General features: G+C 38.2%; 1 protein-coding gene across 1 annotated transcript; it reads left to right on the top strand.

Annotated features, from left to right (window-relative positions):
• Positions 1 to 14,620: 14,620 nt before the first annotated feature.
• LMNTD1 (lamin tail domain containing 1) lies at positions 14,621 to 60,407 on the top strand (the record flags this gene model as incomplete). The annotated part of the gene is made up of 9 exons (XM_081309372.1): positions 14,621 to 14,709; positions 17,329 to 17,561; positions 20,476 to 20,686; positions 36,071 to 36,257; positions 36,983 to 37,102; positions 42,997 to 43,217; positions 43,768 to 43,940; positions 55,244 to 55,306; positions 60,303 to 60,407. The coding sequence occupies 8 exons, from the start codon at positions 14,621 to 14,623 to the stop codon at positions 55,282 to 55,284; spliced, it is 1,275 nt and encodes a 424-aa protein (XP_081165498.1). The 3' UTR covers positions 55,285 to 55,306; positions 60,303 to 60,407.
• Between the last annotated feature and the right edge of the window lie 11,682 nt (positions 60,408 to 72,089).

The following is a 72,089-nucleotide window of genomic DNA, read 5'->3' as shown; positions in this document are numbered from 1 at the left end:
CATATAGTAACTATTTAGATAAAAGTAATGCTGTCATTGAAACAATTACTGAAAAGACCAATTGTCTACATTTTGTTCATTTCAACAAACATATAAAGAATACACCTATAGGCAGACATTATGCTGGTCCCTAGAGACATAAAAATGAATCAGACTCACAGCTCTTGTCCTTGACTTCACAGTGTCATGGTGAAAATAGATCTGAAATAATACCTATAATCAGAAGTGCTACACGAAATGTGTAATAACTATATTGAACAAGCACCAATCAATCAAAACAGACAGTAGATAGGTACAGCTGGTAGGCTGAAGATCAAGCTGATTGTATATCAGCTTTGCCTTTCACAACAGAATCAATATTGAAATAGAAATATATGGGAACACAGAGAAGAGGAGGTGGAAGTCACCATGAAAGACTATAACGTAGTGATAACATGTAATTGAAAACTTGAAGGATGAGTAATAGTTTTCCATTGAACAAAAGAAGATACAGAGTTTGGGGTAACTAAATAACTAAATTAAATTAAATATAGGCTTAGTGGCATTGGGAGATATCTAGGGGTCTGCTGTGGTTGGCTTATAGGGTTCATTAAGAATAGAGGCTAGAAATAATGATAAAAGTCATCTTTGGCTATATCATCAATGACCAAAGCCAAGACAAGGAGTGTTTGCTTGCTTCTTTGAGCATCAGAAATTACAATTATATCTATGCCTGAGATAATTTTCACGGCACTGTACTGTAGAGAATGCACGGGGGAGGGGAACACATTTTAGAGGCTCTTTTGATACATCAAGGGAGCCCTATGGAGAGCCTGTATTGATATGATTGCAAAAAGAAGGTAGACGTAGAAACACATTGGCTTGAGCAATGTCTAGTTGGTTTTTACTAAGAATGCAAGCAGATGGAAATAACATCTACAGTACATTTGGAAAGTGAGTACAATAATGAGCTTTGTTTGGGGTATAATGTGTCATGCAGAATACCCAGGTGGAGAAATCAAACAGCAATTGGAAACTTTATAGATGACTGGCAGTACCTGATGTTTAATTAAATAATTGCCCTCTCTCTCACACACTTCCCAGACACACACACACACACACACACACACACACACACACACACACACTTGCTTGAACAGACAACTCACAGTCTGAGGGGAAAAAATGAAAGTAGAATGTGTAATTATTCCTCCCTTAGGAGAAGTTAGATTGGCAATAACATTTTTTAGGTTAGTATTTTGTGTGAGCTTGATACTATCTATTGTCATCATGTTTCATTTGACCAAATAATAGAATAGGGATGCCAAACATATCTTCCTGAATTATATCAATTTGATTAAGTTTTATGGTTTTAATCAATTTATAGATCACATATCATATTTTATAAGTAAAAAAACGTACTCAAAACCAAAATTGTGTCATCTGGGTTACATTGTGCTGATAACACTTAGGTTAGATCTTGATGACTCTGTAGGTGAGAGATTTGCTAGTATCTCTAAGACAGCTCTTTGAAGAGTATTTGCATTATTTTGCTATAGGGAATTCCGAGATTACATGCTTCTTATACAATAAAAGGCAGCACATAAAACTCTAGTGCTGACTTGGCAGATGACAACTGGAGAAATTGCTGAATGTTGGTTCCTAGTCTGAATCTGCATTAGTCTACACTCAGGGTAGTGATCCTTACATCACTGAGCAGTACAGTATTAAACAACTCCCTCATCTCCACAGCTTTGCTTGAAACTTACTCACATATGCAATATATTGTGTGATCAGTATCTCAAGTCACACTGAAAGCAGATTCTATTTTTATGTTAGCCTTCCCCCACGAGGATCCTCCGGGGGCAAAAAAACCCTACAAAATTGATTAATTCATTTTTGGCACATCCTCATCTGCTGGTGCCACTGTTTTCCATCCTGCAGGCCATCACACTCTCTGCTCACCCCAAGACCACCACTGCATTATTTCATTGACATCTGCCCTCCACATATAGCAAATTGCCCTTGCTATTCCCTTTCGGTGTCACTCTCTCACTTAGGGTAATACCACACTTATGTTTATTTGCAGTAGTATAGAAATGATTGACCAATCTTCCCAAGTTGTGTTCATGTGCGCAAAGACATATGTGCATGCCCCCAAATTTAGAATGTCTACTGGCAAGAATGAGCCATGTCCTGCAATACTCAGTGAGATAGGGGGAAAGATGACAACTAGGGACACAGATAACTAGGCAGGTGAATGAAGTAAGCAGCCTTTCTGAGAAATGAAGCCAAGGCACTCATGGGTACAACTTTCGGTCCCCTGGGATTAGGGAAATTGATTCCCACCACCACTTCCCAACCCCACATACTCTCCCACCATGGGCTTGATAGGACAGGATAATGGGACCAGCACTGAAGCTAAAATGTCCCATGCACTCACAATTTATTTTCTAAACTTGGGAGTTACTTCCTAAGTGTTCTCTGGAAGACAGGCAATCAGCCCCAGTCAAAACATCAAAGAATGGGAGGTTTAGCTTCACTATATTATCTTTCCCTTTGAGGTATTTGCAGACCTTCTCTGTCCTTAATGGGAACAACATGTTGCATTAATTCTAAGATGACATTTTTTTCACAATTTAACACCTCTGAAAATGGGGTGCATTGTGCAATCAATGACATGGCATTGCTATGGATGTGGATTGAATTTCTTACAAAAGATGCATTTCCAAGTTACTTAAGGCCATTAATAGTAAAATGAGACTGCTTTGTATTAAATTTCCTCACACTGGTGGTGTGCATTCAGAATTGTACTGATGTAAATGATGCTTGAGTTTCAGAATCTCAGGCGAGATTTTCCTTTACTCTCTCCTCTTAAAACTAAGGTTGAGAAATGCAAGTTATCCCTTGGGGGTTCCAGCTTTATGCCAAAGTTCCCTATTAAGATCCCCATTCGGGACCCAGTTGATAAAATAACAGTGCCTCACATAGCCAAAAGAATGGAAGAAGTTCTGTCTTAGAATTAAAAACCTCACCAGGGACAAAATTTCTTTTACTTTCTTACTTCTGAGCAACAGCACTGCCTTCTTCATGTCTTTGCCTTTTAGAGCCTGCCAGCACCTCTCAAAAAGAGCCAGGTAGTCACCCTCCAGATGAATGACTCACTCTGTAATTTCTAGGTGTAGTGGGATTTGTTAATTTGTAATTTCATCAGGATGCAATTTGTGAGTAAAGATGATAGAAAAGCTGTAATTACCACTGTGGTGATTTTGTTCCTTTGAAATACTTAGAAGGTGTCTATTCTGGGCACAGGAAAAGGAATAAAGATGTTCCCAAACTGGTCCCCGACCTCAGAGAGCTTTGGATCTATTATGATCAGGTAAGGCATGATCAAAACAAGTTATAATGTAATATAAGAAGTTATGATGGCAGAGGAAGGAATAGAAAAGTGCTTCATGGATATTCAGAAGATACAGGAATTATTTCTAGTTTTAGGAGAGTCAGAAAACACTTTATGGAAGAGATGGGTGATAATGACATTAATATTAATAAAATAATAACTACCATTTAAAGTGCATTATTCACATTGTTTTATTTAATCGTCTATGAAATAGGCATTCATTCCATTTTAGAAATGAGAAAACTGGCTTGGAAAAATGAGTCTGTTTTTAGAGGTGGCAGCAGTGTAGCAAAGGATGTTGCTTATCAGTGGGAAGTTAGACAAAAGCATGAATGTAAGAAAGCAAGGACACACACACAGATGCTGCACAGGTTAATCTGGCTAAAGCATTGGATTAGTTAAGGCACATCACAAGAGAGATAAAACTGAGTAGTTGAACTAGGAGATGGAGGAAGAGATGGGAGTTACCACGGAGACAAAACAAAATAAAGCAACAAATGTTTTGTTTAGGGTTAACAAAGGAGATAGACTTGTCAAGATGAGAAAGTGATTTGCGGATTGGGTATCTCGTAGAAAGGAATATGAAGAAAAGAAATTTGTTGAACATAGGGAATTTAGGACAATAAATTCTATCCTAAACAGCTTCATTCCAAATGCCCTAACACTGGCTGTGCTAGTGGAGGGAGAAAGTCAAGCAAAATCTGAGGTATAATCAATGGTCATAGATCATATAAAAGTTCTGAACATCAAGTTCAGATAGAGAGTTCCTGGCAAGTATAGTCTTAGACTTCGTCTCGACCAGGATAAGGCAAACTCAAATCCTGCTCAGGTAGGTATCCTGATGTACCAAAGGTAATCCCCACAGCAATTTGTGTGATGGAGTGACGACCAACTGTCATTAGGGAAGAGCTTTCAGAGCCCCATTGGAGAAGTTAAAAGCAAAATTGAGCCACAAGGAAAAGAATGGATTAGGCCAAGAAGCCAATTCTTCCCCATTGCTAATTGCCAATTTCTTAGGAAACAGGATTGAGCTCTGACAAGGATCCTCCCCATCCCACACCTAGTGAACCAACAGAAAAATGTGGCATCACAGATCTAGGCAGAAGGCCCAGCTAAACATCCTAGGGGTGAGGCTCTGTGGCCTTTTCAGTTTTTCAGAGAAATGCTATCTTATCAGCCAACTCAGGGCTCTGCTCATTTCAAAAGACTCAGACCTCAAGCATGGAAAGTGAAAGGAGTACAGACGTTGTTTCTGGACTCTGTTCATAGGAAAGATGGTTGATACCCTTTGTTAGCCTAAATTCTCATTAATTCTAGAACTAGGATGGACTCTGTTTCCTTCAAGGAAGTCCCTAATCAGTAGAGATAGCAGAGTTGGAAAAATATGGCATTTGCCGTAGGCAATTAGAATTGCTGGACTAGATAGAGTTCAGTAGAAAGTGTAGGCGGCAGAGTTAGTGTCACAAAGATGTGTGGTTTGCCAATATGAAGAAAAGAGTAATATTACTGAAAAAATAGGAAAACAGAGGACAGGATAGGACTGACATTGACACAGAGAAGCCTCTGAACTTGGAGAATAAGAGGAAGAAGGGGAGTTAAATAAGGGTTTGGAAAGGAAAGACAAGAGAGTGATGTGACACAGGATCAGAGGGGGGAACAGTGCAAATAGAGCAGCAGCCAGTCATGTCAGTGTGCCGGGAAGGAGACTGAAGATGAAAGTCAGCAGACAGGGCTGCTAGGAGACCATCGTGACCCCTGAGGCCAGGCATGGTTCAACACGAGGGAAGAAAGCATGTCACAGTGGTAGAATGAGCAGTGAGAAGGTGACTGTAGTATAGCCCTATTTCTGCAAGGACAGCAGGTGGAAGGAGGGAGGGAAAGAAGGAAAGAGAGAGGGAGAAAGCCAGAAGGAAGTGTGCTAGCACAGTGAATGTTTTCTTTTTTTGATTTTCAAATCTTTATTATAAGTCTGCAACCTCTAATTTTCCATTGTCTCACTGCTTCTATTTCTTGCCACATGGTATTTTTGTTAGTTCTTCCAACTCCCTCTCTTTCATTGCTTCACTTTCTCACTGTAACCCTGTAGGATTCTAAGCTGCAAGTTTGGAGCACTTGCTGATTGGGAACACTTAAGTGTGCATTTCACAAAACTAATGATGGTATGAAAATGATGGATTTTTGTACACATATAAATCATCGAAAAGGATTTATATTGGAAAGAATTTTTAAAAAATCTTATACATGTACTTTGGATAATTATGTCCATCACATTCCACCATCATTGCTAACCCCTTGCCCCCTCCCTTCCCCTCCCACCCTTCTGCCCTATCTAGAGTTTGTCTATTCCTCCCATGCTTCCCCTCCCTATTCCACTATGAGTCAGTCACCTTATATCAGAGAAAACATTTGGAATTTGTTTTTTGGGGATTGGCTAACTTCATTTAGCATTATCTTCTCCAACTCCATCCATTTACCTACAAATGACATGATTTTATTCTCTTTTAATGATGACTTATATTCCATTGTGTGTGTATATATATATAATATATATTTTATATATATATATATATATATATATATATATATATATATATATATATTTTTAATCCATTCATTTATTGAAGGGCATCTAGGTTGATTCTACAGTTTAGTTATTGTGAATTGTGCTGCAGTAAACATTGATGTGGCTGTGTCCCTGTAGTATGCTTTTTTTAAGTCCTTTGGAGGGGTATAGCTGGGTCACATGATGGTTCCATTCCCAGTTTTCCAAGGAATCTCCATACTGCTTTCCATATTGGCTGCACCAATTTGCGGTCCCACCAGCAGTGTATGAGTGTACCTTTTCCCCCACATCCTCGCCAACACTTATTGTTATTTGTATTCTTAATAGCTGCCATTCTGATAGGAGTGAGATGAAATCTTAGAGTAGTTTTGATTTCTCTAATTGCTAACGATGATGATCATTTTTTCCATATATTTGTTGAATGATTGTATATCCTTTTCTGAGAAGTGTCTGTACAGTTCCTTGGCCCATTTATCGATTGGGGTTTTTTTGTTTTTGTTTTTCTTGGTGTTTAGCTTTTGAGTTCTTTATATACCCTAGAGATTAGTGCTATATCTGATGATGTGTGAGGGGTAAAAATTTTCTCCTAGGATGTGGGCTCTCTATTCACCTCACAGATTGTTTCTTTTGCCGAGAAGAAGCTTTTTAATTTGAATCCATCTCATTTATTGATTCTTATTTTTAATTCTTGTGCTTTAGGAGTCTTATTTAGGAAGTTGGGGCCTAATATGACATGATAAAGATTAGGGCCTACTTTTTCTTCTATTAGACACAGAGTCTCTGGTTTAATTCCTAGGTCTTTGATCCCCTTTGAATTGAGTTTTGTGAGTGGTGAGAGATAGGGGTTTAATTTCATTTTGTTGCATATGGATTTCCAGTTTTCCCAGCACTATTTGTTGAAGAGGCTATCTTTTCTTGAATTGGTGTGAACATTATACACAACCAAAGATATGAAAAATTGTGGTCTATATGTATAATAAAAATTTAATGCATTCCACTGTCATTTATTTTTAAAAAATCAATTTAAAAAAGAGAGACTGGAGAAGTAGAGGAAGGAGAAAACTGGGGAGAGATGCATTAATAGATTCTGAGTTATATAGGACTAAGAAATTCAGGTGTGCTATTGCATGGTAGAGTGGCTATACATAATTATAATATACTACATGTTTCAAAAAGCTAGGAGAAAGGACTTTGAGAAATCATGAAGACTTAATTTTGAAGATTTAAGGGAACAGATATGTCTCATCTGACTTCAACAACATAAAATGTACATATGTCAAAATACCACATGGTACCCCACAAATGTGAATAATTTTTATATTTTTGTGGTACTCAAAAAATAAATTTAAATAAAAGATTTTTTAAATACTTTTTAAAAATAAAAACACTTTTTAAAAAGAAAAAAGAAGTTTTTATAATACCTTTATTCTATTTATTTTATTTTAATTTTATGTGGCGCTGAGGATCAAACCCAGGGACTCACATGTGCTAGGCAAGTATTCACCACTGAGCTACAGCCCCAGCCCAGAAAGAATATTTAAAAATATTCTTCATATACCATGTCATTTAAGGAGTCTCATAAATAGATGCTACTTTGCCATTTGCATTAACTGAATTTAAGTCACAGCACTCTCAAAATGTAATATAAAAGGAAATTTCTTTTAACATTAAGGTCAATGAAATGGATGTTATGAATAATAAATGTAGGTTTTGAAGTTCCTAGTTATATAGTTTATATAATATTCTTGTAACAGAATCCTTTGTATTTCCATTTCAAAGAAAAGCAAATTGAGGCCTGGGGAAGTTACTTTGTCTAAGTTCTCAGAACAAATCCTAGGAACACTCCTGATTTACCTTCAAAAGGGTCTAGTTCCAAAACCTAAGAGACCCTGGTCCCCATCCAGGCCTCCATGACATTTCCAATTTTGTGGAAATCGGTGCCTTTGATGACACAAACTAAAAATTTTTCACATAAATGTGAGATCACAAATATTTTGAAACTTTGTTTTTAGAAGTATCATTACCCTAGTTTCTTAAATAACTAAATTTATTTTTTCAATTTCTATCTACTGCAATAATTAATTTCTTATCCTAAAGGGCCAGTTTTAAAATTGGCCTTCTCAGAATGAGTTACATAATTTATGGATTTTCTTATTTTAAAAAAATATTTAAAATTTTAAGTTAACAAAAGCAGAGCATTAAACCAAGCATGAGTCTGTGTATGATTGTGCAGGTCATAGGCCCATAAAGGTGGCCTATGGCTTCAATTTTGCTCAGCATGTAATTCATACTGTCTGTACCTAATATGATAGCAGGATAAATTTAACTCCAACTGTACTAATATGGAGTGCTTTCTTCATAATGAGCAAATTATTATGCTTGTAATACAGATGCAGCTTTTAAAGAGATTGCCTCTAGAGCCACCAAGAGGAGAATGGACAAGGGTAGCAAACATTTCTTTAGTATCCTGCAATTCATTTAATTATTGATCCATTAGGAACAAATAATTGTTACACAGGGCATACTGGGAATGCATCAATGCTTGATGCTCAATTTCCCCTCCTCGCCCCCCGCCCCAGCATGGCCTGTCTCTCTGGATCTACTTTTCAGGGCCATTTCATTCCCTTAGCCAGTTAGATTGCCTGTGCCATTCCTGCTTATGCTTTCTCCCTCTGCATTTTGATGCATGTTCCAGAAGTATGTACAATACTTCTAACCACCACAGACACTTAATGGTTGTTGAGTGCATGCATGCATGGAGGAATAAGTTAACAAATGCTTCCTGTCTGTTCTCTGCCTTTGCAATCCTATCTATTCTTTGGTATCCACTCATATCTCACCTCCTGTGTGAAGTCTTTCCTAGCCACGCCAGGAGAAGGAAATGTTTCTCTAAGTTCTTTGAGCTCTTGACATAATTGCTCCTTTGATTCTTATCACATCCTTTTATGCATTACATTTATTTATTATTTATGTTGACACATACTGATACTTCACTAAAGAATAAATTCCAGAAGAGCATGGAACATGTCTGATACATGTTTATGTCTTATAGAGTAGCTATCCAATTATCCTATATTTGTGTGGTGTTCAATATTTTTCTAGCAACAGATGTAATGTAATGGCTCAGAAAATAGTCTCTTAAGTCCGAGAGAACTGAACCCTCTTCCAGTGCTACTACTTCATAGCTGTGTGACTCTGAGAAATGACCCAACTGCTGCAGGCATCAATTTCCTCATTTGTCAAGGGAAGATATATTATATCACTATAAGGGTGAAATGAGATAATATATGTAGAATTCTTAACATAAGTTAGAAACATGACAAATGATAGCTTATAGTGGCTATAGTAATAGTATGTATCCACTATTGGATACAGCTGACTCTGAATCATGAAGATATTTTCTCAGAAAACTAAAGGGGGAATAAAAACAGAACAACAAGAACAAAGCTAAGAGTAATAGAACTGCTAAAGAAAATTTTAAGCAAATAAAAATATCTAACTTGCCATTCTTCCACTGCAAACTAATCTATATCAGGCTAAAGGTCTTCTGCAGAGTTCTGTTTCCTAATAGTGCCTGAAATTTATTCCATCTCAGACATTTTTTTTGCCTCTTTTCACACACGTGGACTCAAACAAGCGACACAGACACTCTATTAATTTCAGACACTATGCTAGTTACTCTTGTGTTCTCTCTTTAATTCTGGGTGAAGTTTAGAAAGGTAACATTGCCTTGCAAAAAACAAGGGTCCTTAATATCCTTAGGATCCTCCCAGTTTCTTCTATTCTCTCATTTGCACATGAGGGGAAAAACTATTTACCAACTTAAATTCGTTTATGCTTCAAATAATTGAAAGCAGCTTCATTTGGTAGACAATATTATGGGGTTTCTGAAGAATAACTAATATCCTTTGGTAAACTGTACCCTCATTGTCACCTGTTGCTATCATCATAGTAGACAATGTTGATAGTAGCTCCACTGATCAGATTTGTGAAGTGTGTGGTAACCAGGGAAGAAGAGAATTCAGGGTTGAGGCTATTCCCTGAGTAGGTGTGTTTCTATTGGGCTTGCTTGAGCTCTTTGGGCAGTCTTATATTTGTGCCTGAAGCCACTGGTAAGACTCATATTCATGTTTCTAATAATTCATTCTTACTCCACTAATACAGTTTTTCTCACATGGGTGAAATTTTTTTATATATATTTCACCTACTGTTTCTATGGAGCACTGGTGTCTCATGCTGACAGAGTCAGCACTCAGCTATAATATTGTATAATGACAACCTTTGTCTTTATTGCAAACAGAAAAAAAATGTTTAATGGATAGAATTTCCTCAATTCAAATTTTCTTCCAATAACTTGTTACGAGTCTTTGGCTTTAGATACAACTTTTCTGCTAGAGGTTGCCAACAGATGACAGAAGAAAATGAAATTGTAAGTTCATATCAGTGGAAAAACTCAAAACCAACCATTTGGTCGTGGTTCAACAGTTTGTTGGGTGTTTTATTTTGCTTTAAAGTTGTAGATTGGTAGTTATGAGTTAATATGGTATACAAGTAATGTAAGGTTGATTTCTTTTTGCTAGTAAAAGCATATAAAAATACTGTATAGGCAAAATTAAAAAGATACTGATTTGTATTTTTAAAATATCCCACAAAGAACACAGTGTTCTGCAAATAAGATCAGTAAGATCAAGTATTCTAGATCTCTGTCTCCTGAACAAGTCTTAGTTTCCCCGTCTTAGAAAAATAAGGATCATATTCCTCTAAAGAGCATGAATAGAAGAGATTTATGAATAAAGGATAATATTAAGATACATTAACCTGTGTCCAGTAACTATGAAGTTATAAACATTGCTGAAATTGATATGAATGTCTGAGGATTCAAACCATGTTTCATTCTTAGGATCACAAATGCAGATCTAAGGTCTTACTGTTATTTTGCAATAGAACTTTGTTATTGGGAAGGCCCATGATGATTATTTAAACAAACTATTTGAAACTTGAATCTCCCTACAAATGGTCCTTTAGCTTCTCTTTGAACACCTCCAGTCAGCCCTTAATTTGACCCTGCCTTCAAGGCAAAATAATAGCATCTATGTTTGAGACTGAAATATTTACATGTGGATCTGTATGAAAGAAGTTAATTTACCCAGCACATTTTTAGATTAACAAGATGCTTTATAATAGGGATTTATACTATCTTTTTGTAGGTGCAAATATGAAATTGAATTTCTACAATTGTATTCCAAATTCTGAATCTTAGATAAAGAACATGTTATATTTTTTACTGTAATCCTCGACTGTATGTTACTTAACTGCATATTACCCATGGCCAGGGAATAAAGGAAAATACTCTTTCTGAATACAGCCTTCATTCATTTAAGACGTTTTATTTATATTCCCAATTTAATAAAAAAAAACCCTGCTGTGCAAATGTTCTCCATATGTGGAGAAAGAAGACTAAAATGTATAAAGCCTGCTTTTTGTGTTCTTCAACTCTTTCAAAATTGGGTATATGCAATATTTTGACTTTTATTTAAATTGCAGAATACGAAAATTTTCCACTTTTAATTTTTGCTTAATCAAGTAAAAAGTTCATGATAAGAAACTCAGCTTTCATCTTCCTATTTTAACCTGTATATATATGTATATTCTTAAAGGGCTTCTGTTCCCCAAGAAAAATTCTGGTATCTTCCCAAGAGGGAGTATGGCCAAAGAGAATTGACATGAGGCTAGAAAGACAGAGGAGGGAGTGCTCTGAGATCAGTGACGAAAGCAAGAACAGTATAAAGTTGGCCAGCAATGGGCGAGTGTTTAGGCAATGACCATGAAACACTTTACGAAGAAAAGTGTTTGGGAACTAAACCAAAAGCAGCCAGTGTAGTAAAGGTGTCTTTATTCACAAAGGAGTGACACTAAATCCTGCTCTGATACTTACTGGCCAGATACCCTTGGGAAAGGCATTTCCTCTCTCTCAACGTCCATTTTCTCCTTCAGAAAGTGGAAAAATACCCACCTTCTAGAACTGTGTAACGACTATCACACTGCATAAGCAGCAGGTCTGCTCTTTGGTCTCCTGCTTGGCCCTGTCCTTCCTGAGCTAGAGACAGCCACAACAATGAGGCTTTTGGTGTTTGAACCCTATGCCTCCCAACTGATCTTTCCATTTTTAGCCTTTTCATCTAGAAACTCTCAAACATTTACAGCAAAGAAGATGCATGTATACATATATTCATATTTATGTGTTTGTGTATATATATGTATATATAGTCATTATACATAATACAACTCCGTGTAACTCTTACCAGATTCAACAATTACAAGTCGTGGTGCATCTTTTTTGTCTATATCCTCATTTGCTCTCTATTTCCTGCATTAATATGAAGCAAATCCAGACATCATATCATTTTTCCTATAATGTTTTAGTATCTCTAAAAAATAAGAACTTTAAAAAATACAACCATAATATCACATCTAAATTACTTAACAGTTATTCCTTGACGTCCATTAAGTACCTAGTGTGCTTAAATTTCCACTGTCATACATTTTTTGTAGTTTGCTTGAATTAGCATGTAAGTTTTACTCACAAATTACAAAAATTGTCTGAAATCTCTTGATCTCTTAGCTAACATGCTCTCCTGTCCTCTATTATATGCAAGTTAGAGGATTCATCAGACTCAGGTTGATTTTGTTGCTGTTATTACCTGTGTCAGGCAAGTTATATCAGCCTGCTATCACACGGTATTGCCATTGATGATGTAATTTCCCCAAACCGATAGCAACTATTGGGAAAGGACTGAGTCAATCAGTATGTAACCTTCCCTCCATGTAAATAATAAATAGTTATTTCCTGGAAACTAGTATATATTAGAATTGTGCAAAATGTTTTATGTTGATATGCAATGTGGCACTAGACCTATATAATTAATAGTCTATTTTCCACCTGTGTAAATATCTAGCAAGTCAAGAGGTATGTGGGAAATTCTTTGCCAAGTAGGATTATCGGCCAAATTGCAGAAAGTCTAGTATTTCTGGCTCCGGTCCTCTAAATGCCACTAGCATCCCGCCCAGATCGTTAGGACTGCTATCAGTGTCCTCCATATTTACAAAATGCTCCCTGTGGTTCACTTTGCCCCTGTTGAAAACCACTAGATTAGTTTCAGCAGCAGTAAAAAAGGAAATTGGTTCTTGTTGCACATATGCAGTAATTTGAGGAGAGGAAATAAGGAAAATATACTGTATGGGTATGCAGAATGAATATTCAAACATTCACGAATTTAAAGTTTTTGAAGGTTTTTCTCAGTTGGCAGAATTTTTTTTCTCCAAATTTTGTTGAAAAATATGAATAGTTTCCTCTGAGAAAACAAATGAAGTCATAATGACTTCATCCATACTGGTAAATAGGAAAACTAGGCAAGAAATTATAAATCCATTTTTAATTTTTTCTAAGCATAATTGTAATTTACAAATCTCCCAATTATTTTTTGCATAATTGACCCACAATCCTGATTAGTACTTGCTTTATTTCTAAGATAGAAAAAATATAGTTAAATGTTTGTTCTCCTCTTTTTTGTCTTATTAGCTAATATTCATTTTGTTTTTTGATCTCAACTTATTAAAGCAGTTACTTTACTCATTGTCCTTTGTATTTAAATATTGTTCATCATTTCAAGATAGAAGTCATTTTCAAATCTGGGTTAGAAGATATATTTTCATTATTCCCTAAATCAAAAATTATTAATAGTACTCAACCAGTTTCTGATTCCTGATACATAGTTAATGATCATTAAATATTTGTTGAGTGAATTCTCTCATCCAGTAATCATCATCATTAATATATCTTGCTTCTGTGTAGAATCATGTACTTTCATATGTTAATCTTTTTCTCACAACAACCTCATTATCATGAAACATTAAGTGTGGGTCTTTTACATAGTAGAAACTGAATTACTGATTTCTTCTAAATCATTCTGGTATTACTAGAATAATTTAGGTTTTCTGGCTTTGGTTTTACTATTTCAATCAAATAGGTTTCTTTTTGACTTAAAATGATGTTTTCTGTTCCTGCTGCCTATTTCTCTATCCTCAAAGTATTTGTCAAAGAAAGAAAGGAAGGGAGGAATTATAATAAATCCCCTCAATATTTATATACTGGCCTTGACCCTCAAAAATCCAAAATAGGATATTAAACATTTCAGTGTCAAAGTCTGTCTGGTGGGAGAAGTGATTCTCCCAAAAGCAAGTTACATTATTTAATGTCTGAAACTGCAAAGCAGGTGCAGCACCAACACAGTAATTGTTCAAAGGCTGAAACTTTGTAACTATGGAGACATTACCTCATAGTGTTCTAAGAGGCAGTGTTGGCCAGATGTGAAAGTGGTTGTCATAAAGGTCTCTTTGCAGGGCTAAGCTTCCAGTGATTGCTACATACCTTCACTGGGGGTTTGTCCTGTATCCTTGACTAGTTAAAGTATTGGCTATGTCAGTACTTACACATTCACATGAAAATTCAGTTTTTGGCACCAGTGTGGTAAACAAATCATTAAATCTAGTAAATTGAAGATAGTTGGATTAATAGGTGGGTCACTTTCAAGAAATTCTTCCCTAAAGTTTAGCTATATTCATTGCTAATTCCCACCATCTATTTTTTTTCTAGGAAAGAAAAGTGAACTCTTTCCAAGATGAAAGACCCACAAAGCATTCAGGAAGCTTCAGAGGCCCTGAATAGAGAAGTTCAAAGGCAGGAAGATAAAATCGAGAAAGAAGAGAAGTAAGAATGGCATAAATGGGGGCAGGGAATGAGTTTTAGAAAGATATGGATCGACTATTTGAATTTTGTTGTTTAAAAACATGAAGTTAGAACAAGAATAGATCCCACAAATTTTCTAAAAATAATAAACTACAGTATACAATTCTTTCCCCAGCCACTGTTTTATAATATCTCAGTCCTTGTTTAGTGTAAAAATTCACACATTTCTACTTGATTGAGGTCCGAAGTTTCCAATGTGTGTTAAAGCCATGGACACAATTTCTTTAGAACTAGTTGACTAACCTAGAGACAAAAACATTAGAATTTTGGTTTTAGATATGTCCGTGAGGATGTTATATAAAATTATACAATTATGAGGATGTTACATAAAAATTATTGTTTTTACTGCTGATATGTCATTTTACCAAAAAAAGCATTAGTGTTGGTTTTCTAAAAACTAAATTTGGCTGTTGGAGTATGCACAATTTAAACTTTTTGTTATTTGGACCTAGATGTCCTGTGTTGACTCTTCAGTCCAAGTGTGTTTTTTATTTGTTTTTAGAGGCAAGAAACCATTGTCACCAGTGTTACCAAAGTAGCATCTCCCAAAGTAACATTGAACTGCTGGAATTGATATGTAATTGCCCCTAGTTTAGTGCCTTTCAACTACAGAGAGAGCAAAACACCAAGAAGGGGCTTGGAAAGTTCCTTACGTTAAAGGGAAAGCTAACTGAGCGCTAAGAAAAATCTCTGGTCTTCCAAAGAGACTGTATTAGGTAGGTGAGTAGGTGGTTCTGACATGAGCTGTGTCATATGAATCAGTTCTTGAAGTATTCAAGCTCTTTCTAAGATGTGTGCAGTTGTCAGACATTTCTTATTCAACTACAAAAATAACAACTGGTGTCCCTGAGCCAGATTTCTCTGATTGCAACATTTGCAAAGACTTATTGGGAATATTTTGTGGAATTAAATTTATTTGGAAATGCTATTGTTTTACTTAAGGAAAAAAAAATGGGAGCTTGAAAAATGAGCATGCTGAAAAGATGTAGCCAGTATATAATGAAACCCAGATGTAAGGAATGTTGAAAGAGAAAAACACTTTCCCTGTATATTCCAGACAGTGTGAGGGAGAAATCATGTCGCATGATCCTCTCTCAGGCTGGACACAGATGAAATATTTGTGATTTGACAGTGTACCTCTGTTGTCTCCTCTCCACAAGCTTCAGAGTCATACTGCAGTCAGGGGTCAGAGCTTTTCTGACAAATGTGAATGCCTGAGGTGTCTCCTGCATGGCAAGTACTTAAGCTCACTGAGCAAGGAACTAGTAACACTGCAATTTTTAAAGCCAATGACCCTTAACTTTTTACAAAATTTGCCTGAGATGGCCTTGCCTTCTAAGAGAGATATGTTTAGGACAGTCTAGTTGTGAATGTAAAGCTCTCTGGATATACTATTTCTGATGAGGGAACTTCAGAATGGAAGAACAAGATGATTGTGTTTGCCTCTTGGTAAACACCAAGAGGACATCAGCAAGTGGCAGCAACAGAAGCTCCAGGCACTCATCCCTTGGAGAACCATTGTAAAGAAACCAACCAGCCAGAGACTGGCTATGATAACTGTGCAAGTACTCTGGAAGACAGATTAAACAGAGACAATCCACAAAGCAAAATACTTAACTCCTGACTTATAGTGGATAGATGTGCAGCTGCTGAAAGGAAGATGGCTGAACAGGCCATTTTTCCAAGACTTCAGAACTTGGAAGGGTTTTGGACCTTAAGACCTTTGTTCTCAATATATGCATTAAGTACAATTGTGCACACACCCATGAATTGCTTTGAAGCCACTGGGAAGAGCATCCATGTGACCCATCAAATGGAGTCATTGTAAGCCTTTTCATGAGCCACATCATGATAGTATTGCTTAACTTGTAAGATAATAGTATTTTAGGACCGCATTCAAATGATTGTGAGAGTTAACAAATGGTTTTATATTCATGAAAAAGAAAGGGAAAAAATTCTTGTTTACAGTAAAACTCACTTATTATAATAGTACCTGAAAAGTGTCATTCTTTTCCCTCTTTTCTGCCATTCTGTCCAAGGCGTGCACACACACACACACACACACACACACACACACACACACACACAGTTTATTTGAATGCAGATCTTAAAGGTAAAGTCTATGTTAATATAGGAAAACTAGTTAGGCAACAACAGGAATTAAAGGGGAAAGTTATAATAAGCAATCACAGAAATTATGATATTTTTAACGTTACTGAAAAGAGAAAACATGATAAATTAATCCATAGAAGTTGTTTATACCCATATAAGTGGTTTATACAGTTTTAATTTTGAGTAAAATGTGTATTACAAAGCCTGGAAGGAAATGATGAAGTCTCTGGTTACTGGCATTGTAGTGATTATTATTTTCCTCTTCTTGTTTTACACATTTTCAAAACCATCTACAATAGGAATTAATTGATTTTTAAATAGAAAAAAGTAATAAATATAAGATGTATTGTGCATTTAGGTGATAATACCTTTGAAAAGCAGAGCTTTCAATCAAAATGACAGCCCATGTATCTTGAATTCATGGACATTTTGAGTTTCTTACCTTTTTATTATAATTTTTGTACACAGAAAAGAAGACAAACTTAAAACTACTCTAATAAAACAGCATTCTTCAATACAGTTTTTATCAAATACCACAGATTCAGATACTACAACACTGCTATTGTCACAGTCATTATCCCATGAAATTCCTCGCAGTTACTATGTGTCTAGTTCTCAGATTAGTGGAGTAAACACATCCATGATGGGACCAATGGCTTCTAAATCTACTGTAATCAGCTTTTCCCAAGAAGACAACATGGGTAAGTAAAAAATATACTATTTTTAAAGTATGTATTTCATTAGATTCATTAGGTGCCTCCCATCCAGAATGGTGTTTTATTATTTGTCCCCAATAATGATAATTTCCCCTGTCATATGCAGAGTAACTTGACTACGGTCATCATTGACTTAGAACTGCAGTTTTAAATTCAGGCCACATAAATGCATATCCCCAAATACATCCTCCCGTGATTAAGATATCAGGAGTAACCATGAGGTTTGTGGGTTGTCTGGGTTGAATTGCTAGTGAATTAAACATTGCAATGTAAAGTGTTAATGGTTCTTCCCCTGAATGCTGCCAGAAAGATTAAGCAACATCTTGAGTAGTCTGTGCCTTTAGGAGACTTATGGCTCAAATAAGGAATAAATAAATAAGAAAAGGAAGAAATAAAAAGCAAATAATAACATGGCAAAGAGCAAAGCGGGGGAAGCAATAGAGAATCTGAAGAAGAAGATGTAGCTAATATTGTGATAGTCAGAGGTGGTTTTGACAGTTGTCCACAAGATGCTCAGCAGTACTCATACTCCAGGGGTATTGCTCCTCACCAGGTTGAGGAATCTTCCATGGTTTACAGAAAGCATCCTATCTCTGGAAACACAGGACCAACTCTTTTCCTACCCTCAACAATGTAAAGCATAGCAACTCTGGGTTTTATTTTCCATAACTAGAATAGGGATTACAGTATAAACATCACAGGATTAGTGTAAGGATTAGGAGGAATACATATAAAAATCACCTAATGCATAATCTAGCACATAGTAAGTACTCAATAAAACTTATATGTGAATTTTAATATACCTGTAACACCTTATTTTAGAATGTTGTTTATTGGGTTCTGTGTTTATGTTTTTTTAAATTTTTTCCTATGTTTTATTTATTTATTTATTTATTTATTATTAGTTGTTCAAAACATTACAAAGCTCTTGACATATCATATTTCACACATTTGATTCAAGTGGGTTATAAACTCCCATTTTACCACGTGTACAGATTGCGGAATCACATCGGTTACACATCCACGTTTATACATACTGCCTTACTAGTGTCTGTTGTATTTTTCTGCCTTTCCTATCCTCTACTATCCCCCCTCCCCTCCCCTCCCCTCCCATCTTCTCTCCCTACCCCATCTACTGTAATTCATTTCTCTCTCTTGTTTTTTTTCCCTTTCCCCTCACTTCCTCTTCTATGTAATTTTGTATGACAATGAGGGTCTCCTTCCATTTCCATGCAATTTCCCTTCTCTCTCCCTTTCCCTCCCACTGCTCATCCCTGTTTAATACTAATCTTCTTCATTAGCAATCCACAACAAGTTTCAAAACTGGTAGCACAAACCCTCCCAAGGGTATATCTGATGCCTCCATTTCCTCTCCCATTTTGTGAACATTTCCAGTCTGGCAGCATCTCATCTATATTTAATTTTGCTTCTGGTATTTTCCTAAACCTTTGACACAGTTTTATGCAGGTTTTTTTTCCTACTGCCATTATAGTCATCTTCCCCATGTTTCCTTGTTTGTATAACTAAGATAAACTTTCCAAAGAAGCCTCTTAACTTTACACAGAACATCAGTGTAATAACCAATACCTATAGGCTTAAAATGCAAATACAAATTTTAGATCTAGGAAGGGAAGATTCTCTATCCCTTGGCATGATATATTATTTCATGGAAGATGCTCTATATTTGGGTTCAACTGTAAATGCTTTTCACAGTGGGTGGAGTGTGACAAAAGTTTGTGGCTTCCCTTTGCAAGGCGAGAGATGAATTGGGATGTGGTCGGGTCCACTGGAACTTGTTGCAATGTCACCTGTGGTTCTAGATGAAATAGCAACTGGGAGCAAAATTGAGGTTTTCTTCCTTTGGGAGTTCATCGACCAGGATGAGCTGTTAAGAAGAATGCCATATATTATCCTTTCCCAGTGGAATTTAGTGATTAAATATTTGCTTGACTGAAAATGAACTCTTTTCAACAAAATACTTTGAAGTATCCTTTTTAGTAATTATGGGCAAGAGGTGTGGCTCAGTGATAGAGCATGTGCTTAGCATGTTTAAGAACCTGGATTCAATTCCCAGCATAGCACCAAAACAAATAAATACAACCTATGATTTTATTCCTTTATGTCTTTTACCTTGCTTTATTCTTGTTAAGGACATATGAATCCAAAACAAAACCTAAATTATTTTAATCTTTTGAGGATTCTGGACCCAGGCCACACTAACCATAATCCTTTACTGAATAACAGCAATCATTTTTCAAGTACCTGCTAAATCCTAAACACTGTGCCAGACACTTACCTGCTTTATCTCCAGTCCTCACTTCTCCTTTTTTATGTTCAAGAAAACTGAAACTTGGAAAGTCCAAACCCATTGACCTGATAAGTGACATGGCTGGGACATAATTGTAGAGAATTTCTGTCAGCGATTCTCTGCAGAAAATTTCAAAAAAGAAAACATCTCAAAGATCCTAGAACCTGATTAAACATTATTTTTCTAATAAAATACATATTTTAGTTGATGGACAAAGTTTAAGTTTTTATCTGGGAAAAGGACTAAGCATTGGCAGAAAAGGACTCATTTGAGGCTTTAATTTATGGGTAATAATTTGTGTAGCATAGAAAACACAAAATAGAATATGACTATAATGTACATAACATATCCAAATTTTACAGACTCAAATGCTTTACCTACCAAAAACTGATGATGTTTCTAACAACCTAATCAGGTAAATAGTTTATGATCGCTGAAAATGACCATTCAAAAGCTGATAATTATTCTGAGTTTAACGGTGACGGTAAAATATAGAAAAAAATATAGTTTTGTAGAAGTAAGGAGTAAAGACAATGCCTCAGGGTTCTTTGAATATTCACTTATTGACTTCTCTCTCATTTACTTCTCTAGATTCTTTGAAAGAAATCAACTCCTTCCTATTTCCCAAGAAAAGGGGGCTGTCAAACTTTGAATCCCAATCATCTGTGATTGGTGAAGGAGAGGATTACTTCCTTTCTTTGTTTCGTGATTCCAATAAATTTCTTGACAATTCACACCACACCAGAGATATTTTCAAACGCTTTTCTATGATTCTTGAAGAAGTTGGGACCTCTATGTGCAGGTACAGACTCTATTTGAATTGCTTGATATTCTCTTCGAAGGGAGGACTGATCAGTAGAAAAAAGAGTTCTGATCTATTGTTAGTTCTGATCTATGACTTCTTCTAAAACTCCAAGTCATTGAAATATAATTAAAAGCAATTGATGTTAACATTCTAGAGAAGTAAAAGTGCCAGAAAAGTGGCTCAGGAGGCTGAGTCAGGAGGATCATGAGTTCAAAGCCAGCCTCAACAATGGCAAGGCCCTTAGCAATTCAGTGAGACTCTGTCTCTAAATAAATTACAAAATAGGGATGGGGATGTGGCTCAGTAGAGGAGTGCTCCCGAATTCAATCCCTGGTACAAAGAAAACAAAAAGCCAGAGAATATAGCACTATATAATCCCTACAAAGTCCATACCCCATTATTCAATGATTTTTTTTTTCATTGTTGGTGAATCATTCAAATGGTTTTAATGTTTTTTTTTCCCTAGTAGACTCTTGAATTCAAGACAGGAGAGAGATTAATTTTTACCTCCTTGATCCATCATTACAGTGTCAGTATCTATAGCAAAAAGAATTTATCAGGAAGAAAGTTGATATTAGGACTAAAAGAAGGAGTTACTCATCTACTTATTTACCTAACTCTTCCTTCCTTACTTACATAAACACCAGACTGAACTATGAAATGTTAGTAGTGGACTCATGTTGGCATAGGGTGTTCAAGAGCTAAAAGAAATTGGGAGGCAGAGTTGAGTGTCAGTTATGAAGGAATTTTTTTTCTTCTTACCCCTTGTTTCCTAAAAATCACAAGCATTCTAATGCCAACTGGGATTGGAAAAGAACCAATGAGTTTCCTCAACTGTCTAAAAACACTTCATCAGATCACTCACTCAATACCAACCATGTTAAAAATAATGAACTATTTGGGGCCAAAACATTTGTCAAAGACTTGTGAATATGATTTCAAGGAGTCTGGGAAGACCTGCAAATGAGGATAAGAGAGGCAAGTAAGATACCCAGGCATTTAAAAGAGAGCTTGCTTGCAGGGCAGGATGATCTGGGAAGATGGTGTGAAGGAGCTATAATTTAGACTACACTTTGAAAGACAGGCTAGTCATTAGAGTAGTGAAAGGGGATCGAGGTGGAGGGAAAGAGAAGGAACTGCAAAATGAAATAGACCAAATGATGCTAAATCCGTGAAAGAATATATTACATCGAATCCTACTTTCATGTGTAATGCACCAATTAAGAATAAACAAAAGAAAGATCAGCGGAAGGAAGGAGGAAAGGTAAAGGGATGGTACTAGACATTGAACTGCTGGAGCCAATTATGCTATGTGCGGATACGCATGTCACAACGAACACCACTATTATGTGTAATTATAATGCACTAATTTAAAAGAAAGATAGGTCAGTTTGGGATATACAAATTTGGAGTATGTGAGAACATTCTGTACTATTGGTTTTCAATACTCAGTATGGTCACCTGGGATGCTTTTCTTGTCCTGACCCCAACTCCAGACTATTTGAGCCAACATCTCTTGGGGTAGAATTGGGCAACTGTTATGTGTTTTAACGCCATGGTGATTCTAATGCACAGTCAGGATTGAGAACCACAAGCCTAGAGCAAAGGAGAAGCAGAAAGCTAAAGAGGCAGAAAGGTTAGGATCAGGTACAAAGAATTGTACAGTGTGGTCACATCAGTCAGTGCATAAAGAAGTATGATAGAAAGGTTCTAGTGTTGAAAGCAGGATTTTTGTCCCTGTGCCTGGTAGGAGAGATCTGCATAAGCAGCAGGTCTCCACAGCCAAAAAAAAAAAAAAAAACATGTTGCAGCTCTTAATAGAGAACATGGTCACAACAGCTCACTGCCGAGTTCTTTCCAAGTTCTTGTCTCCTAAATTTCAGGGACAACTGAAAGCAAAAGTGAAAGGAGTAGGATTTATTCAAGAATAGAAAGTGAATTCTCACAGTAAAAGAGGGGAACTGATAGCAGGTTGCCACTGGAGCATGCTAGTCTAGAGGTTTATATGGCAGTTGGGTTAATGCTATTGGTCCAAATACATGCAAATCAGGGTTTTAAAAAATATTAATGCTATTGGTCCAAAATTATGCTAATCAAGATTTGGAAAAGTACCAACAACCCTTGAGTCTGAACTTCCATTCAGGTCTGCCCCACTTCTGTTTTCTTGAGGCTCTTCTGCAATCCCAGCTTCCCAGGAGTTTGAGATCAGTGGATCCTGGATGCTAGGAATTATAGGCCATGCCACTGTGTGGTATGGGAGTAGGGCATCCACAGGGGCCTAAGCCCTGGCTCACTCTGCCTCACGCTGGTGCATGCACGGCAGGCTTTGCATGACTATGGCCCATGTGGATGCATGGCACCTGGTATACCTGCTCACATTAGTTAGGGGCAGCAGCAGGTAGTGATCAATGATGCTGGGTTCCTGTGCATGCCAGCCCATCTGGACATGCTTCACTGCTACTGCTCCTGGGACAAGAGCTTGATTCAGCGTGAAAGAGATTATAGTGTATCTTGAATTCCTGATTTAAGAATTTGGATTTCACGATGGGAAATCTGGAAAGTTTTTTTTTTCCTCCATTATTATTATTTGGGGGATGGGTGTTACCAGGGATCGAACTCCTTAGGGGCACCCAACCACTGAGCAACAGCAACATCCCCAGTCCTATTTTGTATTTTATTTAGAGGCAGGGTTTCACTGAGTTGCTTAGAGCCTCGCTTTTTGCTGAGGCTGGCTTTGAACTTATGATCCTCCTGTCTGTCTCTCAAACCACTAGGATTATAGGCGTGCCACAGCGTGCAGCTTTTTTCAATTATTTTTACTGGTGCATTACGGGTATACAAAATGGTGTGATTTGTCACTACATTTTGTACATGCACACATTATAGCAATATAATTTGGCCAATATCATTCCCTAGTATCTCCCCTTTCTCTCCCACCTCCTTCCCCCTGTCCCTTTCCTCTAAGGCACTGATCTCCCTTTGAATTTTGTGAAATGTCCCCCACCCCTGGGAAAGTTTTGATCATGGAGTGACAGAATTGTTATCCAGGACATATAATCTGTGATGATGAATATTAAACCTAGATGTTGGGTATTGTCAATAGTTTTTATGCATCTATTTAGATTATAATCTTTTTTTAAATCTTAAAGCAGCTTTGTACTCTTAGAATAACCCCTATTTGGTCGTAATATTTATCCCTTTAATATATTGTTGAATTCATACTGCTAAAATTTCATTTCAAGTTTTTGTGTCTACATTTGTAAAGAGTATTGGTCTATAGTCTTCTTTTCTTATAATTTTGTTTTTTACTTTGGTATGAGGGTAATGCTTATCTCATAAAATATATTTTATTTTATTTTCTAGAAGAATTTGCATAGAAGTAATATTACTTTTCCTTAAATGTTTTATAAAGTTGACCACTGAGGTTATCTGAGCCAGGAGTTTCTTTGTGGGTAATCTTAAAAAATTTTTTTCTTTGTTTTAATTGGTTATACATGATAGCAGAATATACTCAATAGAGTATATTACTCAGCTTTAAAGTAGAGTGAGATTATGGCATTTTCCAGGATATGGTTGGAGTTGGAGAATATCATGCTAAGTGAAATAAGCCAATCCCACAAAACTAAAGGCTGAATGTTTTCTCTAATTTGCGGATGATAATTCACAATAAGGTGGAGTGGGGGGCACTAGGGAAGAGTAACATTACCTTAGATTAGATAGAGGAAAGTGATGGGAGGGGAAAGATAGTAGAATGAAACAGACATTATTACTCTATGTATATATGTGACCACATGATCAATATGATTCTGCAATATGTACACTCAGAAAAATGAGAAATTATATCTCATCTATGTATGATAATAGGAAATATTTAAACTACAAACTCTTTTTAAATAGATATCAGACTATTCTGTTTATTTCTTCTGAGTACACTTGAGTAGTTTGTGTCTTCCAAGGAATCTGCCCATTTTGTCTAAGTTATCAGATTATTGACACAAAGTTGTGTATAAAATTCTCTTAATATCCTTTTGTTCACTGTAGACTCTCTACTGTCACCTTTTCTTGTTCACGGTATGATCCTTTGTGTGTTCTCTTTTTCCTGCTTGCTTTTGTTATAGATTTAGCAGTTTTATTGAGTTTTGCCAAGAACTAGTGTTTGCCTTCATTGATTTTATCTATTTTTTGTTTGCTTTCTATTTCATTGATTCCCATTCCGATCTATACCTACCCCTGTTTGTTTCAGGGATATTGCTTTTCTTTCTTTTTAAAATTTTTAAGTTGGAAGTTGAGAACATTGATTTGATAACTTTTTCTCTTTTGACATAGATATTTTACTGGGGCGGGGGGTACCAGGGATTGAACTCAGGGGCACTCAACCACTGAGCAACATCCCCAGCCCTATTTTGAATTCTATTTAGAGACAGGGCCTCATTGAGTTGTTTAACACCTCGATTTTGCTGAGGCTGGCTTTAAACTCATGATCCTCCTGACACAACCTCCTGAGCTGCTGGGATTATAGGGGAGTGCCACTGTGCCCAGCTGACATAGATATTTAATATTAAAATTTTCCCTCTAAGTACTACCTAGTTGCATCTCACACATTTTGAAATGTATGTTCATTTTCATTCTATTCAAAATATTTCCTCTTTGTTTCTTGGGTAATTTGGAAGCATTATTAAGTTCCCAAATATTTCATAAATTTTTCCAGTTTCATGATTTTGCAAATATCTTCTTGTTATTGATTTCTAGTTAGATTCCATATAGTCAAAAATATGCTTTTTATGGCTTGAAACATTTAATATTTATTGAGACTTGTTTAATATTCAGGATATTGAGTATATTGGTAAAAGTTTAAGTACACTTGAAATGAATGTGTATTTTAATGTTGAGTGAAGTGTTTCATAAACATGTTGGTTGATAGTGTTAAGTATACTGTCTTTTGCTTATTTTCTGTCTACTTGTTCTATCAGTTATTGAGAGAGAGAGGTATTAAAATCTGCTATAATCTGGATTTGTTGATTTCTCCCTTGCAGTTCAGTTTTATTGTTTTTAATGTATTTTGAATCTTTGTTATTATATGCAGAAGCAATTAGGAGTGTTATATCCTCCCAATTCATTGATCCTTATATCATTGTGAAATAACTTCCTTTATCCTTGGCAATATTCTTTGCTTGGAAAGCTATTTGACCTAATATTAATATACCACTGAAGGTTTCTTTTGCTAATATTAGCATGCTGTAACTTTTTCTGTTCTTTTACTTTTAAACTATGTGCTTATATTTGGAGTGCCTGTTTTGTTGATGGCATGTAGTTGGGATGTGCTCTTTTAGCCAATCTGACAAATCCATGTCCTTTAAACCACTTACATTTAAAGTGATTATTAATATGATAAGGGTTAAGCCTACTGTTTCATTGTTTGTTTTCTATTTTTCTCAATTGTCTGTGTTCCATTTTTTCTTGTTTTTTTTAATCTTCCTTTGAATGGAGTATTATTAAAAAATCCACTTTACCTCCTTTGTTGGTTAATTAACTGTCATTCTTATTTTGGCAGTTGCTTTCAAGCTTATATGATACATCTTGAGCCAATAACAGACTACTTGCAAGTGGCCTTATACTACTTCACATGTGGTCTAAGAACCTTACCATAATATACTTTCATTGCTCCCCTCCTGGTCTTTGTCACACATTTTCTTTTTTATATGATATAAACTCCATACTATATTGTACTCGTTTAGCCAATTAAACAATAAATTTAAATAATAAGAAAAATATCATATATACTATATTTACCCTGATATGTTTTGAGTACTCTTCATTGGGGGTGTGTGTGATGGGGGGGTCTGTAGATCATGTTTCCAGACAGTATCATTATCCTACCATCTGAAAAGTTTCTCCTTTAATATTTTCTGCAGTGTAAAACTGCTTGTAGTAAATTCTTCCCTTAGTTTTGGCATACCAGAAGAATTCTTGATTTTGTCTATTTTAAAAAGATATTTTCTATGGATATAGAATTATATGTGGACAGTTTTTTCTTCAGTACTTTAAAGATGTTGCTTCTTCTTGTCCACATTGTTTCTAATAAACATGGTATAATCATTATATATTTGATCCTCTACTTAAACATGTTCTCTTTTTTCCCTTTCATGGTGCTTCAAAGATGTTCATTGGTTTTCAGAGACTTGATTTTGATGTGTCTTGGTATAACTTTATTCAGATTCCCTATGCTTGGAGTTGTTGCATTTCTTTGATTTACAGATATGTAGAATTTAAATTGGAAAAATTTTGGCTATTGTGTCTTCAAATATTGATCCCCTCTTTTTCAAAGGACTTCAATTACCCATCTATTGGACCACTTGGAGCTGTACCACAGTTCTCTAATACTGTTATTCTCTTTCTTTTTTAAAAACAGTTTTTCTGTGTTTCTTTTTGGATAACCGTCCATTACTATATCTTCAGATTCACTAATATTTTCATCTACCACTAATCTGTTAATCCCATCTTGTATATTTTTCATCTCAGCCATATCTCTACATATTCTGTTTAATCTTCTTGTAGCATTTTGAACAAAGAAAGCTGTTGTTTCTCACATACCGTCACCAACCACCTCTGGGGATCCGTTGAAAATCTGCCAGCAGAAGGATAAAAGCAGTACTTGTAGGCAAGCATGAAATGGAGGAGACATTTTACTAGAATTTTTCACTAGTTTTGCATCAGTACCCTTCCTAAATATAAGACCTTTCCTTGGCTTCATGTTTAGTTCCTAATCCCCTGTATATAATGACAGTATATTAAAAAGGCTACCTTCCCATCTATACTCCATCTCTGCTCCCCAGCAGTTCTACAGTCTACAACTTTAGAGGAAGAATGTTAGTAAACTCTGGAGGAAATGGGCCTCAAAAAGACAATGATAACCATAGGAATACCTCTTGTCCAAAACAAACAATGAGTTTGCAGATATGCCCATATTCCCAAAGCATTCTAAGCCCATTTATTCTTCCTTTGGGTGATTTAGAGCCTGGTAGTAGAAAATATATAAATTTATCTCTTCATTACATTAAAGATTTGTCACTAAGACTTTCATGTCTAAGAGTTCTTCTCTTATATTACCAGTGAATTGATTCAAGTTCCCTTATTTTTTCTAGATTTTGTCCTTGAAAAACTTAAGGAGCCTTTTCCAGCCAACACTACCCACCCAATGACAAGTGCAGGTGCCAACATAAAGAGAATTTTAGATAGAGGGTGTTGGGAAAACATAAAGGCAGCAGCAGCCCAGAGAAAAACCCCAGCATGGGGTCTAACGACCCTCTTTCTCCTCTTTGTTTCTTTCACTGGCGGAAACGTGCCAATGTTCAAACCCTGCTGGTGGGAAGCCTTAGGCCAAATAAGAATTAACTTCTTGGGCTCCGGAACTGACATATGGAAGAGCTAGCCAATAAACGGGCGACCTGTTATCTACCTCAGCCCTGCGACCTCTCCTGAGACCTATATAAACACACAGCCTTTTGTAATAAAGTGGAAACCTCTTTGGTGATCTGTGCCGTGTGGTGCAGTCTTACAGAGGGTGGAATAATTGAAACTCTAAAGATAATTTCAGCAAATTGCTCAGTAACAGAAGCTTGAAAGCAGATAAATAGCATGGAGCTATCAAGAAGAACCCAAAGACCAGATAAATCAGTGCTTAAATAATGGAAAGTGAGTCTTCAGGGGGAAAAAAAAAAAAGTGACATGGACTTGGGTCTTTTCAATCTTTACAAATTGGGTATGTACAAAAGCTACTGACAGGATGATTGGAACATCTCTCTCCACTCTCAGCCAATCACAAATTATGAGCAGAGGTCTCAAGTCACTTTCCCGCTAAAAAATAAACAGAAAGGATGGCAGAGAAGAGAAGAAGATTACTTGTAAAGCAAGTGTGACAGCATATTGACAGTTTGCCTCTATGAATTTCCATGTATTACATAAAGTGTTTTCCTGTAACTTTAGGACTTAAATCAAAAAGAAGGCAAATACATGCCTTGATATGAACAATGTTTTGTTTTCTTTCAGACAAGAAACTTATTTTATATATATATATATATATATATATATATATATAAAATAAAGTTTAATGAACAATCAGTTTACTTGACTAAGGAAAGATTTTTTAAAAATTGTTTTTAGTTGTAGATGAAACAATATCTTTTTATTTATTTATTTTTATGTGGCGCTGAGGCTCCAACTCAGTACCCGGCACATGCAAGGCAAGCACTCTGCTGCTGAGCTATAGCCCCAGCCCTTAATGAAAGATTTTTGAAGAGCAACTATAAATATTCAACAAAATAGGGTAGCTGAGCTATTCCAAGGTCTTTTGTTTAAAATAAAAGTAAAATAGTGATCATTTCCATGGGCAGAAGACATGAGTCTGTAAAACAAAAAAAATAAAAACATCACACAAAGAATTGAATAAGAGTAAGATGAGAATGAGTTAGAAGGAATCCCAGGGACGTTACGTTCAAAATTAAATAATGAAAACACACACAAAGAAAAGACATGGTCCTATAAATTGCTCAAAATGAACCTCTATGAAAGAGGCATCTTCTCAGTGCAGGGGTGTAGGAAGTGAGGCCACTGTTTTGAATGGAATTTCATCACTATGCCGAGAGAGAGTCCATAGGTGTGTACACCCTTTATTATCACAGTTCTTCTTCTTGGAGAGGAAATACAGAGCAAAATCCTTATATTTGGAGCCACTTTTCTCCTCAAAATACTTTGAAAGCAGCAGCAGAGAGGCTCAGAAGTTCATCAAAGATTTTGGCAGGATCACAGGACTGGGTGAATGAGAATTGGCATTTGGGAACTGTCAAGAATGAGAGTCATCCCTCAAACACCCCCAGTTTTCAGTTAGAACTCAGAAGGGTACACCCAATAGTAAAGCTATAATCAAAATAAAGCAAAATAAGTCTTGTGTCAAATCATTTCACACCCTGATTCAATTAAAGTGATTTTTTTCTACTTAGATGCCTGCCAAAAGCAAAAATAAATCCTATCTAGAGTGAGAAAACATACAGAGCCTTAAATTATCTCTGCAGGTTTTTTTTAAATCTATGATACTAGATTTGTTTCAGTAAGCTGTGTCATTACTGTGACCAAAAAGACCTAACAAGAAGAATTAGAGGGGATAAATGTTTATTTGGGGGCTTGTGGTTTCAGAAGTCTTAGTGAATAGATGGCTGACTCTATTATTCTGGGCCTGAGGGTTAAGCAGAACATCATGGAGGAAGGGCATGAAGGAGGAACACAGCTGAAGATGTGGTAATAAGGAAGCAGAGATAGATTAAGCTCAGCTCACCAGGGACAAAATATATACCCTCAAGGCATGCTCCTAGTGACCTACCTCACTAGCCACAACCTTCCTGCCTACAGTTATCACCCAGTTAACCCATTCAAGTGGATTAATGCATTGATTAGGTTAAGACCCTCATAACGCAGTTATTTCACCTCTAAATTTTCTTTTATTGTCTCTCACATGAGCTTTTAAGGGACACATTTTATCTAAACCATAACAGAGCTATATTAAAAATAACAATGTGTACAAAAGATAAAAGTTAACCAAAACCCAAAACCAAATATGTACAAAGAAACAGGTGGAAAGAGTTGAAGATGTTATAGGACAAGAACCTCAAAGAAACAATGACTAAACTATACAAGGAATTAAATGACAAGATAAAAATTTTGGCCTTAACTTGTAGATTAAAAACAAAAGAATAAAAACCCTTTTAGTACATGGGTTTATCAGCATTTGATATAGCAGAAGAGAGAATTATTGTAGTACATAATATTTTCCTTTCATGTCAGAGCCAGAAAATATCCATACTGATTCATAGAAAGCAAAGAGGTTAGAAACAAGCACACAACAGACAAATAGGGTGATATACATATATGTGTGTGTGTACATATATATGTGTATATATGCTGCATACATTTATATTTATATATTTATGATTGTAATTAGTAAATTAGGGAAAAGATTGACATAGAACATATTGATGGAATTTTCACCAATAGCAGAGAATTTTTCCAATAATGAAAGGTATCAAGCCAAGATTCAGGAAGCACTACCAACTCATAGTGGGATAAAAGACAAAAACCTGGGCTGGGGATGTGGCTCAAGCGGTAGCGCGCTCGCCTGGCATGCGTGCAGCCCGGGTTCGATCCTCAGCACCACATACCAACAAAGATGTTGTGTACGCCGAGAACTAAAAAATAAATATTAAAAATTCTCTCCCTCTCTCTCCTCTCTCACTCTCTCTTTAAAAAAAAAAGACAAAAACCAACCTAAGTAAATTACAGAAAAAAACTTCTAAAACAGAAAACTAAAGAAAATTTTAAAGTCAACCACAAAAATGACACTTATCTTTAAAGAAATAATAAAAATATTGGCAATTACTGTATCAATAGAAATAGACACTGGAATTAACCTCCAATGAGAATGTTGGATATAAAACTATAGGCCAACTGAGCAATCTCAATGATTCTAAAATCTTAGTCTATAAGATGACTTCTTTTGCTTCCCTAACAAATTGCCACCTAATAAATTAGGGACTTAAAATAGGAGAATAACATCCATTTATTGCCATACAGTTTTTAAAGTCATAAATCTAGATTGGTTCAGCTTATTTATCTTCTTAGAATTTCACAAGGTCAAAATCAAGATGTCATACAGCTGACCTCTTATCTGGAGGCTCTGGGAGAGAGTCTGCTATCATGTATCTTGATATTGTTAGCCACATTCAGTTGCTTATGGTTTTAAGACTAAGGGCCCCTTGTCTTGCTGAATATCAGCATAAAGTTGCTACAGCTCCCGGAGGTCTCTCCCCAGTTCTTACACATGGGTACACAGACCCCTTCATGTCAGAGCCAGAGATACTGCATTAAAACTTTCCCTTCTGCTGCAGTTCTCTTTTGATTCCAGGTAAAGCAAGTTTTCTAATTTATGTGCTCATTTTATTAGATTACACTTACTTGAATAATTCAGGTTAATCTCTCCACCTAGATCTATAAGTTTAATTATACCTGCCATGTAGCATAACATATTCATAGAATCTAGGGATTATGGATGGATGTGTCTGGGCATCCTGCTACAAAGTGCAAAAGTCCAAAGACAGCTAACATTATGCTGAAAAAGAAAATAAAGGAAGATTTATCCACAAACCCAAAACTTAATATAAAGCAATGTAAATGAAAAACATTTTGTATAGGCATAGGATGGACAACTAGATCAATAGAACAGATAAAAAGCCTTGCAATATTCAGAAACATCACATGACAGGTGGCATTAAAAATCAGCAGGGAGATTATGAACAATTTAACAAACATAGCTAGGAAAATGAACTCTATATGAAACACTTTCTCCCTCTCTCTCTCTCTCTCTCTCTCTCTCTTACACACATGGCAATGTCTTGGCTGGGCACAAGATCACGAGCCACTGACAGCTTTGTCGATTCAAACAGCAATTCTTTATTCCCGAACTCACACCGGCCTCTACACACGTTCTGGGGCAATCCCGTTCTGCCACCGCCCAATTCACCTACTCCACGAGGCTTTTTTTCAAATATCCCATTTGAATCTCACGAGAACTCAACGGGAGCAAGCAGCAGGAACACCCTAATCGCAGCAGCAATAATCTTCAACCTCCAACTTCCCTAAAACCCCTATTGTCTTAAACCGGGAACGCCTTAAACCCAAGGACCAGGATACTTCCTCAAACCTGATCAGCTCTAAACCCGGATCCGCCTTGGTCCTTGAGCAAGGTCACCTTACATGCAATGTCAACAGCGAAATCCATTTAACATGGGGTACGCTGGCAAGGAAATTTCGATGCATCATTCCTACTTGGCAATGGCCCTCAGCACACACACAGTCCCTTACTTAAAACAGTCAACATTTCAAATTGACAGTCGTGCAAAAGCAACATGCATTTAGGAGAAACCAAACTTTGTATTTTGAATTTCAATCTTTTCCTGGGCTAGCTGGATGCTATATGATACTCTTGTGATGCTGGGCAGTGGCAGTGAGCCATCGCTTCTTGGCAGCCATGTTATCAGAAGGGTAAACAAAAAAGCAGAACTATAAAGAGAGAGTCTGATAAATTTTATCACAGTAAGAATTTTAGCAGTTTATACCATAAGACACATTTCAGATGAATATATTTAAAAAGGCTTTCCTTGCAGAATTTATATATGTATGTATGTATTAAATACTATCAATTCTATGAATCAATTATAAAATACAAAACAACCTATAGGAAAGTGAACAAAATGATATAAACAGATAACTCACCAAAGTGGAAAATTGAGCAACCAATGAGATATCCTTTTGCACCTATGATATTGAAAAAAAATTAAGAAGCCCAAAATTTGAGGTGTCAGTCAGGATATGGGGGATATGGGGGAAGAGCATTTGTGTAAGCAATGAGTGAAGCATGCACTATGAGCATGCTCAGCATGCATTATGCACTTGCAAGGAATTCTTTCTTATGCAGCTTAAGCATGAGATAGGAGGAAGGAAAAAGAGATTAAAGAAGCTGACAGACTAGGTAGGGCTTTGTTTCCATGTTGTGAAGTTAACTTTTTATCTGGAGGGAAGGGTGATACACTAAAGGATTTCTGGCAGGAAAATTCAATATCAGGTATGAATCATATGAAGATTGCTCTAGAAACAAAACAGAATGGTTAGGAGCAGGAAGAACTGGAGAAAACAGGATGCTGCGATGATATCACACAAGATGATGAGAGCCAAATAAAGATGGCAGCTATACAGGTGGATGTACCCAGAGGAAACCAAAGAGGCAGAAGGAACAGAACTGTCATGGGAGGATAAGAGAGGGAAAGCCATGGAAGTTTCAGGCATGGCCAATGTGGAAATTATGCAGTTCTCTTAAAGAGTTTTTCAGTTGGAAGAATAGATCACAACAGTCCAAAATGATGAGCTCAGAGTTACCTTTGGAGGCCTGTGGTCAGTTGTAACTATGGGTCTAAAGCTCAGCAGTTAAGTCAGGAAATGGATTTTACCATATGATCATTGGTATGATAATAATCACTGAAGCCCTGTTCATGGATAATACCACAACTACAGAGAGTGATGGAAATAAAAGAGAGCTAAAAACAGTTATGTCATGGGCTGACATCTGAGAGGTGATCAAAGAAGATAAATCTGAAAAGGGGCAAACAGGTAACAGAAGCAAAGCAAAAGGGGAACTTTCATAAAAGAGGGTCTATCTGGCAAAAGCAAATCCTTCAAAGACATAAAGACAAAGGCTGAACAGATACCACTCAACTTACCAACTTTGAAGGGCACTGGTCATTTGCATCTGTAGCAGACATAGGCAGTGAATGAGAAGTGAATGAGAAGTGAGGAATTTATGATACAGTCTTTTCAAAATCAGGTTTGGGGAATAGTATGACCTGTAAGGTGGAGGAGGGTTGCCTTGTTTCTGTTTTTGTTTTTCTTTTCTTTTTTAAAGTTGTAGCACTTTAAGAATATGTATGTATTTGAGAAAAGATGCAGTCTAGAGGGAGAGGTTGGTGTTAAAGGACAATGAATGGATGGAGAGGCTGAAGTGGCAGAGGAGGAAGTCACCCAAGGGCTTCACGTTGAGTGGGAGAAGAGTCCCTCTTCTACTGCAGAGTAGGCTGCAACAGGGAAACGAACCTGCTTCTAACTGGGAATCAGGAAAACAATTCTCTCTCATAGATATGTTTTCTCAGTAAGATTATTTGCTGAGAGGGAGAATGGAGATATGGGGAGGGATATGGACATAATTGGGGGGTGGTAAAAGGCACTGGCTCAGCTCATGAAGAAGACAACTTGCTGTTCATCATGAAGGGAGATGCTAAAGGCCCAGGTGTGGTTGAAAACCAATAATTTTGGGGTAGCAACAATCTGTGTATAGTGTGTGGGAGAGGGGTGGGGGGATGTTTTCTAGCAGTGCACACCAAGCAGGGTGTGTACAGGATGTTAAACAATTGAGTGATTGGATGAAACCAATTTGAGATCTTACTAGTTGAATGAGGCAGAGGGCAAGCACTAATTTTTATTGAGTGACCCTGAACATGAGAGTTAATATCTCTAAACCGGTTTCCTGATCTATAAAATGGGACTAAAAATAGTACATGTCTCACTTGGTTGTAAGACTTAAATGAGATGATAAAGGGTTCCTCATTTTTTTATTATGACTTTCAATTAGAAATATGTATGTTTTGTGAAAATTAAATAAATTGTGGAGAAAGATATATAAATGGAGATAGTGATAGATGCAGATATATTTTTTCCAGTGCCTAGTACTTAGTAGTATTGGTGATTATTATTGGTAGGGATATATTTTATTTTGAATATGCTGGTCCTAAGCCATCCAAGTGATTTCATAACCTGCTAATGGGCTGTGACCCACGCTCTGAAAAATGCTGATACCTGGAACATACTCAGTCCTCAACACAAGTGGAAGGTAAAAAATACCATCTTATGTTTGCATAACGTGTTCACTTTCCAAATTTGTTTTAATCACATAGTTGTAATATGAGGCATCCCCAAAACTTTGTGTGTGTGACAATGCAAGAATGTTCAGAGGTGATATGATTAGATTATGAGTTGTAACCTGATCAGTGGATTAATCCACTAATATGGATTAATTGAGTGGTAACTGCAGGCAAGTAGGGTATGACTGGAAGAAATAAGTTTCTGGGAGTGTAACTTTGGGGTTTCTATTTTGCCTCTGGAGGAACTCTCTTTCTGCTTCCTGGTTGCCTGTCTTGATCTGCTTTCCTGCCATGCCCTCTGCCATGATGTTCTGCCTCACCTTGGGCCCAGAGCTACGGAGCTGGCCAATCATGGACTGATCCAATGAAACCAAGAATCAATTACTTGTCCTCCTCTAAATTGTTCTTATCAGATCTTTTGGTCACAGCAATGAAAAAGCTGAATTAAAGCAGTTGCTTCACAGTCACTATATTAGAAGTAAACTAAAAGTTTTAACTTCTCTCTTGAATCTACTCTTGAGAATTTCATGTCACAATGGTTTTGAATTGAGCAGGAGGAAATTTAAAAAATTATAATCACACCTTCCTATGGGCATTCATACCCTGACTCTTAACAGCACATTTTAGGTTTCCTTAAATTATCTTGTGTGAAACAGATCATTTTATCGTGTCAATAAAGAAACAGAAATAAGGCATCAAGCCATTTGTCTTAGATTAAAAAATACATGATTTCTGTGTAGAACATGCCCAGTAGAATGTACAGCCTAGAAACAACTTCGAAAGCGTGTTTATTTTTCAGTTCTGAAAGTGAGCCAAAGACATTCATATCAGAAGGCACTTTTATAATCTTTGTGTTTTATTTTTCCAGTTCTCTTGGAGACATTGAAATAGCTGAAGTGAATGCCCAGGGTTTGTTTGTGAGGCTCCTTAACTCTTCCCCTGACAAGGAACTGGAGATTGGAGATCATATTCTCCAGCAGAATGTGAAGGGACAAGCAGTTTCTTTGTACCAGTTCCTTCCCAATATTGTAATGCAGGCCAATTCCACAGTGACGGTGAGTATGTGATAGGAATAGGAGGAACTGGGATTGTAGAGATAAAGTTCATTGGCCCCATCAGCCTGTGACTCCATACCAGTGGCATCTTCCATAGATCTGTCCATAAAAAGTAATTATTTTTTGTTCTTGTTACTTAATTGTGCCAATTGATCTATCTTCTGGGTAAAAATTTATACCCATAATCAAAATTTCACAGCTTTCTTCAATTTAGTACATGATATCTCTTTTTTAATCATTTAACTATTAAAGTGGAGTTCCCTATTTCCTTACTGGAAATAACCATGTCCTTAGAAGACAAGAAAAGAGTTGTTTTTTTTTTTTTTTTTTTTTTTTTTTTGCAGAATAGGTAATTGTAGATGATGCTGGAAGATTCCCCATCTTTCCTGTGCCTTCCCTTAAGTCATGTGCAGTAGCTGTTTGGTGTGTGGTACACAGCTTGGTATTAAATATTTCATAGCCATTATATTTTAAAGCCTCACCTGAAGCCAGTCACAGTGGCATGCACCCACCTGTACTCTCAGCTACTTGGGAGGCTGAGCTGGGAGGATCACTTGAGCCTAGGAGTTTGAGGCCAGCCTGAACAACATAGCAAGACCTCATCTCTTAAAAATAAATAAACAGCACTAAAATCTCACCTGTTGAGACAGGTTAAGTTGCAATGACCCTGTGACCTTCAAGGGACTATACTGAGCCCAGCAGCATTCATCAATGTTTTCTTGCAGGTGTGGGCAGCAGCATCTGAAGTGAAGCATCATCCACCATCAGACTTTGTTTGGAAGGAACAAAACAAATTTAAAACAAGTCCAGATTGTACAACGATCCTGTGCAAACCCAACGGGGAAGTCAGTGTCTGGTTTGTAACAATAGTTTTTAGCAAACTGGATAGCCCTCTTTATGTCCCCTTCTTCTCTTAGCTTACTCGGCTGTTTTCCCATCCTGCAAAGCTTGAAGAGAGTCGGCACTAAATGCCATAACACATCAGGCAATCAATCCAACAGCACCCTCTTTCCAATGTCCAAGTGCCAAAGAACTGCACAAATTTGACAAAAAAAAATGATTTTGATATGCCATATTTCTAAGAAACTACTTCAAATTTCAGAGTCCAGAAAAATTTTTATTTGTGATATTAGCTTGATGAGCAGGGTAAGGAGGGCACTACATAACAGTCTATTCATTTATTCTTTTTTCTGATATTTATGGAGCTTCTATACTCTTAGGGCTGTATTAAGTGCTGGGAATATAACTTAAAGAAATGTGATCTGCTTCCAAGGGACCAATATCCTTATAAAAACTTAGTCTTAATTTGAAATGACTATTCTTTGTCCACTCTAAAATTAATTGTATTATAAATAGCTTTGTGTAATTTGTTTCCAGTACTTGATAATTTTATACTGTAATTTTATTTTTCCCTGGTATAATAGCATCATACATATATATCCACCGACATACTAATAAAATTTAAAGGTGTGTTTGTATGACAACAAAGTTATTCTTTTTTCAAAATGGTTAGATTTTTCTTAAATATTTGCCTTTTTTTCTTATCCTTGGTCTCATGGTGTCTTATAACTACTAACCCACACAATGTATTGATCGGATTCTCTCAGCTTCTTTCTTGGTCCATCATCACTTGACTTCCCCTTTAGAATACTTGGCTAATTTATTAAGAGCCATTTTATGCCTTTCTGTGAGATCGGTTTTCATTAGATGGGGAGAGCACTCACCAGATGTCATTTAGCAGACTTTATTCAGTCCACTCTAAGTCCCTTTATGGGTTAGAATTGAATTTTATACTACTGATAATAATTTTCACTATTTGGGAAGAAAAAAAAAATATGCAAGCTAAGTTATTTCCTCAGCCTCATGAGAAATCGTTAGTAAAGCCCAGATTAGTATGAAGGGAGTTCCCAGCTCAGAACTTTCATCACATGTATCCACTTCGTAACCGGGTTTGTGTCTTCTGCTTATGTGTGCACTGTTCCAGGTGATGGGTGCTGAATCAGACAGACCAAGTCCCTGAGCTCCTGGAATGTGCACCTTATAGATTGTCATTCCCTGCCACTGAATTAGACTGTGTCCTTAGACTGTTTTACTTGCTGGTTTGAACTACTTTGATTGGTTTATTTTGAAGATATTTATATACATATGTTATCTGTCAGGCATGGTGGCATGTGATGTAGAAGTACATGTGATATAGTCCTTTTCCTTAGGAGACACAGAATTTTTTTTAAGTAGAAATTGAATTATCCAGAAATAATTGCAATGCTGTGAAAACAGTACTTAAAGAGAAATATGTGCACAGAGCATGACAGCCCATGTCACAGATGTCAACTATGTAAAGGAGTGTCAGGAAAATTGTTGGCAGGAAGAAACACTTGTCCTGAGTCTGTGAGAGGGAGTTTGCCCAGCTGCTCTTAATCTGAGAGGGATCTTGCCCCATTCCACCTCCCAGACTGTCCTCTCCTGTGCTCCTCATGCTCTGTCATGACCACTCTGTCCTTCATTAAATTCATTTCCCAGTACTCACTGCTTCTTCAAGCCACAGAGCCTTTGCACATGCTTTGCTCCTTCAGAGATTCTCTTCCTCACCTTTTTTACCTATTAAATGCTTCCTTCCCTTCAGACCTTAGCAAGACTTTTTTCCCCGAAAGTCACATCCCATTGGAATATGCCACTCATGGTAAAGCAATAAGTAGTATTTAATTCATCTAGAAAATATTCCCACCAAACAAGCTGACATGTAATTTTAAATCAACTTGAAACCCTAATATAAACACAAAGTTCTTTTTTTCCTAGTTATCTAACTATAATAATGTGTATATGTGTGTGTGTATATATATATGTGTGTGTGTGTGTGTGTGTGTGTGTGTGTGTGTGTGTGTGTGTGTGTCTAGAAAATAATCCATCTTTGGGGAAAGTCATAGAGCCAGCCATCTTCTGTCTACAACAAAACAAACTTATCCTGTTTCTGAGCTTGCATAATACTATTTTTAAAAAGAGAAGTTACATTAGAAGTCAATCTTTAAAAGAAACCTAAATAAAGTAAGATTTAGACTACTTTTTAAAAAAATATTTCTTTAGTTTTCAATGGACCTTTATTTTATTTATTTATATGCAGTGTTAAGAATCCAACCCAGTGCCTCTCACATGCTAGGCAAGCACTCTACCACTGAGCTACAAACCCAGCCCCTGATTTAGACTACTTTTTTTGAATTATCTTGTCACTGACATGACAAGAGTTAATATTCCATATAACTACAAACTTTAGGGTGTAGTATAAAAGTAGATTTTAGTTTTGCTCTTCCATGAATTAATTATGCCATTTTCATTCTATTTTCTCATCTGTAAAATAAGAGATTGTATGATTAATCACTTATAATCTATGAATCTATGGATTTTTAAAAAAGGGCTAGACTTTTTCTAGAAGATACACTGTTGTCCCACAGGATTTATATAGCCCCTGCACTCTCTTCCGACAAACTAATAGATGTCTAATGGGGGTGATGGCCAGCATCTCACTGGGGAGTTCTTCTTCCTGCCCAGGAGAATGTAAGCCACCCTAAAACTTAAAGTCTCAAATAATTAGTGAATAGCAAAACACAAATATTCAGAAATATATTTAGAAAAGCAAAGCCTCTGATAGATCTAGTCCACAAGGGAGCTGGAACTAGATACAGAAAAGATGGCTCTGGTGGTTTATTTAAGGGGGTACAGCAAAGGCAGGGATAAAGTTTCAGGGGTGGAGTCTTGCTTCCTGATGTCTTACAGTTGGCAGGTTGATTGACATCTTGGCAGGTCACACCCATCTCAGGTGCTGTGTGGACCATGGCAGAGCAGAATAGAAATTCGCATTGTCCCTGGGCAACTGACCAGAGAAAATGTCCACTGGTAATTCCCAGACACCAGATGTTTCTATCCACTAGGCTTCCATGCGCGATGATCCACATACAACCCATGGATGGCTGGTGATGGATGTCTTAGGTTTGTTCGGTGGTATTTTCCCAGTCCATCATTCTGCATTGGAGATCCAGATGTGGAACAAATCCCTCGTAGGCAACTCACTGAAGACCTCTTTATAGATACACTATGTTACTGATTCTCAGTAATTCAAGTATTTTACAAAGGAGGGAAACAGGACTTGGAAAGTTAGATGTCTTGCTCCAGGTTTTTGATTAATAAAATGACAGAATTTTTAAAAAATCACATCTTTTAAGAATTTTTATGTAGTACTGAAAATAGCCTACAATATTCCTAAGACCAACATTCAAGAGGGGAGTTTCCATTTTATCACAGTATCATTATAGTCATCAAATATTTTTAAGTCTTTACAATTCAGGGAGAAATAAAATATTGCTCTTGCCTAGGAAAGGCATGCAATGTAATTAAGAAAGATCACACTAAAATGATCACAAATTTATTTTCAAAATAAATGTGTATGTCTCAGCTATTAAAAGAGGGAGGATCTCAAACTGATGATCTGCTGCAACTGTGGGATTTTCTTGCTGTTGTTCATGAAAATGAACTTTTAAAAAGATTACATGTCCTCATTCATTTTTTGTAGCCTCACCCAATTTGCTTGATGTTATCTTTATGTCTATTTAATTTGTCAGGCTAACCAGAGGCTTTTTTAAAACAATAACAGCATAAAGCAGAAACCTGTAATTTTATAAACTAAAAACAGATCACAAGAATAAGTAGAGCATTAATTTTCTCTTGTTAAATAAAGATATAATTGTTGGTCACTATGCAGGATTTTCCTGAGTAATTTTTGCACATATTCATTGTCCAAATGCTTCAGGAAACTAAAGCAAACTCCAGCTTTAGTGTTCATGGGACTTCTTAACTTTCAGCATTCTAGCTGGAAAACATGTGTTCTTCTCTATGCCTTTGGTTTTACTATCTATTTCTCCATCTCAAAATATGGATATACATATAATGTTGTAAATGTTTAAAGTTTTAACTTATGAATATTTCAACTACTTTCTGTACAGTTCTTTGTAGTTATGAAATTCAGTAGCTTAAATGAATTTCAAATACTCTTGTAAAGCGATGCCCTACTGCTACTCTCCCCATTTTATATGAGAACACAGTCCAAGATAGTATGTGGCTGACCTGATTGAGATTATGAAGAACTGGCAAGTAAAGGCAGATATCTTCCTAGATCCTTCATTAAGTAATTCACTAATCCACACACAGTAGGTAAATGACATTATACAGATTGTTTTTTAAATTATGTTGCATCTTATTTTATGGCATACATAAAGATCATCTCAAAATGGATAGAATACCTTAATGTAAGACCTGAAACCATAAAACTCCTAAAAGAGAACATAGTGGGAGAGGTCCTGGACATTGACATTGGCTATGATTTTTTGGATATCACACCAAAAGCTCAGGCTACAAAAACAAAAACAAATAAATGGGACCATGGAAAACTAAAAAGCTTCTGCACAGCAAAGGAAACAATCAAAAAATTAAAATGGCAGCTTACAGATTGGGAAATTATATTTGCAAATCATAATGTGATAAGAGGTTAATAGCCAAAATTTATAAAGAACTCTTACAACTCAATAGCAAAAAAACAAATAATACAGTTTAAAAATGGGCAGAGTATCTAAACAGACATTTCTCCAAAGAAGACATAAAAGTGCCCAATATATTTATGAAAAGTTGTTCCACATCACTAACCATCAGGGAATGCAACTAATAACCACTATAAGATACTACCTTCCACCTATACAGGTGACTGTTATCAAAAAGCAAGAGATTAATGTTGGTAAAGGTGTGAGAAAAGGGAAACCTATTACACAGCTGGTGGGAATGTAGATTGGCGCCGCCATTATGGAAAATAGTGTGGAGGGAGGTACCTTAAGAAATTAAAAACCAACTACCACATGACCCAGCAATCCCTCTTCCAGATGTATACCCAAAGGACACACAATCACCACTTAATAAGTTATCTACACTCCATGTTCATTGCAGAACTATTCACAATACCAAGATATGGAAACAAATGCCCCTTAACAAATAGATGAAGAAAATATCACACACACACACACACACACACACGAATATTATTCAGCCTTAAAAAAAAAGGGGGGGATCTTGTCATCTGCCACAAACGGATGGATTCTAGTTACCCAGGGGGAGAGATAAATCAAAGAATATAAAGAATAATATAAAATATAAATCAAAGAATATATATAGGATAAAAAAGTCAAGAGATTTAATATAAAACATGAGGACTACAGTAAACTTGTATTTGTAATGTTATTTTTGTTAACCCATTATTAAATCCCAAGTTTTCAATTCTGAAAATACTTAAATGAATTTGACACAGGTACATTAAAATATGTTGAAAATAATAACTTATAGCTTATATATTATATAAATTAATACTGTATTTTATACCATTATAATTACCTTATAGATTAATTATATTATAAATTATATACTATAGTTTTATGGCATGATGGGACAAAACGGATTAAATAAGTGAAATTTAGTTGCTGTTTTCATAGAAAAAAGCAAATACATGAAAAGATAGTTAATTTGCTGTCTGATGGTAACCATTTTACTATCCATACATATCCATACATATTCCATAACATTATATTGTGAACTTCAAATATACATAATAAACCTTATTTTAAAAAAATAGATTATATTGCACTGAGTCTGTGACATTAAAAATGTATCATTCCAATAACACTTACTATTAATAAATCGTTTTCATTAGGCTATTGCTTGGTACACTCCTATTCACTGGAAGCAAGCATGGGAAAAATTGGAGACTGACATTGAATTTGACAGATGTTCAGTCGTAACTCCAACATTCAGAAAGCATGTTTTTCAGTGGACCACACCTTCAGCTGCAGTAACTAAAGAAAACCAAGATCAATCTAAGGGGGGAGATACCTCAACATGTCTAGTGGAACAAACTCCACCTTTTATTAAAAGGTAAAGGATATTTTGTTTTGTTTGTTCTATTGGGTATCCAAAAATTAGTAACTGAGCACATGGGAATAACTGGGTGACAGCTATGTGATGAATAAGTAATATGTTAACCATGGTTAAGAAACTGTTTTGAATAGGAGCCATGTGAGAATCATAAAAACCGAGGGAGAAGTTTTATACTTGTAGCAATGAAGGCTGACAGTCTTCAGTGGGTCATGTTGAGACCAAACCACTTCATTTTTCCTTCTCACTATTATTCAGGGAAAGGATGCTGCCAGGGTGAAGAGGTGAGATTGTCCCCAGTTCTTTAGCAGTGCTTAGGTGGAGAGAGAGACATATATCACTTAGGCATTTAATCTTGGATCAAGAGGTTCAGAATGTCATTCATTTGTAGGCAAATATTTCTGCTTGTATAATAAATATTCTGCCCACAAAGTCTAGAAAAGCCATGTTTTCTTGGTTTTAAAGCATGTTTTCACTTTAAATACACTGTCAACACTAGTGCCACAGCATAAGATACCTTTTGGGTTAAATTTGTCATTTTCTTTTTCAGAGAAAAGGAAATCCCACCAAGTCGTTTCCCCAATAGAAGCCCTTGGGGCCACAGTCCCTCTGTTCCTGCACATCCTTACTGTCCTCTGATTGACCCGTACAACATGTGCACTACTGGAAGCAACTTGGAGAGACAGCCCAGGTGTCAGTCAACCAGACCTGATCCAGCCCCAGGTAAATCAAAAGGGTATTTATTCCATTGGAGAGCAAGGAATGTGTGTTTTTTTTTTTTTTTTGATAAGGATTAAAAACCTTCAGATTCAGATCTTCAAGCAAGCTCCTAAAAAAAAAAAAAGTATTGTAAACCAATCACATTTACTGTAGCTCAGCGTCTTCCACAGTTCCTGATAAATATCTGTTGAACTAACAAATAGATCAAAAGAACAGCATGACCTGCATAAGTATGTAGGATTCTTGAAGCTTGGAGAAAAAATGTATTTTGTTTTTTCATAAAGCAAGAAAAAGGGCTGGGGATGTGGCTCAAGTGGTAGCGCGCTCACCTGGCATGCGTGCGGCCTGGGTTCGATCCTCAGCACCACATACAAACAAAGATGTTGTGTCCGCCGAAAACTAAAAATAAATATTAAAATTCTAAAAAAAAAAAAAAAAAAAGGTAAAGCAAGAAAAATTCATCTTACAAGTTATGCTGTACTAAAAATATCCATCTTTTCCAAAAACAACAGTATTAATCCCAAATTCTGATTCATTTTCTATCATAAACTTATTAAGTCCCATAAATAAAGCTTTTTGAGTTGGTGTTATTAACCGGGGATCTGGGAATGTATTCCCCCAGAAGTCCATGAACCTGTTAAACTTGGTAAAAAATGTGTGCCTACAGGATTCCCCCCAACCCACCCCCAGGGAGAGAGTCTATTAGGTTCAGTAGATGATCGTAATTTAAAAATAAAAACAAAAACCTGGATGAGAAGAACACAATGCCAAAAGACACAGTAATGGTCACAGCAACTGTATTTGCAATACACTAAAACTAGAAGCAGAGCGGTCCCAACATGGTGGCCGGCGAGGAAGCAGCACTTTCAGTATCTCCACATTAACGGGATCAGAAAGACCCATTAATACACCTAGATTCTACCTACTGAGGAACTTCTAGCAAAATTCCGCTGAAAGGAGACCTGCCGGGAATTAGTAAGCTTATTAGAGGTGACAGTTTGTCCCAGACGAGTGAATCTTGGCCACGCGGCACAGAGGTCCAGTCCCGCCAGCCGCCGCCTGCCCGGCTCTGCAAACGGCCCCTGGCGGCCAGGCGCGGCAAGAAGGTCCCTGCCCACTCGGCTTGGTGGACAGCCCCGCCCACCCGGCTCAGGAGGCGATGTGAAGGGAATCTAACCAAGCCTTTATGAAATAGCAAACTGGGAACTAAAACCAGAGATTGAGTCAGACCAGAGACAAGCCAGTTCCACCCCTCCCTTCAGACACTCCAGCAAGGAGCCAGGGGCCCACCATAGCAGAGAGGGGAAGTCACCAAAGTTCGGCCAACGAGATTCCTTCCCAGCGGAATCTACTTTAGCAGGTGTGTGACTCCCACCCACACCAGATACAAACAACCGGGAAACTTCAAAAATCTCTCTGTGGGCATGACCGTAAGGGCCAAGGGACTCCCGACCCCCAACTCCCCCTACTGCCAGTGACGAGGGCATGACTGTAGGGGCAGAGGGAAGCAGAGAAGACTCCCCACTCCCAACTCCCCCAACCGCCAACAGAGAGGGCGTGACGGTAGGGGCGGAGGGAAACAGAGGACACTCCAGACCCCCAACTCCTCCTACAAACAGCGGAGTGGTCGTGATTGTAGGGGCTGAGGGAAGCAGAGGGGATCCTCGACCCCCAACTCCCATTACCACCAGCGGTGACACCAATGGTCTTAGCCTCCAGATTCCGAAGGTGTGCCCACCAAAGGGGTCCGGAAAAATTAAACTATTGACTCCCAGACCACAGCTCCACAGCACTGGGGCTTAGATGAATGACAGAGAGAGTGCTCAGTCGTTCGGGAAATAGGGCACGCGGTGGGGCTGAAAGTGTAACTAGATCCTTGGGGAACCGCCTCCGGTGAGCAGGACCTGGCTGGCTGGCAGGAGGAAGGGGAGGAGGGGCCGTAGAAGTGAAATGGTTCTGGACCAACAGGATTGAGAGACTCCCAAAAGCCGCCTTACAGGGATTGCTGTTGGCACATGGAATGCAAAACTCAGCTCGGAGGGCACAGCTTTGCCTACAGGAAGAGAAGAAAATGGATCTCTAAGACCTAATTTTATTTCTTATTTTATTTTATTTTTTCTCTCCCCTTTTCCCTCTTTCTTTCCCCTTCCAAGTTTTATTGTTCTTTACATTCTCCTCTATGCTATCTATCTCTTCTTCTTTCTTTTCAAGAGCACCTTCCTTCCCCTTCTCCCCAACTTTCATCCCAAGCATTACGTCCTCCATTACATGTAACTGTCTAAATGCAAATAGGTGAATGTTTCGAGGCCATCTATAGTGCTCCTAAATACCTAGCTACTACCAACACCCTGATCCAATCGACGGTTAGTATCCCCCTTCAGTAGAGCAACCTTCTAAAGTAGCCAATACATACTAACCCTCATACCATCATAGCATCTAACCTAAACATAAAGTCCTAAGAACAAACAACAAATTACTATATGCATACAGAATCCGGAAGCCCTTTATAAATTGAATGAATCAGCTCTAAAGTACAATAAAGCCCAACATCTCTAGGCATAATCTCCCACCACAAAGAAGAGACAACAGAGATATACAAAGCCAAAACAAATGTATAGGAGAAAGCAGTTACAAAGCAGTCAAACAGAGCTGGAAAGTAACATGAACAACATGAAAAAACAAGGGAAAAAAGGATTACAGATAATGCAGGACAACTTAAATCTACAGGAGGACCTAGAAGCATCAGAAACATGGACAGGGAAAGAAATCAAGGCATACCTAACTCAGATGAAACAGAATATTAGAGAAGACATGAGACAGCAAGTCTAAGCATTGAAAGTATATTTTGAAAACGAACTAAACAAACAGATTCAAACTGCAAAGAACGAGCTTTACCAGGAGATAGAGATCTTAAAAAAAAAAAAAAACCAGCATGCTACAGGGATACTGCCACATCGATGTTCATAGCAGCACAATTCACAATAGCTAGACTGTGGAACCAACCCAGATGCCCTTCAATAGATGAATGGATAAAAAAAAATGTGGCATCTATACACAATGGAGTACTATGCAGCAATAAAAAAATGACAAAATCATAGAATTTGCAGGGAAATGGATGGCACTAGAGCAGATTATGCTTAGTGAAGCTAGCCAATCCCTAAAAAACAAATACCAAATGTCTTCTTTGATATAATGAGAGCAACTATGAACAGAGCAGGGAGAAAGAGCAGGAAGAAAATATTAACATCAAACAGAGACATGAGATGGGAGGGAAATGGAGAGAAAAGGGAAATTGCATGGAAATGAAGGGAGACCCTCATTGCTATACAAAATTACATATAAGAGGTTGTGAGGGGAATGGGGAAATAAACAAGGAGAGAAATGAATTACAGTAGATGGGGTAGAGAGAGAAGATGGGAGGGGAGGGGAGGGGGAATAGTAGGGGATAGGAAAGGTAGCAGAATACAACAATTACTAATAGGGCATTATGTAAAATTGTGGATGTGTAACCGACATGATTCTGCAATCTGCATTTGGGGTAAAATTGGGGGTTCATAACCCACTTCAATCTAATGTATGAAATATGATATGTCAAGAGCTTTGTAATGTTGTGAACAACCAATAAAAAAATAAAAAAATTAAAAAAATAAAAAATAAAAAAAAAGAAATGCAAGAAACCATAAACCAGATTAAAAACGCTAACGAGAATATTACAAATAGACTAGATCAAGTAGAAGTCAGAACATCAGATAATGAAGACAAAGTTTATCAACTTGAAAAGAATATAGTCAACACAGAAAAGATGCTTAAATCTCATGAGCAATCTACCCAAGAGATATGGGATGTCATCAAAAAACCAAATTTGAAGAGTCATTGGGATAGAAGAAGGCACAGAGGTTCAGACCAAAGGAATGGACAACTTATTAAATGAAATAATCCTAGAGAACTTCCCAGAGATGAAAGATGGAATGGATTGCCAAATCCTGGAAGCCTACAGGACCCCAAACATCCAAAACCGTAATAGACCAACTCCAAGACATATAATTATGAAGATAGCCAACATACAGAACAAGGAGAGAATATTAAAAGCTATGAGAGAAAGGAGGCAGATTACATTCAGGGGTAAACCAATTAGGTTAATGACTGATTTTTCATCACAGACTTTGAAAGCGAGAAGATCCTGGAACAATATATTTCAAACGTTGAAAAATAATGGATTCCAACCAAGAATACTGTATCCAGCAAAATTAAGCTTCAGATTTGACAATGAAAGTAAAATCTTTCATGATAAACAATAGCTAAAAGAATTTGCAGCCAGAAAACCAGCACTGAAAAGCATTTTGGTCAAAATTCTCCAAGAAGAGGAATGGAAAAATAGTACCCAAAGTTCTCTACAGGTTCAACGCAATGCCAATCAAAATCCCAACGGCATTTCTTGTAGAAATAGATAAAGCTATCATGAAATTCATATGGAAAAACAAAAGACCCAGAATAGCAAAAGCAATTCTAAGCAGGAAGTGTGAATCTGGAGGTATAGCAATACCAGATTTCAAACTGTACTACAGAGCAATAGTAACAAAAACAGCATGGTACTGGTACCAAAACAGGCAGGTGGACCAATGGTACAGAATAGAGGACACAGAGACCAATCCACAAAATTACAACTTTCTTATATTTGATAAAGGGGCTAAAAGCATGCAATGGAGAAAGGATAGCATCTTCAACAAATGGTGCTGGGAAAACTGGAAATCCATATGCAACAAAATGAAGCTGAACCCCTTTCTCTCGCCTTGCACAAAAGTTAATTCAAAATGGATCAAAGAGCTTGATATCAAATCAGAGACTCTGCGCCTGATAGAAGAAAAAGTTGGCTCCGATCTACATATTGTAGGGTCGGGCTCCAAATTCCTTAATAGGACACCCATAGCCCAAGAGTTAAATACAAGAATAAACAAATGGGACTTACTTAAACTAAAAAGTTTTTTCTCAGCAAGAGAAACAATAAGAGAGGTAAATAGGGAGCCTACATCCTGGGAACAAATTTTTACTCCTCACACTTCAGATAGAGCCCTAATATCCAGAATATACAAAGAACTCAAAAAATTAAACAATAAGATAACAAATAACCCTATCAACAAATGGGCCAAGGACCTGAACAGACACTTCTCAGAGGAGGATATACAATCAATCAATAAGTACATGAAAAAATGCTCACCATCTCTAGCAGTCAGAGAAATGCAAATCAAAACCACCCTAAGATACCATCTCACTCCAGTAAGATTGGCAGCCATTATGAAGTCAAACAACAATAAGTGCTGGCGAGGATGTGGGGAAAAGGGTACACTTGTACATTGCTGGTGGGACTGCAAATTGGTGAGGCCAATTTGGAAAGCAGTATGGAGATTCCTGGGAAAGCTGGGAATGGAACCACCATTTGACCCAGCTATCACCCTTCTCGGTCTATTCCCTGAGGACCTTAAAAGAGCATACTATAGGGATATTGCCACATCAATGATCATAGCAGCACAATTCACAATAGCTAGACTCTGGAATCAAACTAGATGCCCTTCAATAGATGAATGGATAAAAAAAATGTGGCATTTATACACAATGGAGTATTATGCAGCACTAAAAAACGACAAAATCATGGATTTTGCAGGGAAATGGATGGCATTAGAGCAGATTATGCTAAGTGAAGCTAGCCAATCCTTAAACAAATGCCAAATGTCTTCTTTGATATAAAGAGAGCAACTAAGAACAGAACAGGGAGGAATAGCATGAGGAAAAGATTAACATTAAACAGAGACAAGTGGGGGGAGAGAAAGGGAGCGAGAAGGGAAACTGTATGGAAATGGAAGGAGACCCTCATTGTTACACAAAATTACATATAAGAGTTTGTGAGGGGAAAGGGAAAAAAAACAAGGGAGAGAATTGAATAACAGCAGATGGGGTAGAGAGGGAAGATGAGAGGGAAGGGGAGGGGGGATAGTAGGGGATAGGAAAGGTAGCAGAATACAACAGACACTAATATGCCATTATGGAAAAATGTGGATGTGTAACCGATGTGATTCTGCAACTTGTATTTGGGGTAAAAATGGGAGTTCATAACCCACTTGAATCAAATGTATGAAAGATGATATGTCATGAGCTTTGTAATGTTTTGAACAACCAAAAAAAAACTAGAAGCAATCCAATTGTTCATCAACAATATAATGGATAAATTATAAATTATTTATACATAATGAAAATGAATGAACTATTGCTACATGCAAGAATGTCAATGAAGTTCATGGGCATAATATCCAGTAACAGATGTCATACTGAAAGGAATGTGTATTGGGTAATCCCATGTATGTGAAATTCAGAAACATACAAAACTCAACCATGGTGTCAGAGACCAGAATAGTAATCATCTCCAAGAAAAAGAAGGAGTACTTGAAAGGTACCAGACAGTGCATCTAGAATATTGACAGTGCTCCATTTCCTGATCTGAGTAGTATTTACTAGTACATGTCATGTTTTCAAAATGCTGTGCAATCGTGATTTGTGAACCTTCTTGCATGTATGTTATACTTAAAAATTATTTTTAAATTTTTGATGACAAAAAAGAAAAAAAGAGAAAAGGAAGAAAGCATTGTTATAGTAATAAGCACTGATAGCTTATACCCTGACAAGAAAGAAGTACATTGATTAAAATCACTCAAAACAAACATTAATGATATGAAACTTATTTAGTGTAGGAGAAAAATAGAATAAATCTATTACTGCATTACAATGTATTTGGAGTTCATTATAATATAGTTTGTCATATAGTTCTGCCATTTCCAGGAATACCTTGTGGTAGAGATGGCTAATTGGTGCCCCCAAACCATTGTTTGTTTAGGCACAGGACCCAGAGGCCAAGGAAAACCTGGACACATGGACACCAAGAATAAAAACTGTTTTTCTCACCTCTGCTGCAGCTAGAAGAACCATGTGCCAACATTCTATATGATGGAATATGGATAGAAATTTTGTATGCAACATCTGGATCATGTTCTTGGAGTTTTAGCTCCCCTGTGTTTTCTCTGTGGCAATGATAGCAGGGTCTGGAGTTGCCGTCTTCAACTCAGAGATGAAGCCATGTGTTGAGGACAGAAGAGCCACCTTAAGTGCCCTGTTTTGGCACATCTCCAGGCTGTTAAATGAGAGAGAAACAATCTTGTTTAAGCCATTGTTAAGTTGGATCATTGTATCTGAGCCAGATGGCCCACACAACATTGCTGCCACTTAAGATTTAGTTTCACTTAATAGGCTCCTGGTTAAAAAGAAAGCAAAAATCACAGTTAGAACAGACGTTTTTAAGACAATTAGGTAAATTTAAATATAAAATGAGCATTAGACATCGAGTTGTTGTTTTGTTAGGTGTGTTAATTGCATATTGGTTGTTCTTAGATTCATACAGAAATTTTTACATACTTACTAATGGGTTGGTGTGTAAGTACAGACATATAATGTGAATATGGTAAAATATTAATGGCTGAATATGGGTGTTAAATATACAAATATGGTTGTATTATTCATTGATATTTTCTGTGTGTTTGGAATTTTTCATAATAAAATTTGAAAAGATAGACAAGACAGACATTTTGGTAGAAAAGTATGCACCTGGAGCTAGTTGAGCACAAAGGCCTGGCACTGAGTGAACATGAAAAGAACCACACTAAGGAAGGATTGGGCCCTTTCCCAAAGCTGATGTGTTTGCCCAGTACTGACAGTTTTGTTCCTAGACCCAGAAGCACAGGCTTTCTTACAGAAATTAGTTTGCAGATCTTGGACAACTTTGTCAGTCTCCTTCTGTACCTCAGGTTATGGAAGAAATGAGTCTGAAAATAGTATTTGACAGACATTAGAGTTGATTACTGAATGCACTTTACTGCACACTTTTAATGCATTCGCCTATCATCTGTGATCCATGTTGTACAGTGCAGTGGGATTTGTTTTAATTGGAGACCCTACAGCACTCCTAACTTCAGTGTAGAAGTTATTATAGTAATAATTATAATCATTTCTCTTTGTTTCTGAAGGTTACAGAACCCCATTGCAAAAGCCAACCTGTTAGAAAATCAATGAAACTAGAACATAGATAGCCTAACACAGGTATGAAATGAGGATGTATCTCATCAGTGTAAGCTCTATATTAAGATAACAATTATGGAAATTTATTTAAATCGGACTGTAGACAATTGCTCATTACACTTCAATGGATCTGGCTTTTCTATCTTGAGATCACAGTATTTTTTTTCCATAAGAAACTGTCAGGTGTAATGGCAATTGTCAGTAATCCAAGCTACTTGGGAAGCTAAGGTGGGAAGATCACAAGCTCAAGGCCAGCCTTATCAACCTAACTCAGTGGTAAAGCACCTGGGTTCAACCCCCAGTACTACAAAACAAGACAAAGAAAGGAAGGAAGGAAGGAAGGAAGGAAGGAAGGAAGGAAGGAAGGAAGGAAGGAAGGAAGGAAAGAAATTACTTCCAGTACAGGTTTGATATAAATTTTGTCTTCAGATCAGTGTCTGTTCTGTTCATCCCTGTTCGTATTTCATAGTTTAAATTTTTTTTTTCAGAAGAGGAATTTGGAATGTCTAATATCATATTTCTATGACTTGGCAGAATATTAGCCAATATTATATTTGTATATATGGCATTATTACTCAATAACTTGAAATTGTTTGAATCACTATATAGAAATTTTTTAACAAAACAAAACACAAGCATCTGACTATTCTGTGGACCAGAAAAGAATAATTATTTAGACTGCTTACTCTCAAATTGAATAGAAAATAATAACTTGAGGGAACATTGCAAAATGCCAAGAAGTTCTGCCCATGTTCCATTATCAAATAATGGTACCAAAAATTAGGAACTTCCATGTGAAGGAAAATTTTGTTACATCTTGTATTTGAAGATAACAGCTTTCCTCTTCTGTTGCTTTCAGATAATTTAGATTGAACATCATTATATTTCTACAGCACTATTTTTTAAAAAACAGACAAGTGAGTACATCATTTATGTGCTTCTTTTTGTGGCTGAAATGTTTCTTTAACAACCTAATAAAGAATTCCAAGGTAGAAGTCCTAATATCAAAATAATGAGGTGATGTCATGACCAAATAAAAAAAATTTCACTGTTACAAAATGAGTATTTTAAATTGCCCTTTCATTATGAAAGATTGTAGCTTCATTTATGGAAATATATGCATGAATTATCCATTTCCTCACACAATTAAAAAATACTATTTCAGGAAGTCAGAGTACTGAGATTAAATTAGCTAGATGCTAAATATTTCAGGTCCAAATTACCTAATATATTGCCATCATCCACTGAATTTAAATAGATAAATAGTACTACTACTGATAATCCTGTCATTAAACTTCAAGAACTTATAGATGAGAATTTTAAATAAATGTTATCAGCTCTATAGCACTTTGTTTCTTGAGGAACGTGATTTCAGGGTGCAATTCAAAACCCTCATCCTCAGGCTACTCTGTCTGGAAGGACATACATAAAATATTTACAAGGTGTATTTCATGCCAACAAATTGCTCTGGAAGATGAGAAGTAATGAGCCCCACTCTTCTTGTATCTAACCACTGCCTAGGTAAGGAAAATATCTGAGAATCCTGTTTATATTCCAGATCCATAACTTCCTATTCAGAAAGTTTATACTGTATGTATGAAACACAATCCTGATTCATTAGATTAAGAAACCTATTAGGGGCTAAGCAAATGACTGTCAAACAAAAACACCAAGTTATTGTTAATATTCCTTGCAGATCACAGTTTTACATGTGGCTTTTGGATGTTCTTTCTTTGTAATCAAACCGTGACAATTTAACTTGATAATACCAAGTTTGCATAGAAAAATAAAGGGTTAGGAGTGCTGAGGAACTAGTCCTGTTTTAGTTTTGGTTTTTCCAAAGTAGCTCATTGTTATCTGTACTTAGAATATTATTTTGCTTTCTTGTCTTTTATTTTATAAGAATAATATAAGAGCTCATATCTGATTTAGAAGTAATCTGAAATTAGGGTCATTCAATTAAACACTATTTCAGTTTGATATACTAGTTTCATATGTAAAAACTACATGTGGTGTATGCGTGTACTCTGTGTGTGTGTGTGTGTGTGTGTGTGTGTGTGTATATATATATATATATATATATATATATATATAGAGAGAGAGAGAGAGAGAGAGAGAGAGAGATATTCTGGAGACTAAAGCCAGGGACATTCTATCACTGAGTTGCATCCCTGAGATAGGGTCTTGCTAAGTTGAACAAACTGGCCTGCAAGGGGAATACTCCTGCCTCAGCCTCCTAAGTAGCTATGATTACAGGCATGTGCCACTACTCCCAGCTGTGAAAGTTATATTTATACAAATAACCTTTTAATCCCTGCTTAAGTAAAATAATCCTTCCATATCTGTAGTTTCAGCATCCACAGATCTGCCCAACAGTAGATCAAAAATATTCAGAAAAAAATGCATCTGTATTGAACAGGCATTTTTCTTGTCATTATTCTCTAAAAAACAAAGTGTAACTATTATTTACATAGCATTTACAATCAATCTAGAAATGATTTTATAATCAATCTAGAGATGATTAAGTATACAGGAATATGCGTGGGGATTATATGCAGATGCTATATAAGGGACTTGAGCATCTCTGGGGATGGGGACAGGGGAACTGGAACCAATCCCCATGGTTACTCAGGGACCACTATATATGGGAGTGAGGAAGACCACCACATTTGTCACTTTGCCTACCAGTGTAGAGTTGACTAAAATGGCAGGTGAGACAGAATCCCCTTCTGACCATTGAATTCTTTGTGGATCCCTTATAAGTCAGTCCGATTCCTCCGCCTCCCTTCCCTAACTACTATGCTATTATGGTAGGTCTAAGTGAAGAAAGCATTTGAGGAATTCTATAAGGCTGGTCGGATTATTCTACAAACCTCTTGTTTATATAGATATAGATACAGATCTTCCAGATGGACATTTTCTCCTCAAGATTTTCATTAATTATGTCTTAAAATATATTTTTAAATGATTTTTAAATGATTCACTGAAAACGTGGACTTAATAATAAATGATATTTTCCAAGTAGTTTTCAAGCTACTTGGTTCAAGTCTCCATTAAATATGATCCTTAAACCATGGGTTTCTTCTTCAAATGAAGGAAAATTCGTATATTTAGGATTTGTTTTAATGTGAAATTTCAGTGCTTGGAATAGTGGACTCAACTTTTGTCCTTCCCCTCCCTATTTTCAGGGACCAAGAAAAAAAGGAAATCTAAGTTACAAAAGCAATAAACAACCAACTCAAACTTTAAAGGTAAGTAATGGTATTGCAAATTTACTTTCTTGGCAGAAAGATAAGAAGACAAATAGTTTACAGAAATGTCTTTAAAAGTCATCAGAACATGGATTGTTCCTATTTATCTTGCAGTTACTAATTTCCTGTTAAATTCTTTTGGGGCCATTTGTTTTTATCTTCCTTTTGAATGATAAACTTTCTAAGAACGGGAAACAAGGACGTGTCACCTCTTACTTCTTGCCCCAGACCCTTGCCCTATCCTTGTTGATGGATACATAATGAACACTGAAATCTACAGTGATTTCTAATACTCAATAACTCTACAACTCTGCACCTATTACAATTCATTTTAGTTCCTATGGTCAATAGACTTGTAATTATATAACAGAAGCTTTTCTGCTTAAAGACACTGCTGTGGTTGCATATTGTTTACATGGTGATGAGAAGAAGCTGAGGAGCTCTGCCTCTACTCAGTTGCCAGTTGACCTTATATCACTTAATCCGTCACTTCTTAGGTTGCATCCACTTTTTCATGGTCATATCAACTACTAGGTAATTGGGGAAGATCCCAACAAATGCGGTTTTCTGTTTTTTAAGTGATTAGGTTCATATTCTTCTTGCAAACGCTGATGACGAGGTGATTTTTCAGCCTTATGGTCAGTGTTATTCTCTAGGACACATTCATGACTGGGCTATGGTTTTCCTACTCATTTTTTCTGACTTTTGGATTATCCCCTGGCTTAAGACTGAAACTACTGCCACCCAAACTCTAGCTTGTTAATATTGACTTTATTTCTCCACACAACCGATGGCCTCTTGTGTCCCTACAGCCACCTTCCTGTGTGTACCAACTTTTTAGGTTTTCTCTGACGGCTGAACCGTTCAATTGCCGTCAGCTGTCCCTCCCTAGATTTCCCCTAGTCCTCATCTTATGTTCTTCCGGAGGTCACTTACTCTTAACAAGCTCACTCTCCTCACTCCTATAACATCAAATCCTCAAACTTCCTACTTCCTAAAGATGTGTTGGCCACAACACCCCTGTTTTAGGTTTTTGTCTGTTTTTATCTTCCTGTTGAATGATAAACTTTCTAAGAATGGGAAACAAGGACATGTCACCTCTTACTTCCTGACCCTTGTCCTATCCTTGTTGGTGGATACATAATGAACACTGAAAATCTACAGTGATTTCTAATACTCAATAACAACTCTGCAACTCTAACAGTACATTTTAGTTCCTATGGTCATTTTAGTTCCTGTTTTAGTCAGATTTTTCATCCCTGTGACCAAAAGACCTGAAAAGAACAAGTTAGAGGAGAAAAAGTTTATTTTTGCTCACAGTTTCAGATGTTCAGTCCATAGTCAGAAGACTCCATAGCTCTGGGCCTGAAGTGAGATTATACATCACGGTGGAAGAGTGTGGCGGAAAGCAGCTCAGCTCACGACTGCCAGGAAGCAGAGAAAGAGCTTCAGTATCCAAGGACAAAATATAAACCCCAAAAGCACACCCTCAGTGACCTACTTCATCTAGCCACATCCTGTCTGTGTTTACCACCGGGTTAATCCTTATCTGTGGTTTAATCCACTGTGTAGATTAAGGCTCTCATAATCCAGTCATGTCACTTCTGAACATTTTTGCATTATCTCACACATGAGATTCTGGAGGACACCTCATATCTAACCTATAAAACTCCCTACTCAGAAGATTTCTTTGTTTCTTAAAGGCCATTGGGCTTGTAAAGGAACTTATTTCAACAATTAAGAACTAAAATCAACCAGTTACTAACCACAAAACCAAAACTAAATTACTCCAAAAAGTATTTTAAACTCCAAAAAGTATTTAAACTCCAAAAAGTTGGAGAATCCAGCCTTGTCTTCCAGTGATATAATTCTTGTTCCCAAAAGTCTTTAATTCTGTCTCCACTGGTATTTCCTCCAGTTGCCACAATCCTTAGTAGGATGCAGTTGAAACGCAGAGGGTAGGATGTGAAATCTGCACAGGCATTAGCAACCAGCACTTCTACCATCCAGTCACCGTTCACTCTCTGTAGCCAGAAGTAAATCCTACTGAATAGTGAACTTGCAGATGAATTGAAAAGGGGGCATTTTATTATAAACAAAACAAGCATTTGTTTGTTTGGGTTGGAGAAAAAAAGTGTTCTGAATCATCTAATTTGATATTGAATAATATATTTTTGGCAAAGTGTTTTAGCCTTTCTTAATCATCCTCGGTTACTACTTTGCTTAACTGTGATGGTCACAGATATGTTCTTTGATTCTCTCTCATGCAGATTCTTTGGTAGATTTGATTGCTTTTTGTATCCTCTCTGTTTTGAAAAGTTCTCAGTATTTTTGGATACCTTTTGTCTTCTCAGAGTCTCCACCCTACTCTAAGAAGTACCTTTAGGATTGACCATCAATGTGCCCTTGGAATAGTTCTGATACTTCCCCAGGAGCAAACATTCTTTTTTATTCATTTTAGCTATCCATCAATGAATCAATTATCAATTGCACTCAGCTCCTGAGACTGGCATATCTGTTCAGAGACAAAGCCATCGTTGGTTCAGTTCTTGTAGGCATTCATGAGCATTCCCTAGCAACTTGTAATGCTACACACTTGTACAGAATGTCACTGCTTTCATGTCATCTCATTTGTGCCTACGAGGTTAGGCAGTTCTGACCTCATCTCCAGTCTATGGCTGAAGAAACTTTAGCTCAGAGAGATTAAGTAATTTACCTAAAGCCACTTACATAGTAAATAGCACAATTAAGGCTAGAATCTCAGCCTAAAGCTGATGTTCTTACACACCCTTCTGCCAATTAAGTTTAAAGATAGTTTTATTGCCCCACTTCCAACCTATCTGAAAGGAGAAAACACCACACACTTAGAAGTGACACTAGAAAAACATTTTCATCATGAGAGGAGTTGGCCACTATGAGAATTTAAAGCCTGATCTATACTGCAAAAAATATTTAGGTCTTACTTCCAAAATTGCTAACCTAACAGAATGCCAATTACTGAGACAAACACAGGCAAATCAAAGTTCAACCTCAGGGGTCTTTGCTAATCATGTTTCTATGCAACAACTGATTAAAAACACACAGTGTAGTCAGAGTCAGAGCTCTTAAATGCTTTCTTTACTCAGTACTTTGCTCAGAATGTGTGGGAGTTCTATTGTGTGACTAATGGGCAGTGTAAGTGGGTGATGTCACACAATTTTGTAGGGGGAAAAAAAACTTTCCATAAATTAGAGAACACTGGGAAAGCCAGGAAATTATCCTTTGTGGCTGCCACCTGCCATATGAACACTCATAATCACTGGGAGACACTGAGGATGGTAGGATAGAGAATAAAAAAGAAAGAAGGAAAAGAACCGGGTCTTGTTATACATCAACAGCTCTGTCCTAAAGAGTCTGCAATTGCTTAGAACCTATAGAAAGCACCAAACCTTGCTAACACAGGCTATTAAATCCATGGCAAACTCACACACACAAGGAACTCCTGTACATTGTATTAGGCACTCCTAATGAAGTATTGATGATGGAGTCCTTTGGTGAACTGAGCCATAATCACACATCTTTACTGTTCTGAATGGTCCATATCAGGAAGTCCAAACATAGGATCTTCTTTTAAAAATTCAAGAACTCTGCCTGGGGACCTCGACAAGAACTTTCCATTACAATTTCTCCTGGGCCCGGGTTTTATGAATGATAAGACAGAATTTAGCAGCCCAAGATGAGGGATTAATATTTAATGTTCTTTGCTAAAGGAATTTTGAAAGTCTAATGTTCACATTTTCTGATGTTTTCTATCTATATTCATAGTATATTGTTTCAATCTCTGCAGTAATAATATTTTTACTCCTCTAACTCCCCAAAGTGATGTATCAATGTTCAAAATTCTTTAGTCACGTGGCATATCATCAATATTTGTTTTCTGCAACTATCTTCTTTCCAAGTTTGTTGCCTTCCTTGTTCTTGACCTCCCAGCTTCGCCCTTACTATGTCACGGTTTGATTTAATGGGAAGAATCAAGAGTCCTGAAGTCCAGGCTCCACACTGTGCTATTGAAAAACATTCCATAGTTTCAAGAAAACTAAGCACAGTAGCAAATGTTTCCAGTTCCACTTCTGTAGAGGAGGTACAGAACACAGACCTCTCGGGTGTGAGGCCTCCTGCTAAGACTTCAACAGACGCCTCAAGCCAACTGCACATAGGAAAACAAAGCCACCTTTTTTTCTATTACACTTTAAATATGTTACTTGGTTTCTCCAAGTTTTGGGTACATTTTACTTAGATCTTTAAAGGAAAAGATGATCAGGTACTACTCAAGTACCACCAAAATGGAAATGAAAAACATGAACATTAAAAAAATGAGTTGCTGCTGGGCATAGTGGTGCACGCCTGTAGTCCCAGCAGCTTGGGAGCTGAGGCGGGATCATTGTGTGTTCAAAGCCAGCCTCAGCAACTTAGCAAGGCCCTAAGCAACCCTGTCTCTAAATGAAATACAAAAAAGGGCTGGAGATGTGACTCAGTGGTTAAGTGCCCCTGAGTTCATTCCCAGTACCAAAAAAGAAATGGGTTGCTAAACTGGTTACTTCAGAACCATTTTGATCTTCATATTAAAGACCAGAAACAAACAATATTCATAACCATCTAATGAAACAGCCAAGTTGCTTAGGAGTCAAAAAGCCCCATATGTCATTAACCATTATGAAAACCATAACCTAAACAAGTGCACATGTTATAGAGTTGAGTTAGCAGGAGGAAAAAAAAATCCTTTTACCTTGGCAAAAGTTGAGATGTCACAGAAATAATTTCCTATCTTCTGTGATTGTCCTGAATCCATTTATACACTAAAGAACCGCTAATTCCAAGTCTGAAATTTAAGATTAATGTGAATGGAAAGACTGTACACATCTGAACTTTACATTGCTATAACAATTTCAGTCTACTGCCATTCTGAAATGCATTTTGCCATGTTGTCATTTTGTTTTATTATTTTATTTTTGTTCAGGACACCAAGAGGGTACCTGGCATGTCACATCATGCAAGAGAGGTAGCCAGCCGCCAGCAAGAAAATGGTTTGTTTCAGAAAAGATAAGAAATGTGATCATTTTTTTAAAGAAGGAGGTAAAGTTAGTTTGTTTTTCTAAGCAGTTGAGAACAAGATCATTGATCAAAAGCAAAACCAGAATGGTCTTTATTTTGTTCACATGAAGCTTACCATGTGATTTTAGTCTTTTATACCCTGTCCAACTGTTAGATATAAACTTCTGCTATTTCTACAGAGGCATTTTCCAATGTGTAGTGTATTAGGAATTATGAATCTTGTGCCCAGTTATTCTATACTATTGGAAACTATCTCCTTGAAGTGTGGGTTAGTTTAGCTTTCTAATTATTAGAGACTAACAATGAGTGAAATTCTAATACACACTACAACATGGATAAACTCTACAATGAGTGAAACTTCTATGGAGTAACAAATTGGAACTTTGTTAACCTGTCCACAGTTATCTCAAATTCAGCCAAAACAGTGTCACCTTCCATCTTATAATACCAGAAAAAAATCCCACAGATAGGAAATGAGAAAGGAACAAAAAATATTTTGATCAAATAATGGGATGGAACTATTTTTAACCATTATTTTTCCTTATTCTATAGCTATCTTATTATATGCCTATCTATAGTGTGGAAGTTGAAAAAATAATGGAATATTCAGTTATTAATTTTGATCCTGTATGTAGTCGGAAAGTATGATTGCTTCTGATTCTGAGAAGATACCCCTGTTTAAATTGATTTATGTGTATTTGTATAGCATATGCAGGAAGATGGGGTGCCTGCTATCTTGTGATATGAAAAGGAAGAGAGAGTGAAATTTTTTCCCCAAATATCTGCTTTTAAAAAATAAAGAGTAAAATAACCCAAGACTTTATTAGTATTGACCATGAATAGAAACTCACTGAGTTTATGGTTCATTTTTTCCAAATATCAAGAGCTAAAAAATTACTTACTTAAAAAGATACGTCAAGGGATTCTAACAAATATGTGAACACTAATGTTCGTAGAGTATTATTCACAGTAAACACAAAGTAAAACCAATCTGAGGGTCCATCTTCAGATGACTGGACCTTTTGAAATATGGAATACATTGCAAGGAATGTTATTCAAACCTAAAGAATGAAATTCTAATACACACTACAACATGGATAAATCTTGAAAACTTTATGCTCAATTAAATAAGCCAGACACAAAAATCACAAATATTTGTATGCTTTTACTTATCTCAATAAGAAAATTTATAGAGATGGGAAGCATGATAGAGTTTGCCAGGGATGTGGGGCAGCAGGAAGAGTGGGAAGTTAGTGCATCATGTGCACACTGGGATGACAAAAACAAATCCTGGAAATGGGTGATGCTTGCCCAACAGTGAAAGTACTTAATGCCATTGAACTGAACATTTGAAAATAATTAAAATGAGTTTTTAAGAAGCCTCTAATAAAATCTGACTAGCATTTCCAAGATAAAAAAAGAAGTCATCTTCCAATTTAAAGCATCTAACAAGACATCCATTGTTTGACAAAATAATTTATCATGCACATTTTATTCTAATATAAAAGAGATTCATATAAGTACCTGTGTGATGATGCAGAATATTTTCTAGCTGCTGGGCTGTCCAGATCCCATTAGCTCTTCATTCTTGAGACATTCAGGGATAGACTTGTACATTTGGGGGAAACTGTCAATCAACCTGTATGCCTCTTTGTGCCATTAAGTGTTATCTTTGAATCATGGGTTGGTTAACATATGTAGTTGTTCTTTTTCATGGTTACCATAGAAACTGGGTAGTCATGATGTTTTGAAAAGACTAGCAGAGAATGTAAGAATATACAATAAAAGTTAACTTGTTTCATGGTTCATAATTTCTTCCAGCTGTCTCTCCATTTGTGATGATTATTATGTTCACATTGGGAGTATAAACATACAACAAAGGGTTCTGGTGACTATGGCCAATAAGGGATCTCACCCCTAAAAGACTTTCCTCCCAACCTATTTCCCTGAAAGATTTGTAATAGAAACACATAACACAAGTGGTATGTAAAGTTCAGGTGTTTTCAATTACTTCCCTCCTGTGATCAGCAGTTTTCTAGATCCAAAACATGTTTCAACTCAGAACATGTTGTTTTGAAGATGTTGTATTTGAAGACTGTTTCAGGAAAATTTTCATCTGCATCTCTGATTCATTGATGCTTCATCGATAAAATATCTCAGCTCTTCTACACAAGTATTTCCTGGATTGGTCGTCAAAACTATGGTACAGTTAAGTATCGCTTACTTTTGTGAAGCATGCTCTTAAAAACTGTATAACCTTTTGCCTTTGCAAGAGAAAAGAGGGGGAAAAGCTTAGCTCTGGGACTTACAGTAGATTCCTTGTCAGTTACCTCACTGCAGAATATTCCAGCACAATGCCTAAACTTCCTTCTTGGTCAGGTCTTCGGTCTCTCCCAGATGGTGTAAATTGGAGAAAAGAGACCCACTTCTGCTTTAATAGTTGCCTATATGTCAAATACAGGCTAGACTATTCAGGGAATATTTAAAAAAATGTGTGTTTAGAGCATTTTATTTTAACTTTCTATGAATGGAAGTTATAAGATTGATTTTTATGTTTGAGCAGTCTTGGATAGCAGTGAGCTTTGCCACATTATTATTACCGTTTACAGCTTACATGCCACACCCTATTTACAAACATCTTAAAGCCAAGGACAGTGGTGCCTGCCTGTAATCCCAGAGGCACCGGAGTCTGAGTCAGGAGGATCATAAATTGAAGGCCAGTCTCAGCAACTAAGTGATGAGATCCTAAGCAACTTAGCAAGACCCTGTCTCAAAATAAAAAATAAAAAAACTGGGCATATAGCTCAGTGGTTTGCTTTTTGGTACCAGGGTTCAATCCCCTGGTAATAAAAAGTAAAAAAATAAAAAACAAAAATACCTTACAGAAATTGTAATTTTTTCATTAACATTTGAATGATCATTGTTAAATCATTCACTTTAGGAAAACAAACTCATCTACAGATGAATAAACTAAATTATAATGAAAAAGAAATGAGAACTTTTATCCAGACTAAATAATCCACAAGAGGTGAACATTTTAAGCACCCCCCCAAAAAAAATACACACATGCATGCACTGTAGCTTTGGCAGGAAATAGTGAAAGAAATTATGAAAGAGTAAACACTGTTCTTGTGGTAGGGTATATTTGCTTAATTGTTAATTAACTGGGAACAGGAATCCACATTTTCAGAGTATCAGGGCTAGAGTTCTCTCAGGCAGTACTACTCTTGGCACTTTCTTTCAAGTCCCAGTACAGGTGACATTAATATTTAACTATCTGAGAAAGTTTTAAATTTGTAGTAACAATAATGGCATTGAGGGAGATATTAGTCAAGGGTACAAAGTTTCGGTTAAACAGGATGAATGAGTTCCAAAGATCTTAGTAACTACATGGTGACAGTAATTAATAGATATCACATTCTTTGAAAATTACAAAGAGAGTAGACCTTAAATGTTTTAACCACAAAAGAATAAATATGTGGGCTGGGGATGTGGCTCAAGCGGTAGCGCGCTCGCCTGGCATGCGTGCGGCCCAGGTTCGATCCTCAGCACCACATACAAACAAAGATGCTGTGTCCACCAATTAAAAATTCTCTCTCTCTCTCTCTTTAAAAAAAAAAGAATAAATATGTGAAGGGATAGACATTAAACTTGTTTTAATCATTTCACAATTATGTATATGTATCAGAATATCAAGTTTTACCTGTTGGGAAAAGTATAAACGGCAGCCGTACCCCAGAGAAAAAACCCCAACATGGCGCCTTAGGACTTCTTCTTCCTACCTTCTTCTTCTCTGCAGTGGCGTGAAAAGTTCCTGCCCTTGTGAACTCTCCCGCTGGCGCCAATTTCAAACCTCGATGGCGGGGAACCTTAGCCCCAATGAGAACTAATTCCTGGGCGCGGGAGCTGATATCTGGAAGAACTTGCCAATAAACGGGTGGCCTGCCATTTATCTAAGCCCTACCATCTCCCCTTTAGTTCTATATAAGCTCACAGCTTTTTGCAATACAATTGGAATTCTCCCGGCGAAGTGTCTTTGCGTGGGGAATTCTTTCATTCTGGTGCCCCGTGTGAGGATCCGGGTGAGCTCTTTCCAACAAGAGCCCCCTCCCCTGCCCCGCGGAAGACTCTCCGCCCAGGTCCGCTGTTTTCAGACGCCAGCTCCCCTGCACTCACCACTGATCCGACCATAGGTAAGGTTCCCCTGACCCTGGCTTGCCAACTCCCTTCGGGCTACAGCTGGTACTGTGACCGTTGAGTGTCTGGCACACCCCAGACGCCCGTTGGGGGGAGGGAATTCACACCACTAAGGCCTTTACTGGCCACAGTAGACCCTCTGGTGATCCGTTTCCCTTTGGGGCGTGAGGCTTCTGAGTTTATCCGAGAGGTTCTGTGGTTTTTTCCTCCTCCGCTGCCGCTGCCGCTGCTGTTTCCCGCCGGGCCGCCGGGTTACTGTGTGTGGCCTTTCTACTCGGGGAAAACTGAACTCCCGGCCTGGAACTCCGTTCCGCCGGAACGAGAGTTCTGTTTTCATTACTGACTTTTTCTGCTGCGGTCGAAAACTTTCCTGATGTCAGGTTGCCCGTGGCTCCCACCCCATTGGGTCTCACAGATCGCACTTCACTGGTGATGACCAGGTAGTGCCCTCTGCAGTTCCTGGTGACGGCTGGTCATTTTGGGGACGCCCACCTGACCCCCGTTCGCCCTGGGCTTCCTGGAAGCCGTTCCAGCCCGGGTTTTCCCTTTGTCTCTCTCGCTTACGCTTATTCTCTCTTTCTCTCTTCCATCTCTCCCTGTGACTATGGGCACCTCTTTGTCTATACCTGAAGCCTCACCTCTCAAATGTTTAATAAAAAATCTGGCCACACTCTCCCTCACACCAGACATCAAGCCCAAACTTTTAATCAAATTCTGTACCCAAGATTGGCCTACATATCCACTGGATAATGGCAATCACTGGCCTCCAGAAGGCTCCTTAGATTCAAACCTACTTTGAGACCTTTTTAACTACTGCCAGCGTCTGAAAAAGTGGAGGGAGATTCCCTGCGTTGAAGGTTTTAGCCTTCTCACACAGCACCCTGCTCTCTGCTCCTCCTGCTCTCCTTCTCAAGTCCTCCTTGCTTGCAAACCCCTCCCTTCCCCTACTTCTACTCCTGGCTTCGCAGATTCTTCCTCATTTGACCCAGCAGATGAACCCCCACCTTATCCTCCAGCCCCATCTGCTCCTTCTCTCCCGCTATACCCTCCTCTTCCTCCGCCTGGTTCCACGGATCCTCAACCTTCCGTTTCATCCCCCTCCCCTTCACCCTCTTCTGCCTGCTCCACCTCCTCCTCCGCAGAGACACCCCCTTCCCCTCCTTCTCCTTCCTGTCTGCCGCCTGCCTCTTTCAGACCTTCTGTTACCAGGTCTAAGGGACTCCTTCCCACCCCCAAGACAATCGCACCCCTTCGTGAGGTAGCTGGTCCCGAGGGTGTCATCAGAGTCCACGTGCCCTTCTCCATGTCGGACATTACTCAGCTAGAGAGAAAGCTAGGCTCATTCACCACTGACCCCACCACTTACATTCGGGAGTTTCAATGGGTCCTGCAGGCATATAGCCTCACTCATCATGACATCTACATGCTCTTGGCCAATACACTTCTCCCTGAGGAAAGGCGACGGGTATGGGAGCTAGCCCAAGCCCATGCTGATGAAAATCATAGGACCAATCCCAACCACCCCACGGGCCCTCATGCTGTCCCAGAGCAGGATCCCCTATGGGATTATAACACCCCTGAAGGCTTGCAGTCTCGTGACCTTTTTACATCCTGCCTCTTGGCGGGCCTGAAAAAGGCCACCCGCAAGGCTGTTAACTTTCAAAAGGTGCAGGAGGTCATTCAAAGAAAGGAAGAAACACCTTCAGAATTCTTGGATATACTAACCAAGGCCCTTCAACAGTACACAAACCTCGACCCAGAAACCCCTGATGGCCGTCATGTCTTAATGACATATTTTCTGGCCCAAAGCTACCCTGACATTAAAGCCAAGCTTAAAAAGCTTGAACAGGGCCCTGCTACTCCTCAGATCGAAATCCTCGCTGTCGCTTTCACGTAGGCAGAGGGCTGAAAATGCCAAGTTCCAAATGTTGGCCCAGGTCATTCAGAGAAGGTCATCACCACGCCGTCCTAATAAGACACCCCCTGGAGCTTGCTTCAAATGTGGTAAGGAGGGACATTGGGCCAAGGATTGTCCTTCGCCAAGGACACCCTCCACCCCCTGCCCAAAGTGCCACCAAAGGGGACACTGGGGGGTGGACTGCCCAACAACCCGGAAGGGAGGTTGGTCAGCCGCCCGGCAACCCCAGCCTCTCCTGGGCTTGGCAGAGGAGGATTGACGGAGCCCTGGGCCTTCCCTCCCGACTATTACCATCAAGAAGCAAGAGCCTAGGGTCACCTTCCTGGTGGATGGACGCTTCATTACCTTCCTCTTAGATACTGGTGCCACTTTTTCGGTCTTGAGGGAGTATTGGGGTCCTACCACACCCTCAAAAACTCCTATCGTCGGGGTAGGAGGTAAACAGATTTTCCCTCGAAAAACCCCTCCCTTATCATGTTATATGCAGGGATCCCTTTTGTCCTTCACACACTCCTTTCTCGTTATGAGCCATTGCCCCACTCCCCTTCTGGGAAGGGACATACTCTCACTATTGAAAGTCACCATTCACATATCACCCCACACTTCTCCCACCTCTCATTTCCTCATGATGTTCCTAGGGACAGATACACCTCCTTCACACACTCTTCCACAACTATCTAAACCAGTTAACCCTGAGGTTTGGGACACAACTACACCCTCTATAGCTAAATGCAGTCCTATTCATATTGTCTTACGGGACCCTTCAAGATATATTAGTCAACCACAATATCCACTCACAACCACAGCCCTCCTCGGATTAGAACCCATCATCCAAGATTTATTACGAAAGGGATATCTTAGGCCTACACACTCTCCTTTCAACACCCCCATTCTGGCAGTTAAGAAACCTAATGGGTCCTACAGGCTGGTTCAAGACCTTCGCCTTGTCAACTCCTCTGTGGTCCCTATCCACCCGCTAGTGCCCAACCCTTACACCCTCCTCTCTCAGATCCCTGCCACTACTACCCACTTCTCGGTCCTAGATTTGAAAGATGCATTCTTTTCTATTCCCTTGTCCTCAGAATCTCAGGATATCTTTGCTTTTACGTGGACTGACCCTCACACCCGCCATTCTCATCAGCTTACCTGGACTGTCCTCCCACAGGGATTCAGGGATATCCCCCATCTCTTTGGCCAAGTTCTTGCCCAGGACCTCACATCCTTTCACCCCACCTGTCCTGACTCTACTCTCCTTCAATATGTCGATGACCTTCTTCTATGTAGTCCCTCTTGGGAACACTCTCAATCCCACACCGCCCAGCTTCTTAATTTCCTAGCAGACAAGGGATATAGGGTGTCTCCCCACAAGGCCCAGATTTCCCAGTCTTCTGTCACCTATCTTGGTTTTCACCTTACACCTGGGAAAAAGGAAATAACACTGGATAGGAGGCAACTCCTCTCTGATCTTCCAGTGCCCCATATGAAAGCTGAAATACTATCATTCCTAGGACTAGCAGGTTATTTTAGGGCCTGGATCCCAAATTATTCTCTTCTAGCCAAACCCCTGTATGACCTAGCAAAGGGACCCCCTAGTGAATCTCTTGCCTCCTCCCCCAACTACCACTTCCGCAGGCTTCAGCAACTCCTCTTAAAGGCACCTGCCCTTCACCTTCCTGATCTTTCAAGACCATTTCATCTATGTGTCCATGAAAAAATGGGGCAAGCACTTGGGGTCTTAGGTCAAAACTATGGGCCTACATTTGCACCTGTGGCATATTTGTCCAAGCAACTAGACCCTACCATCCGTGGGTGGGCCCCTTGCTTAAGAGCTCTGGCTGCTGGACAAATTTTACACAAAGAAGCCTCTAAGCTGACTTTTGGGGCCCCTTTAACTATCTACTCCCCACGTCACTTGAAGGATCTTTTAGCTTATAAGGGCCTTCAAACCCTTCCTCCATCCAGAGTTCTGTCACTCCTCACTTCTTTTCTGGAAAACCCTAATATCACGTTCCTCCCCTGCTCTGCACTGAACCCTGCCTCACTGCTCCCAACGACTTCCACGTCTGACACCCCAACTCATAATTGCTTGGAAACCTTAGATGATTTCCTCCCCTGTCATCCTTCCATTTCTGAGGGACCACTCACCAAGCCTGACCTTATCTGGTTCACTGACGGCAGTTCCTTTAGACAGAACAGCACTCATTACTCTGGATACGCTGTAGTTTCAGCCACTGAGATTATAGAGGCCAAAGCTCTGCCTTCAGGAACTACCAACCAGCAGGCTGAACTCATAGCAGCCACTCGTGCCTGCCTTCTAGCTCAAGGCAAATCCCTCACCCTTTATACTGACTCAAAATATGTCTTCCATATTCTATTATCCCATGCTGCAATATGGAAGGAGCGAGGCCTACTTACCACCAAAGGTAATGCAATCACTAATTCGGCTCTTATAACCAATCTGATAGAGGCCTCCCACTTACCCACCCAGTTGGGAGTTGTCCATTGTAGGTCCCATCAGAGGGCAATGCCAGGGCTGACCAGGCGGCACAAATGGCTGCTACCACTTCCAATTATGGCCCCCCTGGGGGACATATAATGGCCACCTTAGCTCATCTGAAGCCCCTACTTCTTCCAATAAGAACAAGGATCTTTTCGAGTTCCTTCATACTCTATTCCATTCCAACTCTCAGTCTTTGACCCTCTTTTTACAGAGCTTCTTTTCCCTCACCCCCTCTGACAAAGCCATGCTACAGAACATAGCCTCTAATTGTCAGATCTGTCAGCGGACCAATCCTCATACTCCTTTAAGGCCTAAACCTTTCCCCTCCCACCAAGCTCGGGGACACACTCCTGCTGCTGACTGGCAGGTAGACTTCACCAACATGCCCACAGTACGGCGCACTAAGTACCTCCTTGTCTTTGTGGACACCTTCTCTGGTTGGGTTGAGGCATTTCCCACTTCCAATAAAAAGGCTTCCACTGTAGCTTCAATCTTACTGACAGACATCATCCCTAGGTTTGGAATGCCCACTTCCCTACAATCTGACAATGGTCCTGAGTTTATTTCTAAGATCACACAAAAGGTCTCTCAAGCCCTCTCCTTCAAGTGGCATTTCCACTGTCCATATCGCCCCCAGGCTTCAGGAAAAGTGGAAAGGGTAAATCGGACTCTAAAGGAAGTCCTTACCAAATTGACAATGGAATTAAACTTAGACTGGGTCAAACTCCTTCCCTTGGCTTTGCTTCGAATCAGAGCTCTCCCTAAGAAACCATCTTTACTGTCTCCCTTTGAGATAATGTATGGAAGACCTCTCATACCCCCTGGGTTGGTCATTTCACAAGGACCTCTCACCCGAGATTTGTCTTTGCCTCTCTTGTTTCACCTCCGCTCGGAACTCTGGAAATATCAGGACTGGCTTCTTCCGGACCCAGTCTCCTCTCCAAACACTCCTCCCTTAACACCTGGAAGTTTAGTCTATTATAATACCCCAGAGGAGAAAGGGCCTCTTACCCCAAAATGGGAAGGCCCCTATCCTGTCATTCTCTGTACCCCCACCGCCGCCAAACTCTCCTTACCAGACAACCGTCTCACTCCCTGGATTCACATTTCTAGGTTGAAGCCATATCATCAGGAGGCCCCACCTGCTGAAGACAGGACCACCCCAGAGGCACTCCAAGAATCACCTCCTGAACCTCCCCTTTACTCCTGCTCTCCACACCCATCTCACCCCTTTAAGTTGCGGCTCACACGGTGTTCCCCGCAGCCCAATTCCTCTTAAAGAAGGCACAATGAGCTTTCCCAACACCCCAGTCTTCTCTCTCTGCTTGTTTTTTGTGCTCTGCTTCTTTTCTGTGTTCTGTCGGGACCGGTCTTTACCCTCCTCTCCTACCATGTATCTATTCACTCTTCGGGAACGATACTCAGAACATGGCATGCTGAAGGTCCGCGAAGTGGATGCAACTACTTGCTTCATCCACAACTGCACCTCTATTTCCCTAAAATTGTCACCTTCCAGGACCTTCGTCCCTGGTAGCTGGAACTGGCCTTTCATTTGCTTCCTTTTTGATCAAACCAAAGGCTATTGCCATTGGTGGCCTGAGATATATAATGGGTGCCCCTATTGGTCATGCAGGTTCCATGATGAACGTGGTAGCTATTCTTACCACTCACTTGGTTACCCTGTAGGATGGACTTCTAGTTACCTAAAATGGAATAAAGGCTCTTCATCAGATAACCATGGATGGTATACTTTAGATATACCTGACCCCAAGGCCAAACGTTGGGACTATGTTGAGTTTGCTGTCTATGCTCGGACAACCTCAGCCAGACCCACAGGGTGGATGACTGTCAGCCGCACCCTGATTACGCCACCTAAGGCAACCATCCAGGTAGTCGAGCACATCAAGGAGTCAGAATCAAAACTTTGAGATCTTATCCATAGCCCATCCAAAGAGGATTCAGAGCCTTCAGCCCCCTCAGGCCTCCCTCCCACATGGCTCAATTTGCTACACCAAACTCTTCGATTATTAAACTCCACCCCTCTTTCTGTGCCTACTTCTCAGTGCTTTCTCTGTGCTTCACTTAGTCGTCCACTTCTAGCAGCGGTCCCATTAGCAGCAGGAAATATTTCAGCAAAAACCTACAATTTCTCTAAGAAAGGACAACCCCTACATGTGACACGTATCCCACTATGGGAAAGTTATTCCACCAATACTTCATTTCCTTTCATCTGCTTCCACCCGCCAACAATGAATCCTTTACCCATTTGTTCCTTGAGCTATAGCACCCCATCGAGCCCTGTGTTTATGCAACCTGGACATTTCCTCTGGTGTAACGGGTCTTTAGGTACCTCAACAATAAATGTCTCTGGCACCTGTTTCTTGGTTACTGTAGTTCCTCAGCTGTCTTTATATACTCCCACCGAATTCCGACAGCTGGCCCTACCTTCCCGCACCCGTAGGGCAGTCTTTCTGCCGGTTCTGGTAGGCCTCACTTTAACAACCTCAGTGGCGAGTCTTGGACTCTCTGGTGGAGCTCTAGGTCATGCTCTATGGGCATCCAATGACCTGCAACAAAAACTGCAGGAAGCACTTGATACCACTGCTGAGTCTCTGGGCTCCTTGCAGCGGCAGGTTACTTCATTGGCACAAGTGGTTTTACAGAACCGAAGAGCGATTGATCTTCTTACTGCAGAAAAAGGAGGTACATGCCTGTTCCTCAGAGAGGAATGTTGCTACTATGTTAATGAGTCTGGGCTAATAGAAAAAAAAATGTTGTTAAATTGCAGGAATTATCAACCCAATTGCTTAAACCCACCTCCCCTAATCCCATAACGGGGTTCTTCCAATCCTCTCTTGCCACGTACTTACTACCTATCTTGGGGCCCCTTATTGGGATGCTCCTTTTCTGTGCTCTCTTGCCCTGCATAATGAAGTTCCTTCAAACTCAATTGCAGAAAATTTCTAATCAAACTTTCAACCAGCTTCTGCTTAGGCACTACCAGCCTCTGATGACCGATGAACCCCCAACATCTCCAAGAGAACAGTTCACTCAGTGCTGAGGCTCCCTACCAGGCA

Source organism: Spermophilus citellus (genome assembly GCF_964194105.1).
Source record: "Spermophilus citellus genome assembly, chromosome: 10".
Lineage (NCBI taxonomy): Eukaryota > Metazoa > Chordata > Mammalia > Rodentia > Sciuridae > Spermophilus > Spermophilus citellus.
The sequence above is the reverse complement of the archived record's forward strand: the minus strand, read 5'-3'. Positions and strand labels throughout refer to the sequence as shown.